Genomic DNA, 72,089 nt, shown 5'->3' on the forward strand with positions numbered 1-72,089 from the left:
CTATGTGAGGTGCTTCAAATCATTTTAAGTGCATGCAAATGATTGGGTGACCTAGGGGTAGAGTTAAGGGAGAAGAATAAAATGAAGGGGGGGATTAGGGGGGGTTAGGGTTTCAAACCTGGGTTGGGATTTTGGGATGTTACAGCGCCAAATGTTGGAACTTGCTCTCTGTTGCAAGGGGATCCAACGGGGGTGTGTAGTGACGTAAACAGGGTTCTCGCGCAAGATGGCAATAGCTCTGTTAATCTAGCCTCTCAAGGGCACTGTGCGGGGGTATTTATAGGTATCTGAGTGCCCAGCGTCCTGTGTTAAGGACGCATGTGCCCTCAGACACCTAGGTTATCCCCGGAATATTCCCATAAAGCGGGGTTACAGACCGTAATTACAGGGATGCCTTTACAAATTAGGCCCGTAACGCGCAGCGGCCACGCAGGGCCTGTTACAATGGGCCGGATCACACGTGGGCCTCTACGCTGGACGAGGTCGTGAGATGGGAAGAACTCGTCACAAGTCTTCGTCCGATGACGTATGGGACGAAGGGTGAGCTTGTCCGTTGTCTTGTCTCCGTTGGTCCAATGACTGCGGCGAAGGCATCGAGCGAAGGGTGGCGTCTTCGCCTTCGCCCCAACAAGGGGATTACTTGAAGCAGACAACACAATAGATGAGTGTCTCAATGAAGCTGCTCTTTACCAAATGCCATCAGCGCTACGGAGGTTGTTTGCAACGATACTGGTTTTCTGCGAGCCGAATGATGTGGCCAAATTGTGGCAGAGACACCTTGACACAATGTCCGAGGATTATCATCATATTACTCAGAGCAAAACCCATTTGCAGCAGATGGTCTTGATTGACATTAGAAACATGTTGTAGTCAATGGGTAAAGACATAAAGACATTCCCTCTACCTGCTATCATCGATAGATATGACGATTCACAAGGTATTGATAGAGAGATTTACGAGGAGGAAATTATCGAGGCGACGACAGAAGATGTTGCTTTGCAAGAAACCCTAAATGAGGAGCAGAAGTCTGCCTATGAAAAGATCTTATCTGTTGTTGACACCAGTAATGGCGGTGTGTTCTTTGTGGATGGGCCTGGTGGTACTGGAAAGACTTATCTGTATAAGGCATTGCTTGCGGTGCTACATAGTCAGGACAAGATTGCAGTTGCAACAGCTACATCTGGGGTTGCGGCTTCCATAATGCCTGGTGGGAGAACTGCCCATTCACGCTTCAAGATACCACTTACTATTGATGATGGTGCTATATGTACCTTCACGAAACAAAGTGGGACATCAAAGTTGCTACAGAAAGCGTCGCTCATTATTTGGGACGAGGCATCAATGGCTAAGAGACAATCAATTGAAGCGTTGGACAACAGCATGCGTGATATCATGGGACGCCCTGATCTGCCCTTTGGTGGGAAGACTATTGTGTTTGGGGGAGATTTCAGACAAGTACTCCCTGTTGTACGTAAAGGGTCAAGGGCTCAGATAGTTGCTGCCTCTCTACAGAGTTCTTACCTATGGGAATCAATGTGCCACCTAAAGCTTGTTTGCAACATGAGAGCAAAGAGCGACCCATGGTTTGCAGAATATTTGTTGCGTGTCGGTGGTGGAACTGAGGAAGTGAACAACGATGGTGATGTTCGTCTTCCAGATGAGGTATGTGTGCCATATACCGGTGATGACCGCGACCTTGACAGATTGATAGATGACATTTACCCCAGTCTAAACGAAAACATGTCTAATACAAGCTACATCACTTCAAGAGCAATATTGACTACTCGGAACGACTGGGTTGATAGGATAAATATGAGGATGATCGATCGTTTCCAACGGGAGCAGATGATGTACCATAGCTTTGACACCACGGTGGACGATCCTAATAACTATTATCCATCGGAATTCCTAAACACGCTGACTCCTAATGGACTACCCCCGCACGTTCTGAAGCTCAAAATTGGGTGCCCAGTCATGTTGCTTAGGAATATAGACCCTGCTAACGGACTTTGCAATGGTACACGGCTGGTGGTACGTGGTTTCCAAAAAAATAGTATCGATGCTGAAATTGTCCTTGGTCAGCATGCTGGAATGCGGGTTTTCTTGCCTCGTATACCCCTGTGCCCTTCTGATGACGAGATGTTCCCTTTCCATTTTAAAAGGAAGCAGTTTCCGGTAAGACTAAGTTTCGCCATGACTGTTAACAAGTCTCAGGGACAGACGATTCCTAATGTTGCTGTGTACTTGCCCGAACCAGTATTCTCTCATGGCCAGCTATATGTTGCTCTCTCAAGGGCCACAACTCGATTGAATGTGAAGGTACTTGTAGTTCCAGTCACTGATGATAAAATGAAGAAGGGGGTGGAAAATAAGTCAACAATAAATGGCGTAACATACATAAAGAATATTGTCTATAAGGAGGTCCTTACGCCGTAGCTGGACTGTGAATTTATTTCTGTTGGTATAATGTCTGTGAACTCGGCCAACACTGTATGTGAACACTATATTTCTAAAGATGTGTGTGCTGGTATCGAATGTCGTGAGCATCTTGCAGAACATGTGCGCGTTCGTGCGAGCGGCCTCATGGCGGCGCCGTCCTCGCCGTCGCGGCGATCCGCGTCCTCGTCCTCCCGGACCCGCGCCTGCGCCCGCTTCTCCGCGTCCTCGTCCTCGGGCAGCAGCGACACCCTGCGTGTACACCTCGTCTGTCGTCCGCCTACACGGAACAAGACAGGTTTCTCTTGTCAGCCAATAGCTCGAGCACATTGCGCTCGCAGACCCCCCCCCCCCCCCGCGCGCGCACGCCGCACAAGCTCACGTGGAGGGTGACGTCGACGACGAGGCAGAGCACGTGTGGCGTGAAAAAAGTGCTTTGCTCTACCAACCTGTTTCATCTTCCCATGGGAAGCAATTTTTGGAGAACCTTCAAGCGAGTTAATTAGTGGAAGAACAACAGCCCAATAATCTACACAAGCACATGTTGCCAAATATCTGCAATTTATCACGATAGGAAGATTCAAAAGTTAGCACAATGCTACATAGAACTAAGAATAAGTAGCCAAACATAAATTTCAGGTCATCATGTATTTACACCATTATTTTCTTCCCACTATTATGCACAAGGAAATCAACAAGCTGAGATGACTTCTTTGATGCTTCACATATCATATACTGCACCAAAACAAGGTTATGATTTTGTAGGGAACAACTAGAATTCAAGAAAATCAGAACACAGTTATCATAAAAACAAGAAGTATATTGATTTAACCTCCAACTGAAGCCCTAATGGTGTTATGGATGGACCAAGCTCTTGTTGTCCAGCAACTTTGCTTGTGGACTTTGCCTCGTCTTAACCTCAACCCTTATAGGATTTCTCAACAGCCAATGATTTCCATATGCCTCTTTCAATAATCTTATTTCGGTGATCCTTAATGATTTTTTCTTGAGGTTTGCAGAAGACTTCCATGTTTTCACTTTCTGCATTTGAATGTCCGCATGTTTTTTCAGGATCACAGAATCCGCTTTCTGAAACTGCACTCGTTTTGGTTTCACCTCGTAGAGCCTGATTATTCTAAAATGAAAAAAACATTATTGAGAAATATATGTCTGTGTATCGGCTGTTGATGTTAAATGTATAAATTACTTACTGGCAGTTCCTGTGAACATATTGTGTCCTTCGTGACATCATTATCATTGTTAATGTTTTTTTGATTAACAGGCCCAATTCTCTTGGCCTGATCTATTTTTTCTGTTTGATTTAATTCAAGGACTTCATTAAGTGCACTCTTTATCTCTGGAACTTCAAAGTCATCCCAATTGAATTGCTCACAATCTGAATCCAAACTGTTTTCTTGACTTCTGTTTGAAATCTGGGGAAACAATCTTCTCCTTTTCAAACTCCTTTCCTTTTCAAGATATCTAATATACCGTTCCCCAAGAAGGTTACATAAACACATGATAGCTCCTCTTATCTTTCCGTTTGTTTTCAATAGTAGTGCCATCCTTCTAAGACATGTATGTGGTGGAGCTGGAAGATCAGAGAGAGACTTCCAAGGTACACGATAATATCTTGCCCCAAGTACTGCACGCACTCTAATGTATGCCATCAGCAGTTTTCTACAAATAATAATAAAATAGTCAGGACCATCGTGCATGATTGTCAACTTAAGTATTGAGGTTTACAAATACCTTTAAGTTTAGGCTGTTCTTCTCCCCTTTCACAACTTTCAGTACAATCAAAATCCATTCTGTACTCATCTTTCTCATTCTTTAATGAGAACTCAACCAGGATCAGGGGGACAAACTGTTTTGGCTCAAAAGGTTTTGTACAAGTCTTGGAACTTGGTTTTGTATTCTGAATGAGGTCAAACTGTTTTGGCTGAATGAGGAGCAGGCGGATGATCGCTCCCTCCGATCCAATCGGTCGTCAGCATGGGTTTCGCTCGCATCCACATCTACCGTTGGAGGAAGAAGGCAGGGAGCCTTGCACCGACGATCGACCACTGCTTCCGCCTCTAGGGTGAAACGCGGCCTCTCGCGTGGAGGGGGGGATGGCAAAGTGCCAAAGTGCTAGAGGCAGGCAGCTCAAAGAAAATCCCACACTGGTATTGACGACTGACCCTCATCGCCATTCTGATGGTCAATCTGGGGGGTTGGCTCCACAAACTGCAACACATGCATATCACCAGGATATCCCTGAAGGAGCGTACAAACCATTTAATTCATATTTCAGTAAATGCATGGCATGTCGTCACTACAGTGGGCAAGAACTTCAAATGCAAAGGGCAAACACATAACTCACCTGGGTCAGTTGACCATTCCCGGTAAACGACTGTTGTTGCAAGGTAGGAGCCGAGGAAGCCTGCATGCAACACTACCATGAGAATCTCGACGCTAAATCCAACATGATAAGAGATTTACGTTACAGGCGAGCACGTACCTGATCGAATTGGTTCAGATTGTCGTGAAGGTTCTGCGAGCTACTTGGCCCGAAATTGTGGCCAAGCCATAATGTCCCTGCGTGATAAAAGCATCAGCTGACGTACCAGCTTTCTAGACTAAACAGGGGAGGTATAGTAATAGTTGCCGTCCTGCTTAAGAATGAATTCACCTGCATCAATTGGTCTGGGATGAACTGGTTTGAAGCGTTGCTCGGTTCTGAATGGAAACTTGCTTGTCCGATATTCAGCTCTCTTCCTGTTGCCCACCATCTGTTGCATCAGGTTGCCCTTTTGTTAATGACAATAAACAAAAATGTTAGTGTTTAGATTTACGTGCAGGTATAGATGGCCAAAAAGCACGAGGCCCGTGAGCCCGGCACGAAGCCCGCTTTTTGGGCCCGGTCCGAGCCCGGCATGGTAGAATAAGCGGGCGGGCTTGGACAGAAAACTAGGCACGGCGGGCTAGCCCGACACGGCCCGTTTACCTCTAAGCCCGTTAAGCCCGTTTTTTTTACACTAAAACATGCTTACCGGCCCGTTTAGCCCGCTTTTTGGCCCGTTTTTTCGTGCTAAACGGGCCGGCCCGGCCCGTTTAGGCCCGCTGCGGGCCGGGCTTGGACAGAAACTTAAGCCCGCTGGCTCAGCAGGCCCGGCCCGGTTTTGGCCGGGCTTCACCGGGCCCGGGCCGGGCCGGGCCGGGCCGACCCGTTTGGCCATCTCTACGTGCAGGACATCAGAGACAAAAATCCTTAACAGAATCTACAAACACGCGCGCGCACCTTTTTTTGCTTTCTTTCGCTTGTTGGTATCTAAACCATTTCTTCGGCGAGCGACTTCACACTTCTTTCCAGTAGAACCAATACCTTCAAGGCCACCGCTAAGTAGATAGTCATTCTCAGCCATGCGAGTTAATTGGTCCGTAAGGGAGTGGCCAGATGACTTGTCAGACAACGTAGATAACAGCGTAGATAACAGAGTCCGCTAGGACTAGGATGAACAGTTTCCATGTGGCGTGAACAAGGCTCTTACTTAACAGAGAGTTAAGGAGGGCGGTACGATGATAATCAGTGAGGTATGTATGTATGCACGTTCGTTCAAGAAGATCCGGCCACCTCGCATGCCAGATCGACCTAGCTGTGCCGTCGATCAGTTACACCAGGAGGTATGTTCTTGTGACATGCAGCGTAACAACTCAAAAGGAGGTATGAAGCACCTGGCCATTTGAAAACTCATATATTAGGTTGTCGGTAGCCTTATTGTCAACCATTGCTCGAATTTCACAACACAACTGATTAACTGTTGATATTACCGGTCCCTAGCCAGTGGTAGACACCAGTAAGGCACTAACCTGTTCTTCAGAAAAATAAACAACAACTAGGATTTTTCAGAAACTGGCATTCCTTGCCTCTGCTTTCCAAGAAAAAGAAAATGTTGAAATTTTTTAATTGGCAACTTGTTAGCTTGAAGTAATTCTATTTCTGCATGGCTTATGTTGTTTTGGTACCAGCAGCCTCCATCGTCAAGGAGGCTCGACATGAGGTCTTAGTGTCTTACCAGCAGAGAGCTGAGGCTCTGGAGGGATTGCTTGAGTTCAGTGCCCAGTTGCTGCCGCAGGAGAGATTTTAAACCTGCAGCAGCTTTGTGCGTTAAACAAGCTTTAGTCTACCTTGTAAATTGGAGATAAATGTATGTGAACAAACCAAGCATGCTGGTTGGATGAGAACGAGAAGACAAGAGACAGAGAGCACCCTACCTGTAGGAGCCTGTGAGAACGGAGACAATGGCGTCGTTCTCCAGCAGCACCTGCATGTAGGCGGAGCGGCCTTGCATGGCGGGGAGGTGTAGCGGCATGGCGCCGCGGTCGTCCCTGATGTTGGCGAACCGGGCGAAACCCCTGCCAGACTTCCACAGCAGCGAGTGAGTAGTGGTCGCCGGGCGGCAGGCGGGGGAGGAGGGAGAAGGTCTCGCTACGAGTCAGCCACCGTCGTAGTCCGCGCCACCGCGAGGATTGCCTACAACCAGTCTCAGATTTTATTTATATTTATTGAAGTTAATAACTGAAGTGCAGTATGTTAGTCTCTAGAGAATAATGTTACATAAATCTGCATTCAAATGATTGACTGTAGACTGTCGCCGCCTCCCCTCTACAATATGTTTATATCATTTTATTTGCAATATTAATTGTTCATTGTTATGTTATCACTAATGCATGTAAAATTGTTTAGCTGGTTATAGTAGAAACATTTGAATCGTGTATCAAATAATACATAGTAACAATGATTATAGGTTTTTGTCTCCTGTGGATGGAATCTAAAGAGGAAAATGTTGCACTTACAATCATCCAAAGAGATAATACATTATCTATAGACGAATCTCTACTAATGTTCTTGTCTCATAACAAGCCAAAAAAATTGGTGACTACTACAATAGTTCCGAAAGGTATGATAACTTCCATACTACCGTATGGATCAATTTGTATTGTTTTAATTGCAAGTGATTTATGTTTGATCTCATGACTGTTTCGTTCGTAGATTATATTTGCACACAGGGTGATCTTGCACTCATCGATTGGATTAAAGAAATCCCTTGTGAACCGAGGGTAGAAGTCGTGCTTATTGATGATGCTTTTGTGGAAAGGAAGTGGATGGAATGCCTATTTCAACCGGACGCATATCTAGGTGATGAGGTAATTCATGATAATTCAACTAGCTAGGAGCACCACACTTCCAAGATACTCACCCTGGTATTTTAAACCATAACTTACATACTTGCAGGTGATAGACTGTTACATAAATTTAATAAAAGCTCAAGAGCATCTAAAATGCCGATCTGGAGGTCGTGTACACATAGAAAATGCTTTTCAGTTCAACTTTCTAAAGCGAGACGGTGATGTTGAAACTAAAACAGATGAGTTATATCCAAGTAAAGACATGGCACAAATATCTAGCGCTGAAAGAAGGGTTTTACTTTATCTAGACCATGACATGGTAAATACGAGATTGCAATCTACACGGTTAGTGTTTACATGTATTATTATGCAATATTTATAATTGACTTGTAGGTGTTTATTCCAATAAATATCCAAGAAATGCACTGGTATCTTGCCGTGATCAATGCAAGAAATATGGAGATACAAGTGCTCGACTCACTTGGTACATCATCCGGTCGCAATGACCTCATTGACACTGTGAGTTTATACAAACTCAACAATTACGAATCCCTTATTAACTTAAAATCTCAATTTCTAATTCTATGTTTTTATAATAATAATAAAGATAAAAGGACTCCAAAGACAAATTGATATGGTATCTCAGCGTAAGGAGTTAAAAGATCACAGGTGGCCAGACCTCCGAGTTGCTTCTTGGCCACTTAGAGACATAGAAATGGAAAATGCAAAGCAAACAGATAGGTACACCATATATTCTTATGTGTTGTTATTAATATTCATTGTTGTTAATCTTGACATTTTATCATCTGGTTGATGTAGCTCCTCGTGTGGCCTCTTTCTACTAAACTATATCGAATACTGGACAGGGGATGAACTATCTGATAATTTTACCCAGGTATATTATTACTACTATGACATTATGCGTGCATCATGGACGCCGTGAATTGTGGTAGAGCTTTCTTTCAGGCTGCAGACTTGTTTGCATCCCTACTGTTCCAAGTCGTGCTCGCTTTTGTTGTTTGTTGTACGACCGGCGATTTTTTATGATTGGTTCAGTCGTTTTGCTTTGTATACACTGTGAACATAACTGCAATCTGCATATTTATCACATGCACAAATTTTCTTGTTGGCAGTTTGCACTTTCTGATGGGTCTCTTTTTTAACAATAAATTACATGTGGCTATAACATGAATATCTGTTTGCTGTCTTCTGTTATTATTATGTCAATCCAATTGATATGTATAATTGCTAAATAAATTGTTTCTTATTTGTAGGACGACATGTCACACTTTAGGAAAAAATTGGCTGCTATATTACTATCTTCAGATATAAACAAGAGAAAGGGGTGTCCGTTATACAAGTATGACAAAGAAGTCGATGCTGGATGCTCCTCTGATGTTCAGATATTAGATAGTCCCACAAATCCTAAGAAGAGGAAACTACTTTGTGTATCTGAAGAAAACGAAGTATTGATGGAAGATGATGATGGCCCCATCACTCAAGCAGACTTAGAAAGGTGGTTTGTTCATGATTGGGATAAAAGAACTCCTATAAAAATCCCGACCGATGAGTGCACTAATGAATTTTTACTGAGTGGCCTTTCCACAAAGGACATGCCAGTGACCAAAGCCAATTTAATAGATGTTCTATGTGATTAAATCATGACAATCCAAGATGATACGACATTAGAGTAAGTGTTCACTGTTTTATCTATTTTATATGTACCAACTACGTAAAGTTTTGATATATACTTTTGTCATGTTGCATTACAGGATGACATGGGTGCGAAGTTTCAACCCTTTTAAGATAGAAATATATGTCAAAGACCTGCAAAACGTATTAAGGGTAAATCTAGATATGACTCTAAAATGTTTTGACATGGTTGTTCGATTGTTGGCCATTAAAGAGTCACATATGTCGAAAGATGAAATGATAAAGGATAAAAAACATTATATGGACATGCGCTTCTGGGTAAGTTTGTTTCCCATCAATAATGTAGTAATATATTGTATCTATACATATAATCCTCATGTGGACATGTATATATATTTATCTAGAGAATGGTTGGTTTTGGTAAACTTCCAAAGTACAATCAGGATCCTACAGCAGAAGAGTTAGCCAAAACACTCGATTGTTGGCCTTCATTAAACTATTATATCACTGGTTGTAAATATGTAAGTATGTGTTCATTTCGAATGTATTTATAAAAGGCACTTCGTTGCAATCCTAATGACTGGTATTTTGTAGGTTCTTATGCCATGGAAATTCAACGGATGCTACACACTTTTCATAATCGATCATGGTAAAAAGCACGTAACTTTTATAGACTTTACACCCACTCAAGATTGGTGTAAACACATGCCATACAAGAGATTTGCAGAAGCAATTATCATGGTCTCCAAGAAATATAAGATTGCCTACAAGAAGAAACGTTCTGGATGGTCAGATGATATTTTTAAGTGGGAACATACAATTCGGTATGGTCTTCCATTGGACTTAAAAGGGTATTTTCTCAATACCATGTTCTCAACAGTTTAAATTTTTTCTATGATAACCATTGTATATAATATAGTTGGCCAAACATTATTCTGTAGGGTTAATACAAGCTACTTCGTTCTACAAGCTATGGTCATGTGGGGGAGTGGTAGACGAATGTAATTTAATAGGGTGAATGGAGTACGTTTGGTTCATGTTCAAACATACATTTCAGTTACATAATATAAATTTGACGTTTTGTTCTCTTATGTCTTTGTGTGTAGGATGCAAAGATTCTTCGAAGGAACTTTGTAATTGATCTATTAAGTTACGAGGAGAATTCATGCCGCTATGCTATCCCTCCAAACGTACAACAACGACTTATCAGTATCACTAAAAAAGATTAGATTAATGTACGGTTGTCGACATATTTGACTATTATTAGAAATTGTAAGACAAGTTGATTCGTGCAATACCGATGGTGCATCAACAATAGGCGTGTAGAACTACATATTTTCCATGTCTTCTTTTTCTCGTGTATTATTTTCCAAGTCTGAAGAACATCTGCCATGATATACACTTTCTTGTGCAGGCCACTTTTTGTGTGCTTGCAATTGCAACTCTATTGCCTTTTCGTCCTGTGGAGAGGTTAGTCCACCTAATGTTTTCAGGTCCCAGTGAATGCACAGACTGTGAGTTTATTTTCTTTCCTAAACATTATAACACATTTGTAACATTTTTCTATAATATTATAACATATTTGTACATGAGTTATCGTGATATTTTATCTTTTTGTTGTAACGCACGGGCATCCACCTAGTTATAAATTAAGAAATTAAGACCAGGGAGTATAACATTAGAGGAGAGACGGGTAAGGGTAAATAAAAAAAATTAGCGACTTTGTTAGATTGCTTACTGGATTAAAAGTGCTCATGTCTGTAGTCAGGTGAGCACAAGCCATTTTCTTTTTCTACTGCGATGCGAAGCAACACCCTCCGGAAGTCCAGTACCGGACATCTTCTTCGATCATCCCGTACCGCCGTCGCCGCCACCACCACTTCCTTCTGTCGCCGCCACCACCCACTGTCTCTCTCCCGCGCCACCGTTTTGGGCGTTGCGAAATGGCGCTCTCCGCCAGCGATGTGCCCACCATGTACACCGTCCTCGTCAATTCGCTCAGCGCCGACGAGGCGGCGCGGCGCCCGGCGGAGGCAGCTCTCGCGCAGTGCGAGACCCGCCCGGGCTTCTGCTCCTGCCTCCTGGTAAGCCATTATGCCTCTCCCCGCACTCTCACATCGCTTCCTGGTTTCTTCTAGGGCTTGGCTTCTTGCCACCGGGTGCCCGATCTACGGGGCGTCTGCTTCAGCACCTACCGACCTATTTATTACCCGGTTTTCTGCTTCGCAGGAGATCATCTCGGCCAGGGGATTGGCTTGTCGGGAGGATGTCCGCCTGCTCGCCACGGTGTATTTTAAGAACAGTATCAACCGCTACTGGCGGCATCGTCGCGATTCGTAGTGAGTCCAGATACCTCTTCTCAATTCTAAGTGACTGATTGATTTCCGCCCTGCCCACCCGCACCCATTGAGAAATGAGAATCATAGTAATATTGTCTGCTGGGAAGCCTTGCAATTCTTTTGGGTGGCGGCATTTTCGATATGGTATCACTTATATGTTTAATCCCATTGCCACTTCTGTTTGAGTCATTGCTAATTCTAGTTTAATAACACATGGAACACTACTAACCGGTCTCCAGAGGACCCCTGAGCTTCAACATTCATATTGATTAGTTCCTGGTCACCTCTTTCTGGAGTAAATAGTTATTCAGATTTGTTGGTAATCCAAATGCTGCACTTTTAACCAAAATTTCTGCTTTGATAATTTGATGTTGCATAGAATATATATACACTTATTCAACTTTATGTTAATAGTTTTTGACATCTCACTTACCAGATTAAATTTTCTCTGGTGCAGTGGAATTAGCAACGAGGAGAAGGACCACCTTCGGAAAAATCTTTTGCTAAACATGCGTGAGGAAAATAGCCAGGTGTGCACTAGATAATATGTATCCAGTTTGAGTCATTGATGGTAGACACATATAATGTTTATTGGTGAAGCTGTATTTTCTTAATGCTGTCATGTAGATTGCACTGCAGCTAGCTGTATTAATCTCCAAGATTGCACGATTGGATTACCCAAAAGAGTGGTATGTATTTGCAGAACAACTTCTATCAGCTATTTTCACATAGTTTGATTTGCGATTCAAGGCTACAATGGTTCCTCACATCTTGTCATTCAGGCCAGAGCTTCTGTCTGTATTGGCACAACAGCTGCAGTCCGCTGACGTTCTTGCTTCACATCGCGTGTTTATGGTCCTGTTTCGAACATTAAAGGAGCTGTCAACTAAACGGCTTGCTGTGGATCAGAAGAACTATGCAGAGGTAATTTCATTTTTATAGAAACCACTTATCCATGTGTGTCCCTACTCAGTCGTGTTTATGTTTTGTTGGTTGATATTTTTGTTTCATTTTTTATTGGTCTGACACTGACTTGCTAATAGCTTGTTGCCGTGCCCCATAATGCATGAGACACAACATAGCAAACACATATTTTTTCTGTTTTTTCTTATTTGATCACATCAAGGCTTATTAAGGGGTTCACAGGTGGATTGCCATAACATGAGCTTTTCACTATTGTCAAGTTATTATTGAATTGATCGAGAAACATACCTTCCGTATTCCATAGCATCTGCAATTGTGTCACCCTCATGAAACGGTGAATTTGTGTTGCAAGTTTTTTTTATGACATTATTAATTGTAATGAGGTATTTACTTAAAAAGTCAAAAAGATGTTCACAAACTAAGAGCAACCCCAGGAGACTCTCTATATTCTTTCTAATCTATATAAATAGAGATTTTTGTAAAAAAATGCCCTCCAACAACTTATTTAAATGGTTATTTAAATGTAGTCATCTTCTATTCCGGGTTTCTGCGAAAGGGCCTCTAGCGTAATGGTTAAGGCTTCCGAGTAGCACCTACAGTCCTGATTTCGATCCCCATTAGGCGCGAATTTCTGGCTTGGATTAAAAAAATCCCCTCGCTGTGCCCCGGCCGCTCTCGGGTTACGTCATGCGCGCCACCCTCCGGCTAGACCGTTACAGAGTGGGCGGTGATGGCCCGCTAGTGATGGGGGGCTAGGGTTCGGGGATTTTCTCGGCCGGGACCATGTTTCGGTCTCTTAATATAATACCAGGAGGACGGTCTTTCCCTCCCCGATCCAGTTTTTTTTTTAATTCCGGGTTTCTCACTAGCCAAATATAGAAAACGTGAATGACTCTTTATAGTACAAACAATATATAGAAAAGCTGTTGGATATTGATTAGATATAGAAAGTAGTTTTTATGTAAATGACTCTCCAAATGATAATTTAGAGAGTGAAATTTAGAAAGACTCTCGGAGATACTCTAAGCAGCACATTCTTACATATCTTGTTTTATTTTGTAGATCACTGGCCATTTGTTTGAGTATACCTGGAACCTTTGGAAGAGTGATGTGCAGACTATATTGCAGAATCTTTCTATGCTCTCACAGCGGAATGACATAGATTCCGTTTTTGAGCAATCCAATGACCTTGCTTTGATTTGCGACCGGTGGTTGCTCTGCCTAATGATTGTCCGGCTACTAATTTTTTCAGGTTATGCTAGTGATTCAAGAACTGCACAGGTAATCATATTATCTTCTTTGTCCATAGTCTTGCTGCTACTGAATGTTCATAATCTGTTCCAGAAGCAATATCCGCAGTTACCTGTTTACCTTTGTAGGAGGTCTGGCAGGTCAGGGAAGTTTGTCCAACAGTTTTGACTGCCATTAAATCCCTTCTTCCATATTGTAAGTTAACATTTTACTTGTACATTGCCTCAAACTCCCTTTTACCTATGTAGTTTCACCTGGGCTATAATTCTAATACCCATAAATTGCTTTGATTATGCTTTGACTTCATAAATTCCTTGGTGTATGTCTTTTGCGGATGATGTAGTGCTAGTTGATGAAAATCGGGCAACATTAAATAAGAAACTAGAGTTGTGGAGGGAGATTCTAGAATCCAAAGTTTTTAGACTCAGTAGAACTAAAACATAATATATGAGATATGATTTTGGCACTACACACGCCGAATGAGATGTTAGTTTGGAAGGTCATGTAGTGTCTAGGAAGGACACCTTTAAGTATTTAGGATTAATGCTAGTGCTACAGAGAGACGAGGATATTGATGAAGATGTTAGCCTTACAATCAAAGTAGGGTGGATGACTCGTCAAGCATCTGGCATTCTATATAGCAAGAGAGTACCGCAGAAGCTAAAAGACAAGTTTTATAGGACATTGATTAGACCTGCTATGTTGCATGGTGCATAATGCTGGTCTACAAAAAGTCGACATGTTGAACAAATAAATGTTGTGGCCATACAAGAAGGGATCGAGTTCGGAATGATGATATACGAGATAGGCTAGGAGTAATACCTTTTGAAGAAAAGCTTGTCCAACATTGGTTGAGATGGTTTGAACATGTTCAACGGAGACCTCTAGAGGCGCCATTGCGTGTGGGATCCTAAGGTGCATTAGTAATGAGAAGAAAGGAAGCGGAAGACCTAAGTTGAGATGGGAAGAGGCAGTAAAAAGAGACTTGAAAGGATGGAATATATCCAAAGATTTAGCCTTGAATAAGAGTGCATGTGAAACAAGTATCCATGTACCTGGACCTTGACTTGTGGATTCTATTGGGTTTTAACTCTAGCCTATCCCAACTTGCTTGGGATAAAAGGTTTTGTTGTTGTATTTAATCTATTACTTCAAAAATGCTGTTGGTTAGAAAACTGAGTGATATTGTAGTTGTGTGTAAATATGCCTCATTAACCTCTTTTCTCAGATCACACAAGTAATTGTCTGTTGTTGTTCTTTACTCTACAGACGACACCTTCAAAGACAAGCATGCTAAACTATGTGACTTTGCAAAAAGGGCATGCACTAAGTTGATGAAAGTCCTCGTTACTCTACAAGGCAGACATCCATATTCTTTTGTTCACGAAACTGTGCTTTCAGCTACAGTAGACTTCTGTTTGAATATGATTACAAATCCTGAACAGACTGGCACAACTTTTGAGGAGTTCCTTATACAAAGCATGGTTTTGGTTAAATCAGTACTGGAGTGCAAAGAATACAGACCAAGTCCCATGGGACGTGTGATCAATGAAAATGAGCCTTTAAGTCTGGAGCAAAGGAAGAAAAACTTCGCAGCAGTGGCTAGTGACATGCTGAAGGTCATTTTGTCTGGTGATCGAGTTGTGCTGCTTTGCAACATTTTAGTAAGGAGGTAGTGTTTTGATTCCTTAGCAATCATATAATGAACCATATTAAGTTTAAGTAAGATAAGAATACATCTTGTGATTCTTATCTGCTGTTAACTGAATAAAATATGCATTAGTACTGAACAAACTGATGAGCACATCATTTGGCCAGCGACCTAGATTGCTGCACCAACTCATGCTTAATGAATCCATCTGTGTCAATTATCAGGACATGCACCATTGAATATTTTGTAATTTTTCTGGTATTCATATCACATCTACAGTTCTAACACATGATTTCCCCCCCATTCGTAGTTTATTTTTGTTTAGGATTTTTCTGGCCTTCAAGTACCTTAGAAGTTTGCAATTATTTTGTAGGTACTTCATTTTCACAGCAAAGGATTTGGAAGAGTGGTCAGAGAATCCTGAGTCCTTCCACCATGAGCAGAATTTGGTTCAGTGGACCGAGAAAAAACGGCCATGTGCTGAAGCCCTCTTCATTGTTATCTTCGAGAAGTACCGAGAGGTGTGAACATTTAAGTTTTCATTGTGGCTGTGAGTATATTCAATGCTCTAATGCTCACATGATCACGTGTCGCTTCAGCTTCTAGCTCCAGTTGTTGTTTCTGTTCTTCGTGAAGCTATGGCTATTTCTCCACCACAAGAAACAGAGGTTACTGCAGGAATGCTTTTAAAGGATGCTTCCTATACAGCTGCCGGGCATGTTTATTATGAACTTTCGAACTATCTCAGTTTTAATGAATGGTAAGTTTGTAACTTCATGAATTCTTAATGAAAATGATACCTGTCTTCGTAGAACCATTTGCAAATGCTCTTACATGTTTTCATGTTAGCATCTTGTGCTGAGCATACTGACTAAGCATTTTTGGGAAGTCGATGATCACTCATACAACAACAACAACAACAAAGCCTTTTAGTCCAAGCAAGTCGATGGCCACTCATGGGTTCTAAATGACTGCATTGCCTTGTGTTTTTCTTTATTTTCTACAGGTTCCATGGATCTCTATCTATTGAAATTTCAAATCATCACCCCAATATGCGTATCATTCGTAGAAAAATCGCATTGCTACTTGGGCATTGGATTTCTGAGGTACGTTTTCTGTAATATGATATGATTTCAGAAAACCATGTATGATATAGTTTAGTTTCTGCATAGCGCCTAGGCTTAGTGGTTTACTATTTCTTTGGGCTCCAACATTTGTTGCTCTGTAGATCAAGGGCGACACTCGGAAATTGGTATACCGCGCTTTGGTTGGGTTGCTGCAGGATAATGATATAGCTGTTAGGGTATGTTCTACCTCTGCAATTCCTTGGCATTATGAGTTTATAGCTGTACCGACTTGTTTTAACTGTTTGTCCATTATGTTCAACTTTCAGCTAGCAGCATGCTCTTCTCTCTGTTATCTTTTCCAAGAATCTTGCTTTTCTGAATTAGATTTGTTTGAGTGTCTTCCTACATGTTGGACAATGAGTTTCAAGTTGATAGAAGATGTACAAGAATTTGATTCAAAGGTTTGCATCTCAAAACCGCAATTCCTATTCTCCTTCTGTTTAACCTGATGCCCCTGTAGGCATTGAAACTTCATATTGTACTATTAGTCAATAACATGCCGAGTAAAAGTTAGTCAGAAAGCAGTGAATGGTTATGTTTGGCAGGATCTAGTTAGTATTGTGTGTTTTTTTTTGCGCAACAACTCTTGTACATCTACATTTTTGAATTTTCAGGTTTGTCCTCTCTCCTAAAACTCTACCTGCGGGGGGTAAGACAGCCTCCGAGCATTATATTAAGAAGACCGTCGAGAAAACCCCCGAATCCCTGGCCCACCCATACAAAGCGGTACTGTAGCCCATGTGAGAACACTACCGCGACCGGAACTGGACCGTAGACCTGTGCTTTGTCGTTGGACAGACGAGGGGATTTTTTAACCACAGCTGAAATTCGCTCCCACGGAAAGTCGAACCTAGGACCTGAGGAGTGCTACTCAGACCACCTAACCAACTCGGCTTTACCTATTTCTTTGTAGGTGCAAGTGTTGAACTTCATTTCAGTTCTTCTTGAACATGCGGGGGACAAGGTTATTCCATTTGCATGTCAGCTATCACAATTTTTTCAGATGGTATGACTCAACTTCCTGCTTGCTGCTTTCTATTCATATGGAATAATAGGTCATAGATTCTTTGTGGGAAAGTTGTGTTTGCATAATGCTTCTTACATATCATCGTTTGCCAAATGTTACACTAGAAAGGTTCAAAGGGAGATAAAACGGCAACTTCCCTGACAATATGCTTTGGTTTTTATGTCACAGTTTCAATATCTATTGCTGACTATCAGAGAAAACACATGAATGTTGCAGCATCATGTTATATAGATTTGCCCTTGATATTATCTGTTATCAAGTACATCAAGGGAGCAAGTATGTGTATGCTCCCTTTTTTCACAAGAAATAGAATCAGAAAATCAAATTTTAGTGAGGGATGGTGCAATGGTATCAAGGGGCTACGTAAAGTTTTGTGAAAGGGACTCAATACGTTGATCATTCTAGTAGCCTGGGAATTTGGAAACATTGGAACTCTTTTGTTTTTGAAGGAGCTAGGCTCTGTGTCCAGGCAGTGCTGCATAAAAGTGGGAGAGGAATGTATCCTTTGGTGCTTTGCTGGAGCCCTGGCTCTCAGCTTACTCCTCTCTAGGTTGTTCTCCCCAGTCCCCAGGCCTTCTGTCCTGATGAGATGTTTTTATAGGCGAGGTTGTATTTTGTTTCAGTGTTATAATAGGTGCTAAAGTAATGTAAGGGGTTGGGTCTTGGAGAGGCCTCTTGATATCTCCTTGCACTATTTTTCTTCTTATAAATGAAATGACATGCAGCTTTCCTGCATTGTTCGAGGAAAAAAAAACTTTGGCGAGGGTAAAAAAGACGTTGTTGAGGCTTTGTGGGACTTCATCAGTTCAATATTCAGCAGTGCTGATGTTCCTTTGTAGCTCAAATTATTTAGTTGCCTAATTTTGCTTTCCCTTTTCAGATATGGAATGAATCTGCGGGTGAAAGCTTGCTACAGATACAATTACTAACAGCACTTAGAACTTTTGTTTCTTCGCTTGGATTCCAGTCACCTCTTTCTTACCACATGCTTATTCCTATACTGCAAAGTGGTATCAATATTGACAGCCCTGATGCTCTTAATCTTCTTGAGGACAGTGTTTTGGTAAGTGGTTCTTAGTCATGTTGGCATAAACACAAGCACATGTGCATGCACAAAATCTCTAATATTCAGAATTCATACTGCAGTTGTGGGAAGCAACCCTTTCAAATGCCCCTTCCATTGTACCTCAACTTCTGGATTTATTCCCTTACCTTGTGGGCATCATGAATAGAAGCTTTGACCATCTGGAGGTTAGAACTTACACCCCTAAAAAAAGAAGAAAGGAAACCTCTCTTTTTGTTCAGATTAAGGATTATATCTTTGCAAGTACTATCTGATTCCAAATTTTACAAGACACTGTGCATATAGACATATAGTTCTATTTAGTGTGATTGGGTCTTTTAGTGTGCATGTGGGCTTTCTGTAAATACTCCCCCTAAATGTTTGTTACTCCTGTCCTAAAATATAAGGTATACAATCATTCAAAATTTGTTCTGAAATATAGGGGGATTCATGTGAAGTAACCCTAAACTTAGTTTTAAATGGCGGCATGCACATACATACCTACCATTAATGTCTATCACCAACCCCATAAGGTTATGTGCGTCATTTTCTTTACCTCATATTGTCCTAGAATTTCTAGGTACATTGTATTTCACGGCGGTGTATGATATTTGTTTTTTTTATGAAACAAAAAGCTGTAAGGGAGACCCCTACAGCACAGATTTATTAAAATCAAGCGAAAACGAGAGTATGATATTTGTTAGTCTACTTTGCGGTTTAGAAAGGTTTGAATTGATATTTTTTCTCATTTGTTTTAATGGTAAACCTGCTGGCAAGTAGATCAGTTACCACCAATTTTACCTTACCATTATGTTCATTTACATAGTGTTCATTAATTTTGGTGCTGTTATATTTACTTATTTGTTGATCTCGGTGTTCTATCATCTGGAGGCCACAAAGTGATCACGCTTCTGCTTATTTTACCAGCTATATGTTGCTGTTAGCTTAGTTTTTTGTTTGTTTGTTTTTTTACCTCATATATTTCCATGAAAGGACCAACCGAGTTTTGGCACAAGACCAGCTGTTGCTGCAAATTGAGCGATATGTAGTTTTAGATTGCTCTTATTTGTATTTGCGCTATATTTGAGTTTATAAGTTTATTTTATTCAGTGTTAGCCTAGACATTTAAACAGGCTAACGGTCACCTTCCCGTTTAGCTATTTATTCGGGCTAAACAGCCATTTAAACGGACTAAACGGCATAAATGGCTGATTAAACGGGCACGATAGGCCACGGTGCAGCATTTACACGGCGTGTACATGGGCTAAACGGCCGTGTATGTGAACAGTGATTATTACATGCACGTCTCCAGATTTGGAGATATTTATTTGCTTTGGCTCAAATTTAATTATTTTGCAGGTCACAATGAAAATAATTGAGGATTACATTATTTTTGGCGGTTCAGAATTTTTGAAAAGCCATGGTGCAAGCCTAGCTAACATCATTGATACTATTGTTGGAAATGTCAATGATAAAGGACTTCTCACTGCACTTCCTATTGTTGATCTTCTTATTCAGGTTACAATACTTTGTCCTAGTGAAGAGCTCTGCTTTCCTGTGTAACTTCTGGTGATGTTGCTTACTTTGACTTTGTTGGCGCAAGTTGATGCGAGGGAACCTAGTTTTTCGCTATGCTAAATTTACGGTAATCACAATTTCATAGGTTAGAACTACAAGGAAACTGTTGTCCTGAATACACAGTGCTGTTAAGGAGCCTTGTGCTGTGAAGATTTTCTATTCATTGCTTTTTAGTTTTTATCTGCATATCAGGTCATAAGAGCATCTCCAATAGTTCTCGAAAAATTAATCGGAAAATCTGTGAGTTTTCGGAGTGGCTAAAAAGGTTGAGCACATTTGTTGGGTTCCTTAAGGCTGTCTCCAGCAGCTTACTCATCTAATCTCCTATCTCATCTCCTATTTTAAACTTCACTCTGTGAACAGTACAATCTCCTATCTCATCTCCTATTTTAAACTTCACTCTGTGAACAGTACAATCTGCAATACAAAACAATGCTTTGTATGACCATATGCACGATCTGCTAGGATAGCCTAATAGTTTTCAAAACCTCACTCCTAAAATATAGAAGACAAGCGTCAGGAACCGCAGACTATTTCTAAATCACCCGAACCACTTTTATACTTAGTTTCTCTCAGTACATATGCAGTATGAACCCTGTTCTACTTTTTATTCTTCCCACATCCTACCTCTAGATCGGCATTTGTAGATATGTGCACGTATATTTCCCAAATGCGGAAAGATTGGGTGTAGTTATTGGAGAGCAGTTTTTTTTTCAATCTTGCTAAAAAATCTGGATTGGGAGTGGGTGTTGTAACCTTTTGGAAATGCTCTAAGGTCCTGTTGTTGAATTGTCTAGACATATATATCTTCTTTTTTTTAAAAAAAACTTGTTGCATGAGATCTAAAATGAAGGACATGCCTAGATTAGTGGTGACTGGTGAGAAGCCTTTCCACTGAGCCAAAGTTCCTAGATTCAATGCAGCCTCTGCGAAAATGCAGGGATAAGGCTTGCCTCAAATATTACTTCCCCAGACCTCTCATGTGGGAGCCGCCGGGTCTGTTCTAGAGATCTAAGATTCTAATTTGAGCTTCTTGGTGCAGATATTTCCTCTGGAAGCTCCACCATTGATATCCAGTGCTCTTCAGGTACTATAAACTTGGTCATGTGTCTGGAATGCTCAAATGACCCTCTATTTTTTATTACATTATTTTTCCATTTCCATTAATCTAACTTGTGCATTCATGACAACTTCTAGAAACTTACCTTCATTTCGTTGAGTCAAGATGATGGCCAAAACCCGTCTAGGACAACTGTCCGAGCATCCTCTGGGGCGATTCTTGCTAGGCTTCTGGTGATGAATACAAACTTTTCGGCACAACTATTATCAGAGCCTGCTCTTTTGGCAAGCATCCAACAAGCAGGGATTTCTGTGAACAATAATCTGCTTTTTTCTTTGGTTGATATGTGGATCGACAAGGTACATTGTTTCTTGCAAATTGAGCATCTCGTTCTAAAGATTGAGATACATGGTTCTAGTAGGCTCTTTTGATCCCGTCATTTGTTATATTTGTAACATAAATTATGTTGTGCATTTGATATATCTAACATGTTATTGTTTCAACACATATATCTTGACCTGGTGATGCTGAAGAGCTCAGTGGTTTTTGTGGTGTACTATTTTAACAAGCACTATGTCATTGGACAGGTAGATGACGCAAATGCTATACAGCAGAAGGAATACGCAATGGCACTTTCTGTAATCCTGACATTACAGGTACCTCAGGTCATTGACAAACTTGATGACATACTGAGGTAAGATGTTTCTTGGGCATTTAACTGAAACTGAAAGTTTGCCTTGTTGGTGGTTGGGTTACGTACCGATGAGTTATATGATTTAATGCAGTGTCTGCACTACTGTCATTATAGGAAGCCGTGAAGTAAAGACTGATGACGATACTAGGTATCCTTTCATCCTTCATTTTAATACGATTAAGGCTCTTTTATTTATTTCTTGTTAAGCCTTTTTTTGTTTGCAGCGGCGATATCACAAGCTCTTCATGGATAGGCAACGATGGTTCAGGTTATTCCAACACTTCAAGCAAAGAGCTGAGAAAGCGCCAGGTATAGCATGCTTTACCTAGCTATTCATTTCCAAATACATGCAGGTCTTCTGTAAGGGCACTGTTTATGATTTTTTGTTGTTGTTGTTGTTGTTGACTAGGTAAAGGATTCAGATCCTATCAAACAAACATCGCTAGAGATGGTGTTAAGAGAGAACTTAAAAGCATGTGCTGTTTTCCATGGGGATGCAGCATTCAACGCTGCCATCGGCAGGATCCATCCATCTTCGTTTGCTCAGCTGCAACAGGCCCTGAATACTGCATAAGAGTGCATAGCTGCTTACTGGATTGTATGGAGCATTACGTGGAGCAGGCATTGCTTTGTGAGGTCATATAGATTGGTGGGTGATAATAGAAACCCACAAAAGACTGCATGCTTAACCTGGTGCTTGCTTCTTTTCAGGTGCTGACAGACAGTTGAATCGCGGTATGACACAGCAGTGCAGTGCAGAGAGAGCATGTCCTGATCTTCCGAAATATAATTGGATTGGATTGGATTACCGCGGTCAATGTGGATGGCCAGAGTTTTTATAGCTGTCCTTCCAACATGACTGACTCGATCTTCTCCCCTCCCCCTTCTCAAATCATGGCCAGGCATCCATCCTAGTTGATTTTTATCCCTTGTTTAGCGAGGTGACGCCGAGATTGTTGTTTGAGAAGGAAATCTGGAATGCAATTTTGTTGTACGTTTTATGTTCCCATTAGGAATAAAAATGTTCTTTACATTCACGTATATCTAGATTCTCAAATATTTGTCGACAAATAAAAAAGATGCATGGTTCGTGGGTCAAGCAAGAGCCTAGTGGCTAGCTAGTGTCGGACGCCGGACCGGATGGCGCACACGCGGAAGGGCAATAATCCAACGGTCAAGATAAAACGCTAAGCCGGGTGCGCTCATCTCCACCACACATCGCACGGCTCCAGTAATAGCCGCCTCCCACCCACACCATTGCTTACCCAAAACCCCCTCCCCCTCCACTCCGTCATCTCACAACCCAAAGAGAAACAGCCAAATCACAGCTCCCACCACGGCGCCGCCACCACCTCCAGCCCCACCGCCACGGCGGCCGGTGCAACCCTTTCCGTCGCACCCATTGCGTGCGCAGCCGCCCTCCTCCCCACCGCTCGGCTCCTGCGCGGGCGAATGGGTTACTCATCCGCCGCCGCCGCCGCCTTCGCCGTCCTTCCCGCCCCCTCCCCATCGTCCTCCGACGACTCCGACGACGCCAATACCCTCCCTACCAACCCCATCGTGGAGCCGGAAGTAGCCTCCCCGCACCAAACTCCGCCTCCAAAGCTGCAGCAGCTGGAGCGCGGCTGCAACTTGGCAATGACGCCGCTGGGGCGCGCCGGGGACGTCGACCAGGTCGTCCACCTCTTCTCCGACCTCATGCTCTCCACCTCAAGCGCCGGCGTCCCGCCCAGCGTGCTCTGCTACAACACGCTCCTCAACGCGCTCGTGGAGGCCGGCCGCGCGGTGGAGGCCCGCAGCGTGTTCGACGGAATGCTCGCGGCGGGCGTGGCGCCCAACGCGTCGTCCTTCAACATCCTCGTCAAGCTGTACGCGTGGCGGACCGCCGACTTCCATCTTGCCTACGACCAGATCCACGCCATGCGGCGCCACGGGTTGCTGCCCGACGTCGGCACCTTCTCCACGCTCGTCACGGGGCTGTGCCGGGCGGGGAAGCTTGACGAGGCCTGGGGCGTGCTCGATTGGATGCTGCAGGAAGGGTGCCGCCCCATGGTGCACACGTACACGCCCATCGTGCAGGGCTATTGTCGTCAGGGCCAGATCGAGGAGGCTACCAACCTGATTGGCTTCATGGAGGATGCCGGTTGTCCTCCCAATGCTGTCACTTACAATGTTCTGATAAGGGCGCTGTGTGACGATGCCAGGTTCGCTGAGGTCGAGCAGGTGTTAGCAGAGATTGAAACTAAGGGCCACGAGCTCAGTACGGTTACCTATAATATATACATGGATGCTCTTGGCAAGAAAGGCATGGCTAAGGAAGCACTCAAGCAGTTTGAGGCCTTGCAATGTAAAGGGCTGCATCCCACAGCTTTTACTTTGAGCATCATTCTAAATTGCCTTTGCTGTACCTCGAGGTTTTCACAAGCCATTTCCATCTTGGAGAGGAGCACAGACTTAAATTTCTGCGCTGCTGTTGTTGCTTACAACACTGTGATGAGCAGACTGTGTGACATGGGCAGATGGCCAGCTGTTCTGGAGCTCTTGGCAGACATGATCAAGAAATGTATCATACCCAACACACGCACGCTCAACATTTTCATTCATAGTCTTTGCATCGCTGATAAGCTTTCTGTAGCTATGAAACTGGTCTGTAATCAAGGGTTTCCTGCAAATGCTGTGACATACAATACACTCATCCATTCGTTTTACTTAAGAGGAGAGGCCTATGAGGCGGACAACATGTTTGCGTACATGACAGAAGTAGCAAATATTGCTCCAGATGAAGTCACCTATACCATAATGGTTGATGGATTATGCAGACAAGGAAAATTTGATAAGGCTACTGATTTTTTTAAGGAGTCTCTGAGGAATAGGCTTAGGCTGTCAAAGGATCTTCTTACTGCCCTTCTAAACGGGCTTGCTCGCAGTGATAGAAACACAAACATCCTTGTTGTATTCCAAGAAATCGAAAGACAGGGCTTTGTCCGTTGTTACTTGATATTTGGTGATACAGTTAGATCAATCTGTCAGGTTGGTTTTCGTCAGCACACAAAGATGTATGGTCTGCCTTTTTTGCTGGAAGGAATGTTGGGACCTGGCAAGGAAGTTTACCCAGCCCATAAGGGCCAAGGAAAGGGAAAATGATCGCAAGAAAGATGGCAACTGGTACACGTCTCTTTCAAATTTGTCGTCAAATACATCTGACTAGTGCTAAGTGCTTCCAGATGGATTAACAGCATTACACATTTCTATCACCAACTCTTAGATTGGAATAGTGATCAGTGGGTGGTCATGATTTTGCCTTCAAAGTGCCTCAATTTTTTTCCCAACATGAAATACTGTGTATATATTCAATTTAATTTGAAATATTGGCTCTATCTAAATGTCAACCTTTTCTTGATTACAATTGCAGATGAACTTCAGTTCGCTCTGAGGTACAGGCAGGAATATACAATTACACTATATTTGTCACAGTATCCAGTAGTGGGAGTTCAGAGGCAAAACGATGAAGAGTAATTCATTTACTATGTTGCTTTAGCTATTACCCAACATAAACACAGCTGCAGTGGCACACTCAAATGATAATAGTCTGGCATTTCACTTACCAGATTAAAATTTCTTCGGTGCAGTGGAATTTGTAATGAGGAGCACCACCTTTGGGATTTTTTTTTGCAAAGCACACACATGGGAATAGCCAGGTATGCACTAGATAATATGCATCCAGTTTGAGTCATATGATGGTAAACACATGATGTGTATTGATGAGACTATTTTCTAAATGCTGTAATTGTAGATTGCACAGCAGGTAGCTGTATTAATCTCTAATATTGCACGCTGGGATTACCCAAAAGAGCGGTATGTGTTTATGATACAGGTATGTATTTATGATACAGGTACTATTAGCTATTTTGCACATCATTCAATTGGTGATTTAAGGCTACAATGTTTCCACGCATCCCGTCTCTCAGACAAGACCTTCTCTCTGTATTTGTTCAACTGCAGTCTGCCAATGTTCTAATTTCCCATCATGTGTTTATGGCCTTGTTTCAAACCCCGAAGTAGGTGGCGATTAAACATTTTGCCATGGCTCTGAAGAATTATGGAGAGGTAATTTCATTCAATTGGAGCCACTTATCCATGTGTGTCCCTACTCAGATGTGCTTGTGTTTTGTCTGTTGATATTTTTGTTTCTTTTTATTTTATTTTGACCTGATTCCATACTGGCTTCTTGTCATGAGGCACCGTCATAGCAAACTCATATTATTTCTGTATTTTTTTTTTATTTGAGCACACTAAAGCATCTCAAGGGATTCACTGGTACAATGTCATAATCGCACCAATGCTAGAGGATTCTCTTTTTTCTAGATGATGGTGCAAAACAATGAAGGCTGTTCCAAAAGAGAAGAAAAGGGCTGAATTCGCTCACCATTCTGGTTGCTTGGGAGTAGTGGAAGCGTAGGAATGCTCGTGTCTTTGATGGTGCTAGTCCTTGTATTCAAAGAGTTTTAGTTGTGTCGGACGGAGTTCCATTCCAACTGACTCTGGAACCAAACACTATCTAAGTTGCAGGTTCAAAGCAGCCTCTCCGCATTTGCGGGGGGAAAGACTTGCCTTCCTCAGACTCCACTAGCCTCCAGCACTAGGACTGTCCTTTATGCTAGTGCCTCAAGAACTGCACAGTTAAGCATATTATAATATTATTATCAATTTTGCTCATAGTCTCATACTCGCGCTGCTACTGAATGTTCATAAGCTGTTCTGGAAGCAAGATTTGCACGTAGCTGTTTTCCTTTTTCAGGGAAGTTTCTCTACCAGTTTTGAGTTCATCTTCCATATTGTAAAGTTGTTTGTTATCTTCTCTTGACATGCGCCTTTTTTCCCTCTAGTTTATACTGGGGGATTAATTATAGTACCCAGAAATTGCTCTGATTATCCTGACTTGTCAAATCTAGGCATCAATGTATTGTGATATCTATTTTTATTGGTTTCTTTGCTATTTGGATTGGCCGTTAATCTTACCCTTTCTATCATTCTATTGTCCAGAAAACTCAGACGAGTCCTTCAAAGACAGGCAAATCGCTAAGTTGATTTAAGCAAGGCAGAAATCCATCCATATTGTTTCGTTCACCAAAGTGTGCTTCCAGCTACAGTTGACTATGGCAGAAGATTATTATAGATCCTGAACGGACTGACTGCTCGAGGAGTTTCAGTACTGGACTGCAGGTCCCACAGAGGGTCAATTTTTAATATACCCTGATGAAAGCTACTGAACCCAGGTCCAATCCACACGCCGGATCGGGCACCAAATCCTTCCAGCTGCCTGGATCAGCGCCTCAGGGGAGAGAGGAAGAAGCTGCAATGGAAGGAAAGGTTTAGCAGAATTGGTATTTAGGGGCTGCACACAGCCAGGTATGTGCGTTGCAGTCGGGCAAGGCTGTTATCGTCTATGTTGTTGTTCTAGTTGCCGGCATAGAATTATACTGCCACGTGATGATGGCTCATTTGGATTATATATGCAAAAGCAAAGTCATTATCTTCCGCCTAATTAAGTTGTTTCTCTCCCAAATCAGACCTTCCATCCAAATATAGCAAACTCGGCTTAATTGAGCAGTCAAATATTCTTTGTCCTCTCCATTCCCTATACATAATTTTGTCTCAGATGCATTGTCTTACGATCTTTTCTTTTGACACCATTTTTCTAGCTACTTTGTATCTCTTGTTATTTGATTGCAAACCATAGATGCATGGTCAATATAGGGCTTTTGCTTTGGATTGAAAGAGTATGCATCGAGTTTCAGTCAGTGCGATTTTCTTTCGAACAAACTAGTAAAGACTTGAACCTTTTCGGATTCACATATAGAACAATTAGACCAACTCCAGCAGTCATGGCTCCGAATCCGTATCCTACGGAGTGCCAGGAGTGGATACGGAGGTGTGGATAGAGGGTGGTTTCCAGCAATGCTCCGTAAAAACGACGATCGTTTATGTTGCCGCGATTCCGCTGAAATGTTGCCCCTGGCCGAAGACAGCGGTCGCCCAAAGTACAACTCCACCGTCGTCAACCTCGTCTCCGGCTCGGCGGCCCGGCGGATTGGATCTCCGCGTCGTCTGCGCCTCGGCCACGGGTATCCTCCGGCGGATTGCAGCTTCGCCTCGTCTCCGGACCTCGACAGCGGCAACTCTCCACCGGATTTTAGCTCCGCGTCGTCTCCGGCTCGGCCGCGCCTACACTCCCGCGCCACAATCTCGTCGGTATGTTGTTGGCCGTGTTCACAAAATCTCCATTTTCTCGGTAGATGCGAGTTCATCGTTGTCCACTGTATGCGCAACATTGAGCGATTTTGTGTTTAGGGTTTAGTACTAAATTCGGAGTTGCCATGTCGACTGTTTGCAAGGGATTTGGCAGATTCATGTCGACTTCTAATTCGGATAGGCACCGATGACATGTCCGACGAATGTACGACGACGAACACATTCTCCATATGCTACATTCGTCCATGGTTGAAGACGAAGATGAGGAGATACATGTACATAGAGGGTCAGTTGTCGGTCGTCGTGTCATAAACCGGGACAGGGAATCCGGTTATGTCAGACTGATGCAAGATTATTTCTCCGACAACCCGGTGTACAATGACGACATATTCAGACGACGGTTTCGGATGACGAAGGCTATGTTCCACAACATATGTCAGGCTCTCGAAGCGGCGAACCCATATTTCAGGCAATCGTGTAATGCTGCCAACGTGCCAGGATTTCACACCATACAGAAGGTAACTGCAGCAATTCGGATGCTAGCGTACGGAGGTCCAGCCGACAGCCTCGACGAGTACTTACGCATGGGCGAAAGTACTATTCTTGAAACAGTTGGCCATTTCACTCGGACAATTGTGCAGTTGTTTGGTAATGAGTTCCTTCGGAAGCCAAACAACCATGACATAGGTGGTCTCCTACAAGTAGCACAGCAAAGAGGTTTCCCTGGGATGCTAGGTAGCATAGATTGCATGCACTGGGAGTGGGAACGTTGCCCCACTGCATGGCAAGGGAGTTATCGTGGCCATTTCAAAAAACCAACACTAACTCTCGAAGCAATAACATCACATGATCTTTGGATATGGCACACATTTTTTGGTTTGCCTGGTTCTTGCAACGACATAAATGTTCTTCACAGATCACCAGTCTTCGATAGCATAGCCACAGGTGATGTTCCTCCTGTTACCTATGAAGTTAACGACACACAATATGATATGCCTTATTACTTGTGTGATGGAATTTACCCTCCTTGGGCAACTTTAATTAGTGGAGTACCATCAGCTGTTAGCAACAAGCAACGACTCTTCACTATGAAACAAGCAGAGTATCGAAAAGACGTCGAGCGTTGCTTCGGCGTTCTTCAAGGTCAGTACGCAATAATTAAAGGTCCTGCACGTTTATGGCATCCGGTAGATTTGAAGTTCATAGTAGACTGTGTTGTCATATTGCATAATATGTCTGTGCAAGTTGAAAGACACCTTCCAAGTCTCGAAGGGGTTGACTACGATGCAGCGACAAGACTTCACATTCCTAATACCAGAGATGTTCCGGAAATTGCACAACTTATTCAAAAACACAACGAGATTAGGTGCAAATTAGCCAATGAAAAATTGAAGAATGATCTAATTGAGCATGTGTGGAACAAGCATGGGAACATGTGAGGCAAGGTATCAATTATGAACTCAGATGGTACCAAATGTTTGTTTGTATTCTAGTCCACTAATAATTTTTGTTGCTTACTTTGCAGATATGTTGTTCGCCAGGTGACTCAACTCAAGGTTCTGCATTAGTAGTTGAATTATGTACTGTGACCAAAACAACCTTTTGTAACAGAGCTATCAAGTGCACTATATTTGAATTATGTACTGTGGCAATCTGCTGTGAGCAAATCAGGCTTTTGTAACAGACTAATCAAGTGCTTTAAAAATATATATATATATATATATATATATATATATATATATATATATATATATATATATATATATATATATATATATATATATATATATATATATATATATATATATGTATATTGTTCAGACAGCTTGTGACATGTGTTTGAAAAGACACAGCTGTCTTGCCAGGTTCATGTCCAACAAACACAGCTGGTCATATTGTAGGTTTCTGGTAAACAAGAGAGACAGCAGACACGCTTAGGTAAAACAGTTTCTGGTAAACAGCAGAGTCAGCTGTCATGCCAGGTTCGACCAAGTCACGGAAACAAAACCATATTCACGAACAACTGAAGCAAACATATAAGTCATATTACTTCGACAACGAAGCAGGCTGTCACACACAACTGAACCAAACATATAAGTCATATTACTTCGACAACGAAGCAGACTGTCACACACAACTGAAGCAAACTCCATAAGTCTTATTACTTCGACAACGTCGCTGAATGTCACACACAACTGAAGCAAACAAAGAAGTCTATGCCAAATTAAAGTCGCTAAAACGCAAATAAATAAGTCTTATTACATCCAGCAGCTCTTTAGCAACACGTCTATCTCTAGATCATTCCTCAGGTGGTGGCAACCTAGACAAAATGGCCTTCTGCATGTACAAGTAGTAATTTCTTGCGTATGGAGCGACCTTGTCCAAATCCATATTCATAATCCGATCATCGCGCTCCTGCTGCTGAAGCTTGAACATGTCCTCAGATAGCTTCATCTTCCTTTCTCTATATTCTTTTAGGTCTTCCCTCTCGGCATTTGTAGATGTAGCAGCTTGTTCTTCAAACTTAGCTCTATCCAGTTGGAATTTTTCGATCATCTCGATGCATGCTGTCGAATTCATGGAAGCGTTACCGCTATGAGCTTTTTTGGTTCGGTCCCTCCCGGGTGGACGGCGAAAGGGATCACTCGGTGAACTGACATTGTCCGTCTCATTGGGAACCACTTTGGCATGAATGACTTCAGCATTGGAAAGCCAAGTTGTCCACTTGACCTCGTTCCGAAGCATGTACCAGCAATGAATGTATCTAAATGGTTTCTTGTGGATGCCTTCGAACATTTGTAGTGCATCTTTGACCTACAGTGTACGAAACAAGTGGGTTACAAATTTGAAGGACACAGTAGGAATAGAGGGCAATAATAAGGAAACGCTTCGAACCTGGTCGTCTTCACTTTTACCACTTTGCTTCAGCCTTAAAACTTTGTCATAAGCAGCACAAAACTTGGAGGTTTCCCGTTGGATGTCACCCCACCTGTGTTCCAATGAATGTTGTGTTCTTGAGTTAGGTGCTTTCGTGTGTTCATTGTAGTACTCACTTATGCGACGCCAATACGACTTCCATGATTGATTAGTTCCAATAGCCGGATCTTTGGAGATGTTTAGGTAGGCCGACACAAGGACCTCATCCTCAGCCTGACTGTAGTTTGCAAGTCTTCTTGTTACTGTCTTCTTAACAATTCTGTTTCGTTGAGTTGGAGGAGTAGTATTGTTTTCAGATGCCTGCAAGTTCACGTCAATGTTGCAAGCGTTCTGGAAGGTTGCATCATCATCAAATTGAGTTAAATCAATTCCTTCGGTGTAAACAAAAGGTTGGTGGCCATGAGAAGGTTCTCCCTCAGTATACTGGTCCATTTTACGACTGCGTTAAAACAAACAGCAAACATATACCAATTTAGTACTGAAGTGTACTAAAGTGATAGTAATAAGAGGCAATGCAGCAGCACTGGAATACTAGTACCGGGAGTTCAGACATCGTTCGACAAATCCAAACATAAACACACACAATTGTACCTACCATTTCGACAACAACATACAACCTTCGACATTACTACATAGTAGATTGTTCATGACCTAACGACTGGTAGTTCTATATATAGTTATTTGTCAAACTCCAGAATCTGCATCAACAACCCCAGGACTGGTTGCTATCATACTCGATTCCGAAATGTTTTTCCAAAATTTCCCTTTGAGATATGTCCTCAGGGCTCGGCAGGGACTCCACCTCAAGTGTTGCATCGATATCATGTTCTAACTAACATTGCTGATGTTCAGCAAGTGCTTCTCTCTTGGTTGTTGCATATTTTTTTATGGACAATGCACACTTCTCAAGCTTGTCGCAAACATCTCCAATCTGAAACAAAGTGGTCTTAAGTGTGTAGACCGACTCAGGTAAAGTAGTTTCGACAACCCCATCAGTTACAAGACTGCGAATGATGTCGACATGTGCCTCAATCACTTGAACTGCAGTCTCGACCATGTCGAGGGGGTCTTTGTCCATTGACTGAAACTGAAAATGACCAATTCAGAATGTGGTCAGTTTTTGTTGGTACGAGTGGACTTTTTTTGTCAACCTCGAATACAACAATGTGCAAAGAGGTTGAACTACCACTATGGACTGTACAAACATGAACAAAGATGCAACGACATCCATGGTAGACAGTACTGGATCAAAAGTATGCACACATAAAACTACCAGCCGATCTGTTTTGGTTTACCAAATTATTTGGACACACCTAGGGTTTCCATGGGGTACATCTACCTACAATAGCGAATCACTGAAGCTGCAACTCTCTGCGCAATATTCGAACCCTATTCAATAAAATCAACAAGACTGCGAAGTACAATCTGTGCAATGAAGTACAGGTTCACGGATCCGGTAGCGGCTTCATACCTTGTGCTTGAAATGTGTTTCGCCGAGGACGAGCACGCGTTGCCGGGAGATGTCGACCGCCACCGACGCTTTTCACCACGCTCCAGCGTCGCAGATGGGGGCGACGTCCTTCGACCTAGGAGACAAACCTCCAAAACTTAGCGCGAGGCCGGCAGCTTGGAGGAAGAAAGTAGATCTGGTGTACCGACGAAGGAAGGAAGAAGCAAACCTGGTTCGGATGACGGTTGGGTTGCGCAGATGAGAGAGAATACGCGAGAAAAGGGAGTGCCAACCCCTGCCCCGTTTTTTCCGTCGCTGTTTACGATACCTGCTGGAGACGTGAACAGTGTGTGGGCGCGTAAATTTGATGGATACACAGCCATATACGGAGGCTGCTGGAGTTGGTCTTAGTACCATGCACGTACGTTACGATTTTGATACCCATAAAAAATAAATTTAATATTAAAGTGAGCATGTGATAGGTAATATGTCAGATATTAAATTAATAAGAACAAATATTATGTCATCTTAGCCAAAAGTGAAAGAAAGACATTAGTTGAAAAAGAGCTTGACCCCTCTTTTTATAACTTACTCGATCTCTCGTCCTTCATCAACTAATGAGGTGGTACCACATGAGAGTGTTGCGCTATGTGTGACTTTCTATCGTGTTGTACTTGAATGGTTTCTTATGGCCTAACTGTGGTGTAACAATCCATTAGTAGGCGAGGAGCGAGACCTATCGTATTAAACTTGCATGGTTTCTCATGACCCGTGACCTGTCTATGGTCTATTAGTAGACGAGGAGCGAGCGAGAGAAATAGACCTATCGTGCTTCACACGTAAACGTACGACACACGAAATTGACACTTTAAAGGAGTAGAGATGAAACATCTAAGAAATGAAGATTCGGCGTTACTCGAACAAAAATGTCATTAACAGAAATGACTGAAAATGTGACAAACAATCTAGTGTTATGACAATTATGGAAAAATATTAGAAGGAGCAAGACAACAACAAATATGTAAAAATCGACTTAGACCGTCTCCAACCATTCTCTCCACTTTTCTGTCCTATTTTTACTTTCTATTATATCCTACTATATGACTACAAAAGATACTTCTCCACATAAAGGACCTCTACAACCATTCATCCTATCCAGGTCTCTCTATATACTATAATTCGATTATTTAATATTTTTCATTAGTTTTTTGAAAGTTTAAAAAAATCATAGACTATTTGTATTACTATAATACACATTATTATCAGGCTATGATACTTAAAAATGATTAATATCGTAAAAAATGAAACAATTAATAATGGGGGAGATTAGAACTCGTCCCATATATGAGGGGGTTTCTTCTCCCTCTATATGTGGGGAGCTTTGGAGGGAGTTATTGGACAACTATTTCACCCAAAAGCACCCATACGTGGAATGTAGGACTGAGTATTCGGTTTTTTTGAAACTTTGGTTCGGTTTTTTGGTTTTAAAAAACTTCGTTTTTTCAAATACTAGGAACCGATCGGTTTTCTAGAAAAATGAAAAACTGATAAATTCGGTTTTAGTTTTTTACTTCACATACTTAAAGTAGCCTAGAGGGGGGGGGTGAATAGGCTACACCTGAAAATTTTCACTAAAAACTTCGAAATAGGTTAAATTAAAGTTGCACAGGTGCAAACCGGTTCAGTCGATTTTAATCACAACTGAACAAGTTTGAACCCGCTCAACTTAAATTTGATAATCTATTGAACAAATGCGAAGTAGTGAAGAATAGCTAAAGATTTGCCCTACACAAGAATTACTTAAATGAATAATATGAATAAACCACCGAATATAAAGCGCTTGACAAGAACACACAAGAACACACGATATAACCCGAGGTTCGGCAACCACCACAAAGGTGTCCTACTCCTCGTTGAGGAACCCACAAAGGGCCGGGTCTTTTCCAACCCTAATCCTCCACAAGCCGACCACAAAGGTCAAGGCAGTCTCTTCTCAAATCTGCTCAAGGAGCGGGTGATACAAACTTCTTGGGGTCGTCCACAAATTTGGAGACTCCCAAGCAACCTCTAACCGTCAAGGAACACGAGGTTCCAAGAGTAACAAATCCGCACACGGTTAAGTTTGCAACGAGCTCAAGAACAAGAGAATGGAAGAATCGAGATGAAATTGACCGCGAGTTCGATCGAGTTCACCTCACACCAAGGGTCCTTCAAATGATTGAAGGAGATGCGATTGCGGGTGTGAAAGGTGAAGTGAATGCTCTTGTTTGAAGGTTGGTCAGCCAAAGATTCGTGGGAGAGACAGAAGTAAATGAGAGAGAGAGAGAGTGAGGGGGTATATAAAGGACCCCCAAAAAGCTGGCAGCCGTTGGGAGAAAATGGGCAAAAACCGGTTGAACCGGTTTTCAAACCGGTTGAACCGGTTTCTACCAGGGGGATCCCGGTCCACTGGGCTACTCAGCCGGACACTGGACCGGTTTCAAAACCGGCTGAGTAGGGACAAAATTCGGGTCAACCGGTTTTTGAAAAATATCTGCTGCGACTTTTCTGACAGCTCTGACTGTCAGACAGGTCAGAGCAGAGGTGGCAGGGTGAACAGTACCGAAACCGGTTGAACCGGTTTCAGGACCGGTTGAACCGGTTTTGGGGGCTGAAACCAAACTTTGAGAATTTTGAAGAGAACAAAAGGGGAGACTTTGTGGGAAGTAAAATTTGTTTTTCTCAAGAGCATTCATGATCTGGGAAAATGATCTCCAAGGAGTTTTCAAAAGATTTTGAACTTGGCTCGTTTCACAACTTACTTAACCGTCGCGGATCCCTCTTAATTGTACGGCGATTTCTATGACTCAAGAATTATAAACTTGGCACCGCCGTTGTTTCATAGCACTTGGAGCACGCCATTTGATGTGGAATTTTAAATCCGCTGTGCTTTATACTTTTATGCTCGTAGGATCTGTGCTTCTCCTGTCTGTAGAAATACTGTGTACATACTAGGAGCAAACTTGTTAGAATCTTAGTTTGTTTTGTCATTAATCACCAAAACCCTCAATTAGGGTTGATTGCACTTACAATCTCCCCCTTTTTGGTGATTGATGCCAAAACAAACTAGAATATAAATAAGAATTAAAAGTTACAAGTACTTGTGAGATAAAATCTTTTGTGTATGTGTAGCTCCCCCTAAATATGTGCATGAGTTTTGCGATATTAACATTGACTTGATATGTCAATTTGCAACATATTTAGAGAGAACAATCACCACCATGCACAAGAAATGATGAGGAATGAAACATAGTTGAATAGAAAGAGTAAAAGCACATTCAAGCTCATTATTGCATAGCATATGATAAGAAAAAGTTCTACAGCTATTACAATAATGAGAGCTCGTCTCATCCCATCATAAAAGTGTTTATGGCATTCAAGCCATGCATGCATCAAATAGTTATTACAGACCAAGTGTTCATTACAAAAATAAAGTACTGAATAATAAACTTTCTCCCCCTTTTTGGCAATAAGAACCAAAAAGAGAGAGAGAGAAGCGCCAATTCAACGATCACCAGTGAGGAGGAGGATGATGAGGAGCGAAGAAGTGTTGCGCTAGATCGGAGGCAAAGTGTTCCTCTCCAGACTGGGCCGGAGGAGGAGCACTGCCAGACGGGTCCTGGGGCGGAGGATAAGAGGACGATTGGCCCGGATCCCCGTGATATGGGGGCGGGACAAACTGCTCCGGATCATCAAAATAAGTTTCTTCTTCTTCTTCGACGTCATCGGCTGTTGAAAAAGGTACCCCATATGCCTGCTGGTACCACTCGTTGACATCTGGAGGAGGAGGGTGGAGAGGTACATCAGGAGAGCGAGGAGCGAAGGGAGTACCCAAAGCGGAAGCTTGACGACGTAGGTTGTCGTCGGTCTCCCGCTGACGTCGAGCAACCTCATGGACATCTGCAGCAATATTTCGGCACATGGAGAAGAAAGCTGCAAACCCGTGGGCCAGGCGGGCACCCATCCCACGGCCACGACCTCGACCATGACCACGACCACATGGTGTGGGAGATCCGCGGCCAGGGGAAGGGCGCGAGGCACCAGCAGCAGCAGCACCAGCACCAGCAGACGGACCCGCAGATGTATGACCATGAGAACTAGAGGGGGCTTTCCTGAGGCGCCCAGCTGGATTGTTGGGATCAATCCAGAAAGGGGTGTATGACTGATGTCGGGTGCCTTTGTCAAATCTGAATTGGGTCACGACCTCAATCATCTTCATAATGAATGGAGCATGAAGACACCCCTTCAAAGGAAAGCAGGCTGCATGAATAATTTCCTGCCATATCATGTCAAAGACATTAATCCTTTCTGAGCTGCTGGGTTTCATAAAAGAGAGCAAGACCTTGCTCTCCCCAAGGATGTTCATCTGATTTCCCCCTTTTGGAATGAGGGTCATCCTGCAGAGGGAGTTGATATAACGATAATACTTATGAATGTTGGTCGACTCCCAATACTTTCCAGACTCAGACAGATGAAGATCCTTGGCTTCATCTCTTGTGGGCTGCCGGAAATCATGAATCTTGATCTTGTCTCCAGATATATCATCATCAGAAAAGCCAAGAATGTGAGCAAATCGACGATAGCTCACCTTGTACCAACTGTTGGGGACTTGTTCTCAAATGCTAAGAATTAAGAACAAGGCAACATAGAAAATGTTAAGTGTAAAAGTCCTTCGTCCTCCATAACATTATATCCCTTTGGAATATAAAGCATCTCGGACGAAGGTTACGAAGGACGTACCTTCGTAAGCATGACAACGAGGAACGAAGCATTCATATAAATCATGAGATATGAAAATATTTAAATGTTATCATAAAATCATCTCCATTTCTATTATTATAAACGAATGTAAATGACTTCAAATTACAAATGTACCTTCGGTCTTGAAGAATACAAGTGTGATGCGAAGGCAAATGACAGGTTCGCGTGAACAGTACGGGGGTACTGTTCATCTATTTATAGACACAGGACGCAGCCTGTGACGAATTACAATTATGCCCTTTACAAAAGTTTACAACATTATCTTAGACCTCTATGGATAAAAAGGTCATTCTATCTTTATGTCGGTTTGTAACGCCGAAGCTCTATAAAAAGGAACCTTCGGCCATTTCCTGGGGACGATTTCAGCCGAAGCTGCTTCTTCGCGCAAGACCTTCGGCGCAACGAAGCATGGCCCCAACAGTAGCCCCTTTCGCGGCGCTAGATCGTTTTTCGTAACGAGCTTGAACCGTGAAAAAATCCTCTCAAGCTTCGGGAAGCCGAAGGTCCAAAAAACACCTTCCCTGAGCTCGTTGCCGAGAAACGATTCATTTCCCGAGATCGTGTCGGTCCCACCTTGCAGAGTCACTGTTTGGTCTTTGCGGTCCACTGCGCAGCGAGTACAAGTTACTGCCCACCTGGTGTAAAAACCCTGCCGCTTCGCCTTCTTACCTGCAGCACTATATAAACAGACGAGTAGGTGTGAAGTTACCACAGCATTTACTGCTATTTGCACTGTTTTGCTGCCAAAATTTTTAACCATCACCGAAGCTTGCTTGTCAGGCTTGAACGAAGCTCCATCTTGAAGCCTGCTTCGGAGAAAAAAGTATTAAAGTTTCACAAGTTCATAATCAAATGGCCAGAGTTCGCTCTACAGCTAGGGTTGAGCGTGAGGGGGACGAAACTGAAGCTTCGGAGACTGTGCCCATCTCCGAAGCGATGCAACGCTCCGGACTGGTGACTGCGGAAGAAATGCCTGCTGCCGAAGCAAACCCGACAGCTGCCGAAGGAGAAGGGAACATTGAAGAAACCGACTCCGAAGATGACTACCGTATTGCCATGCCCAGCAAACCCAGCCACCTAGACTTCGGAAAATCGACTGTTTCAAAGGTTGATCTCGCCAAGATGGTGAAAGCAGGTTTTTTCAGTGAAGATCAGAAGAAGCTACTTCGCTTCGGAGGAGAAGAGACCACCCCGAAGCCAGAGAAGGACGAGGTTGTCATCTTCAAAAGCTTTTTAAAGGCTGGGCTAAGATTCCCTGTTCACGAGATTGTTGCGGAGATATTGAAGAGGTTTGGCATCTACCTTCACCAGTTAACTCCTAACGCTATCGTTAGGCTTAGCGTTTATATTTGGGCCCTCCGAAGCCAAGCAGTGGAGCCTTTTGCTGACAGTTTCTGTCGAGTTCATGAATTGCATTATCAAACAAAGGCCCGAAAAGATGGGCTTCATGAAAACTTCGGTTGCTACAATTTTGCCTACCGGAAAACCGCAAAGTTTCCTGTAATTAGCTACCGAAGCAAATGGCCGGCAGGCTGGAAATCAGAATGGTTCTATGTCAAGGTTGATGAGGACAAGGAGAAGCTTGTGCAAAGTCCACTCGAGCTAACTTTCGGAGAAACCCGACCCCACTGCAACATGACACCAGAGGGTCAAACTCAACGGGCAATGGATGAATTTAGAATCATTGCAGAGCATATTGGTACCAGGGATCTGGTTCAAGAATTCTTAGCATTCAAAGTCTTCCCTACTCTGAAAAAATGGGAAATGCCAAAGTTAAAGGAGGAGAAGAAGGAAGGGGATCTTGTCCGGCTTCCTTACCACTTCAAATTCAAGAAATATTTTAAGAAGCCCTGCCAAGAGTGGCTGGACACAGTTGAGGTGATGTGTAATGAAATTCTTGGAAATTATTCGAAAAAAGAAGATCAACTGATGACAGCAGCCTTCGGCACCCGTCCGAAGCGAAGGCTGAACCGAGTGCTTGATGCACTGGGCTTCGAATATCCTGACTATGCGCAGCTGAACAAGGGTGCTGAGGGCCAGAGAATAAAAAGAGCGGCCGAAGCTTTAAACAAGGATGAAGAACAACCACCAAAAAAGAAGAAAATTGTCAAGAGAAAAATATCAACTCCAAAGCGAAAACTATCCGAAGAAGAGGGGACCCCCACACCACCTTCTACCAGCGACGTGGAGGAAATTCTAAAGGTAATGACTGAACCCATGCCCACGAAGCTAAGTCCATTAGGGCCTCGACTGACGAAGCTTTTTCAAAAGGTGGCGGAGCCGGAAAAAACGAAGATAACCAAAGCAAAAAGGCAAAGAATTATTGCCGTAACAGAAGTTATTGACAAGACGCCACCGAGAGCATCAATTCAGAAAACAGCAGCTACTGAAGACACAACAAACGTCGAAGTCGCACCTTCGGAGGTCGCGGCTACCGAAGCCGCTACAACCGAAGATATGAACTTAGAGACTACCATTGAGAATATCGACAAAATTTTAGAAGACATGGCTGCAGAAGAAGCTGCCACTGCTGCTAAAAAAGTCATGGCCGCAGTGCCTGAGAAGGGGAAAGAAATAGCCGAAGTCGCTTCGGACGACGAAGCCTACATATTTCAAAATTTAATTGGGCAAAAATTTTCGGAGGACGAAATAGAAGAGCTAAAAGACTATGCCAAATCTTGCGGATACAGGCCAGGAGCTCTTCTATTCGGAGGTGTGGACGATGAAAAATTAGGCTGCATTCGAGACCAAACCGGAGCTAAGGTCATCGGTACTCTGTCAAAGAGTATCGGTTTTCCGAAGCTAGAGACAGATATCAGCCGCTACCGACGACAGCATATCGTTGGCAGCTTATTTTATTCCAATTTCAAGGTAAACAATCTTTTCTCTGTTCCTTATTGCTTTGGATAATGAAAATGTTACTAACGAAAACTGTTTTTGTGCAGAGCATGCTACTGAGCAAAGCTCTGAAGATGCAGCAGGATTTGGAGGACAAAAAACACGAAGCTATAATTGGAAATTTAGAGAGCAAAATAAAAGAACAATCAGCCATCATCGAAAAGAAAGACTTCGAACTTCAATCAACCGAAGGCTTGCTGGCAGAGACCGAAGCTAAAATATCAGAATTGAATTCGAAGCTTATCGGTCAATCAAAACAGTTTGAACAAGAAAAACTAGAGCTTAATTCTAAACTTGAAGCCGAAGTCCAAGCCAACTCAAATTTGAAGAAATCATTAACAAGCCTTCAGGATAAATGTTTGAATTTTAGCAACAATTGTATCCAACAACTAAAGAAGATCTTTTACTCAGTTGGAGCCAGCAGCGGGAAATTTACCCCTTCGGATGAAGATTTACCAAAAGCCTTCGATCATATCGAAGCTGAAATTGAAGAACTTGACGAAGTTATAGCTGGGCACGGTGACTTCTGTGCCTGGGTAGCTTCTCGGGGTACTGCTGCAGCATTCCTGAAGGCTGGCTGCGAGCATGGAAAGATCGTCAACAGGCCCAACTTCACCCTGTCTCCATCAATCCTGGACGATATACCTGACCTCGCCCGAAGTATCTCAAATAGATTTATAAAAATGATATGGACAAAAGGCGGGCGGGAGAAGGCTGGAGACGAAGCTCGAAGTCATCTTGAACCAGTAAGAAATCCTTCTTTGTACTTACCTTCTCCTTCATACTTGATTTTTACTCTGGATACCTGGATTCATGTAGGATGACGAAGCTGAAGATGATTAAAGAATATGCCGCCGAAGCGGAAGCCTGAAGAAGATTAGTAGTAGTAGGCTAGAAAATACTGAGGAAAATTTGTAACAACTTGTTGTAAATACAATTAAACCGTTCTCAAGGAACTTTGTACATACCTTGTAATATATCCTTACCCTTTTATTAAGACGCTTTGATGTGGACGAAATCAATATTTTGAGCCGAAGGCGAAAAAAACACCTTCCCTTCTTTTCGTACACAACGAAGCATTAAAGACTGCTTCTTCTTTCTGCGGAAGCTTTGCTTTTTTGTACAAAACATAAAAGACTACTTCTTCTTTCTGCCGAAGCTTTTCTTTTTTGTACAAAACATAAAAGACTACTTCTTCTTTCTGCCGAAGCTTTTCTTTTTTGTACAAAACATAAAAGACTACTTCTTCTTTCTGCCGAAGCTTTTCTTTTTTGTACAAAACATAAAAGACTACTTCTTCTTTCTGCCGAAGCTTTTCTTTTTTGTACACTCCAAAACATAAAAGAATACTTCTCCTTTTTGCCGAAGCAACCACTTAGTAACACAGATGCCATGAATGAATGCTTATGAATGCAAATGCTATGATGTAATGTGTTGTGCGAATGAATGTCCAAAACATATAACCGAAGTCACACTCAACCATTATTTCCTTGGAATCAACCACACATCAGCTCTGCATTCCCTTAGGAACGACTTTGGAGCTTCCTCGTCTTTTACTTAGACGGTATAAACTCTGCATTCCCTTAGGAACGACTTTGGAGTTTCTTCGCCTTTTACTTAGGCGGTATAAACTCTGCATTCCCTTAGGAACGACTTTGGAGTTTCTTCGCCTTTTACTTAGGCGGTATAAGCTCTGCATTCCCTTAGGAACGTCTTTGGAGCTTCTTCGTCTTTTACTTAGACGGTACCAGCGTTGACTTTTCGCTGAGAGCTCTGCATCCCCTTAGGGACGTCTTTGGAGCTTCTTCTCTTTTTTCTTTTTCAGTTTCTGCACTCGATGGTGCGTTCTCAGCTGTTACATTTACATTTTTTGGGGGATTTTGCTCTTATAAGACTAAAAAAGGAAATTACACATGATGGCCCCATTAAAAACCTTTCTCCCCCTTCGGAAAGGAAAAGGGTGCCATGAAAAAGAAAAGAAAAAACATGAAAATTTACATCATGTTATACATAGTATCGCCGAAGCTCATCCGCATTCCAAGACCTTGGAATTTCGTTGCCATCCATGTCCTTCAATCTGTACGATCCAGGCCTTGACGAAGATACTACTAAGAATGGTCCTTCCCATTTCAACTGTAGCTTACCCACTGTATCTGGGTTAGCCACTCTCCGAAGCACCAAGTGCCCCGGCTCAATATTTTTTAGCCGGACTTTTCTATCTCGCCATTTAACTGTTTCAGCCTGATATTTATTGATATTCTCCACGGCCTGAAGCCTGATCCCTTCTAAAGCATCCTTTTCCACAAGGCAAGCATCTTCGGGACCTGATTCTGCCGAAGCTACTACTCTTATTGATCCAGCTTTGGCTTCTTCCGGGGTTATTGCTTCGTCTCCGAATAATAACTTGAATGGGGTAAAGCCTGTAGACCTTGATGCTGTTGTATTGTGGCTCCAGACCACTTTGGTTAACTGGTCTGGCCACTTTCCCCTGGGTTGATTGAAGATTAGCTTCATTATTCCTGTCATTATAATGCCGTTGGCCCTTTCAACAAGCCCATTCGACTCCGGATGCCTGACTGATGCAAAATGGATCTTCGTTCCAATTTGATCACAAAAGTTTCTGAAAGCTTCGGAGTCGAACTGCGTTCCATTGTCTACAGTGATGGCCTTCGGTACTCCGAAGCGACAGACAATGTTCTGCCAGAAAAACTTTTGAACAGTGGCCGAAGTTATTGTAGCTAATGGCTTCGCCTCAATCCATTTGGAAAAATACTCCACAGCTACTACAACATATTTTAGATTCCCTTGGGCCGGTGGTAATGGACCCAACAAGTCAAGGCCCCATCTTTGCAATGGCCAGATGGGTTGTATCAGCTGTGTCAAGGACGAAGGTTGCTTTTGATCTCTTGCACATTTTTGACAACCTTCGCACTTTTGGACTAACTCCGCTGCATCCGAAGCTGCCTTCGGCCAATAAAAACCTTGGCGGAACACTTTTCCAAGTAACGGCCTGGATCCGATGTGGGATCCACACAGGCCTGCATGTATCTCTTTCATCAACTCTATACCTTCGGCTCTAGATAAGCACTTGAGCAGCGGAGCGCAAACTCCATGTTTGTATAATTCCCCTTCTATCATGACATACGGACGAGCTCTTGCCTCTACTCTTTTATTGTAAGCTTCGTCATCTGAAAGGAACTTACCCTGAAGGTAAGAGATTATTTCAGTTCTCCAATCTTCGCTGTAAACAGGAGATATGTTGAGGACTGCTCTTTCAAGGAGCTCCACTGAAGGTGCCTTTATTGTTTCGAAGAACACATCCGAAGGTAATGGCAGCCCCTGTGCCGCAGACTTAGCTAGCAAATCAGCATGCTCATTTTGTCCTCGAGGGATATTCTTGACAGAGAATCCTTCGAAGGATGCTTCGATCCTTCGGACCGTATCTAGGTATTTTTCAAGCTTCGGATCTTTAGCCTTGCAACTTTTGTCAACATGACCCGAAACCACCTGGGAATCAGTTTTAAGAATTGCCCTTCTGATTCCCATTGCCTTTAATTTCCGAAGGCCCAGAAGCAGGGCTTCGTACTCAGCAATATTGTTTGTGCAGCTGAAATCAAGTCTTGCTGCATAACAAGTTTTGACCTTGGATGGTGAAACCAACACAGCAGCTGCACCTGCTCCGAAGATTCCCCAAGATCCATCACAAAATACTGTCCACACCTCGGCATCTTTATTTGCTTCTTCATCCTGAGCCCCTGGCGTCCAGTCGGCAATGAAATCTGCCAATGCTTGAGACTGGATCGAAGATCTATGCACATAATCAATGTAAAATTCGTTGAGCTCTGCAGCCCATTTCCCAATCCGTCCAGTAGCTTCTCTATTTCTCATTATATCCTTCAACGGCTGCGAAGAAGGAACAATGATATTGTATGCCTGAAAATAATGCCGAAGCTTCCTGGATGCCATTAAAACGGCATATAATACCTTCTCCAGCTCTGTATAATTTTTCTTTGAGACACTAAGGACCTCAGATACAAAATACACTGGGACTTGCTTCTTGAGCTGGCCATCAAGCTTCTCCTGGACAAGTGCCGCACTTACTGCTGAGTGCGAAGCTGCCACATATAACAACAGAGGAGCCCCTGGCGTTGGTGGAGTTAATGTTGTGAGATCTATCAAGTATTGCTTCAACTCTTCGAAGGCTTTTTGTTGACTTGGGCCCCATTGAAAGACTTCGGCTGACTTCAGCACCTCGAAAAATGGTAAGTTTCTTTCTGCTGATCTGGATATAAATCTGTTGAGAGATGCCAGCCTTCCTGTCAATCTTTGGGCCCCTTTTCTTGCAGTTGGTGGCTCCATTCGAAGTATAGCTTCGATTTTATTTGGATTAGCTTCGATTCCCTTTGTTGAAACCAAGCATCCAAGAAATTTACCCTTCTTTACTCCGAAGACACATTTCTCTGGATTCAGCTTCAAACCAGCTTGTCTGAAGCTGGCGAAGGTCTCCTGCAGATCAGCAATATGATTTTCCTGCTTCGTGCTTTTGACGATAATGTCATCAACATAGGTCAACACATTTCTGCCTATTTGAGACTGAAGAACCTTCGCAGTCATTCTGCTGAAACTTCCTCCAGCGTTTTTGAGCCCTTCAGGCATCCGAAGATAGCAATACGTGCCAGTTGGAGTTATGAAGCTAGTTTTCGGCTCATCTTCCTTTTTCATCCAGATTTGATGGTATCCTGAGTAACAGTCCAAGAGACTCATGAGCTCTGAAGAAGCTGCTGCGTCGACTAGAGAGTCTATCCTTGGCAACGGGAATTCGTCCTTCGGACAAGCCTTGTTGAGATCTGTGAAATCGATACACATTCTCCACTTGCCATTGGCCTTCTTCACCATAACAGTGTTGGCTAGCCACTCTGGATACTTCACTTCTCTGATAACTCCTGCACTGAGGAGTCTTTTTACTTCATTGCGAGCCCCTTCGGCCTTGTCATCAGACATTTTCCGAAGCCTCTGCTTTCGGGGTCTGAAGGATGGGTCAACATTGAGCGAATGTTCAATAACATCCCGATTTACTCCACAGAGATCATTAGCCGACCATGCAAAAACATCTTTGTTGTTGAATAAAAACCTTATCAAGGTTTTCTCCTGGTCTTCAGATAATTGCGAGCCCAACAGCACCTTCTGCTCTGCTATGTCCTCACACAATAGCATGGGCTTCGGCTGATCTGCTGAAGCTGCCTTCTCCCTTCTGAATTTGTACTGTTCACAAGCTTCGGCTCCATCTATATTATGGATTGCTTTGGAGTCAGTCCAGTTACCTTCGGCCCTTCTTGCGGCTTCCTGACTTCCATGGATAGCAATGGGTCCCTGTTCCGAAGGTATCTTCATGCAAAGATAAGCAGGATGAAGGATTGCTTCGAAGGCATTAAGAGTACCACGACCAACAATTGCATTATAAGGATATTCCATGTCAACAATGTCAAACACAACTTGCTCAGTTCTAGTGTTGTTGATGAATCCGAAGGTCACTGACATGGTGATCTTGCCCAATGCTACAATCTGTCTTCCTCCGAAGCCACAGAGAGGGTGTGTAGCATCATGAATCTTATCTTCTGGCTCTTGCATTTGTCTGAAGGCTTTAGCAAATATGATGTCAGCTGCACTGCCTGTGTCAACCAAGACATTGTGGACCAGAAATCCTTTGATAACACAAGAGATAACCATGGCATCGTTGTGTGGGTAATCTTTGAGCTGAAGGTCCTCTTGGGAGAAGGTAATAGGAATGTGAGACCATCTTGATTTGATGAAGGGTCCTTGCACCCCAACATGCTGTACTCTTCTCTGTGCTTCCTTCTTCTGCTTCTTGTTAGCTGGCTCTGAGGATGAGCCACCTGTGATCGGGAGCACCAGCTTCGGGTCCGAAGCAACTCCAGCTTGGTTGTTGAACGAAGCCATCAGCTCAAAAAGTGGAAGTGAGTTCACCGGAGGTGGGCGCCAATGTTGGGGACTTGTTCTCAAATGCTAAGAATTAAGAACAAGGCAACATAGAAAATGTTAAGTGTAAAAGTCCTTCGTCCTCCATAACATTATATCCCTTTGGAATATAAAGCATCTCGGACGAAGGTTACGAAGGACGTACCTTCGTAAGCATGACAACGAGGAACGAAGCATTCATATAAATCATGAGATATGAAAATATTTAAATGTTATCATAAAATCATCTCCATTTCTATTATTATAAACGAATGTAAATGACTTCAAATTACAAATGTACCTTCGGTCTTGAAGAATACAAGTGTGATGCGAAGGCAAATGACAGGTTCGCGTGAACAGTACGGGGGTACTGTTCATCTATTTATAGACACAGGACGCAGCCTGTGACGAATTACAATTATGCCCTTTACAAAAGTTTACAACATTATCTTAGACCTCTATGGATAAAAAGGTCATTCTATCTTTATGTCGGTTTGTAACGCCGAAGCTCTATAAAAAGGAACCTTCGGCCATTTCCTGGGGACGATTTCAGCCGAAGCTGCTTCTTCGCGCAAGACCTTCGGCGCAACGAAGCATGGCCCCAACACCAACTACCTTCAATGAAGAAGTTCAGATAGGGGTAGTTGTAGTGACTCTCCTCGTCAGCAAGCTTTATCCAGAGAGTGGAGTAGAATTGAGCAATCACTTCATCATTCCAATCATATTGGAATGTCATGATATTCTTCATTTGCTTCCTTTCACAGGCCCTCAGTGCCTGTGACATTTCTGGGTCCCCAATCGCTTCACAACCTTCCTAGTTAATATATCGTTGATGTAGGATGGGTTGATGCTTCTTGGGTAGAATGACGGAATTATAGAAATCCACGTGGTGAAGAGTCCAAAAACGATTTCCATCGATCCTGGCATCGCGAATACGCAATACAGGATTTTGGAAACGAAGATCCTGGAGAAGAGCAGACCCTCCACTGGCAGTGAAGTCAGTGACTGGCTCATTGCCAGCACGCCGAGCCTCTGCACGGTGGAGGACCAAGCCGCGAATCACAGGAGCATGGGCCGGGGGAAGATCAACTTCATCGTCCTTCCCACCGTCATCATCACTTGCAGGCTCCCACGCATGCAGATTCGTCGCAGGTCGAGACCGTCCGGAAGGATTCCGGGATGTTCGACCGCGAGTACTTTGAGACCCGGAGGCCTCAGCACCCGGCATGACATTGCCGCTTCCGCGCCCTCGCTTGGATCGAGAGCGAGGTGGGGTATCTCCGTGGATTTCCTGGTCATCCGAGGAGTCGGATTCAACCACCGACGGGTTCCTTCGACGCACCATTCTAAGAAATAAGAAATAGAACCTATGATGAGCAAGGATCAAACACGTTTGAGAAGAAACGCATAAGATATTGAGCATGCACTTCAACCGTTCATATGAGCGGTTCAACTACAACGAACAATATCAAATCGCTAATCTCTAACAATGTTTGTGACAAAATGAAGATAATCTAAGTGTTGCAATCACTTAAACAAAAATGTACCCAACGAATGATACATATGATAATCAAGAACGCGTAGGATCGAGTACAAGGAAATAACATAGAACAATACCTCGATCCGAAGATTGGGTCAAGATCTCCCAACGAGATGGAGGAAGATGGTGGAAACACGCCGGGGAGAACGGATCTCCAACCACTCTTCCAAAAGAGTGAGGGCTCGAGAGAGTTTGGAGTGGAGTGTGAAGGAGTGAGAGAGGAATGAGAGCGACGGCGGCTGGAAAATGAGTCTGAGAAGGGAAGAGGAGAGAGGGAGAGACATAAAAAGGGAAGGAGTCGGCCTCCAGAAAAACGAAAACCGGTTCAACTGGTTCCAAAACCGGTTCAACCGGTTTCGGGTCAAACGACGCAGTAAAAGCGCGCAAAAAACGGTGTTGACTGCGCGAAAATCCTGGCAGTCTGACAGCACAGACTGCAAAACTGACAGCGCAGACTGCGCAGCTGTCAGCGCAGACTGCGCGCTGACTGACGGCGCGACGGCCAAAACCGGTTCAACCGGTTTTTATACCGGTTCAACCGGTTTCTCCCTGGTGGAAACCGGTTGAGTGGTCTACTCAGCCGGTTTACTCAACCAGATTTCAAATATTGCCCGGAAGGGCTGTAATTGGCACTTAGCAAATATGACATGAGATATTTTAAAGATAAAAATGATATTTCTCATTTCATATTGCTCAAACAATCAATTTTCAACCATCAAATTTGATCAAAATTTTAGTTATTAAGTCACGTTTCGAGAATCCAAGATATTTAGCTCACTCCTAAGAAAACAAAACCTAGTCTCATCAAGGGGTTTTGTGAAGATATCGGCTAGTTGATTTTCGGTGCTCACATGAAATAGTTCGATATCTCCTTTGGCTTCATGGTCTCTCAAGAAATGGTGTCTAATGTCAATATGTTTGGTTCTAGAGTGTTGCACCGGATTGTTTGCAAGTTTTATGGCACTCTCATTGTCACACAAAAGTGGAATTTTGTTAAACTCACAACCAAAATCTCTAAGAGTTTGCTTCATCCATAACAACTGTGCACAGCATGCCCCAGCTGCTATGTATTCAGCTTCTGCAGTGGAAAGTGCAACACAATTTTGTTTCTTGGAACTCCATGACACTAAGGACCGCCCAAGGAATTGGCAAGTCCCAGTAGTGCTTTTTCGATCTACTTTGCAACCGGCATAATCTGAGTCAGAGTAGCCAAGCAAATCGAAAAGGGAGCCTTTAGGATACCATAATCCTAGGTTTTGGGTGTGAACTAAGTATCTTAGAATTCTCTTAACAGCTACAAGATGGCAGTCTTTAGGATTTGCTTGAAAACGTGCACACATGCAAACACTCAACATTATATCAGGCCTAGATGCACATAAGTAAAGCAGTGATCCTATCATTGATCTATATAATTTTTGATCTACAGGTTTACCTTCCTCATTTAGGTCGAGATGTCCATTTGATGACATAGGAGTCTTGGCGTGCTTTGCTTTTTCCATGCCAAACTTCTTGAGCATGTCTTGAGTGTATTTAGTTTGGCATAGAAAGGTACCTTCCTTGAGTTGTTTGACTTGAAATCCCAGAAAGTATTTAAGCTCGCCCATCATAGACATCTCAAACCTGTTCGTCATTACTTTGCTAAACTCTTCACAAAATTTTTCATTAGTACTACCAAATATAATGTCATCAACATATATTTGGCACACAAATAATTCATTATCAACTTTTCGAGTAAATAAAGTAGAGTCAGCTTTTCCTATTGTAAACCCATTTTTAATTAAAAAATCTTTAAGACAGTCATACCAAGCTCTAGGGGCTTGTTTAAGCCCGTAGAGTGCCTTGTGAAGAAGATAAACATGATTTGGCTTCTTTGGGTCTTCGAAGCCCGGTGGTTGCTCCACATATACTCTTTCTTGTAGTGGTCCATTTAGAAAAGCGCTCTTGACATCCATTTGATATAGCTTAAAATCATGGTTAGTAGCATAGGCAATTAATATTCTAATTGATTCTAACCTTGCTACCGGCGCATATGTTTCACCAAAATCAAGTCCTTCCACTTGAGTATAGCCTTGGGCAACCAACCGTGCCTTGTTTCTTGTAACAACGCCATTTTCATCTTGCTTGTTCCTAAAGACCCATTTAGTCCCAATCACATTTTGTTTGGGTCTTTGGACTAAGGACCAGACTTCATTCCTAGTGAAGTTGTTCAACTCCTCTTGCATGACAATTATCCAATCCGGATCACCCAATGCTTCTTCAACCTTAAGTGGCTCAAGAGAGGAAACAAACGAGTAAAATTCACAAAAATTAGCTAAACGAGATCGAGTCGTTACCCCTCTCCTGATGCTACCCAGGATGTTGTCCACCGGATGATCCCTTTGAATTGTATGATGGACTCTTGGATGAGGCACTGATGGTTGTCTTTGTATTTGCTCCTCCTCATCATTCACTTGATCAAGAGGCACTTCACCATCAATGCTTTCGTGTTCATCTTCTACCACTGTTGGCATCCTTTGATGATTTTCTTCATGGCTTGGATGACTTGAGGTTGATGGGTTTGCTTGGGTGGAGACTTTGTCACTCACCACCTTTGCACCCACATCAACTAACTCATTGGTCATCCATAAGGTTCCTTCTTCATCATCCCTTTCTTGAGGTCTCACCTCACCTATTGCAAGTTTCTTTATGGCCTCACAAGGTGGTTCTTCATTTCCTGCAGTGTCATTAGAAACATGCCCTTGCGAGCCATTAGACTCATCAAATGTCACGTCTATCGCTATTTCAACAAGACCGGTGGTATTGTTGAAAACACGATATCCATGCGCATTTGATGCATAACCAAGCAAGAAGCCCTCGTCTACTCTAGGAGCAAACTTTGAGCTCTTGACTTTCTTGTTAAGAATAAAACATTTACAGCCAAATACTCTAAAATAATCAACTTTAGGTTTGTTACCAGTGAGAAGCTCATAAGCAGTCTTTTTGTAGATCTTATGAAGATAGAGACGGTTGATTGCATGACAGGCGGTGTTGACCGCCTCCGCCCAGAAGTTGTCAGGTGTCTTGTATTCATCCAACATGGTTCTTGCAGCTTCAATTAGAGTTCGGTTCTTTCTTTCCACAACACCATTTTGTGGTGGAGTGTACGGCACCGAGAACTCATGTTTGATTCCCTCTTCTCTTAAGAATTCTTCGACACCTGTGTTCTTGAATTCCGTCCCATTATCGCTTCTCACTTTCTTGATTTTGAGCTCAAATTCATTTTGAGCTCTCCTCATGAATTTCTTTAAAATTTCTTGAGTTTCACCTTTGTCACTCAAAAAGAAAACCCAGGTGAATCGAGAAAAATCATCAACAATAACTAAACCATACTTACTACCACCAATGCTAATGTAGGCCACAGGTCCGAAGAGGTCCATGTGAAGAAGCTCCAATGGCCTCTTTGTTGTGACCACATTCTTTGATTGATGTGTGACTCCATGTTGCTTTCCTGCTTGGCATGCGCCACAAACCCTATCTTTCTCAAATACAACATTTGTTAGTCCAATGATGTGATTATCCTTTTGAAGTTTGGCCAAATTCCTCATACCGACATGGGCTAGCCGGCGATGCCAAAGCCAACCCTTGTCGGATTTTGCCACTAAACAAGTCTCAGGCGTCACTTTACTTGTTGTGAAATCAACAAGATAAAGCTTGCCCTTCAAGCGACCGGTAAAGGCAACTGAGGAGTCCTCCCTTCTAAGGATCTTCACATCCACATCCGAAAATAGGCAATTATAACCCATTCCACAAAGTTGTGAAACGGACAACAAATTATAGCTTAAAGAATCTACTAATAAAACATTTGAAAGTGATTGTTGATCTGAAATAGGAATTTTACCAATACCAATCACCTTACTTTTGCCACTATCTCCAAACACAATTTCTTGTGCTTCTTGAGTTAGTTGCAATGTATGAAACATGTCTTTCTCCCCGGTCATGTGATTTGTACATCCACTGTCAAGCACCCAACTTGACCCACCAGAGGAGTAGACCTGCAAAACAAGTTTAGGCTATGCTTTTAGGTACCCAAATTGAATTGGGTCCTACAGTGTTAGTTATAGCCTTGGGTACCCACACACTTCTTTTCATGACTTTTCGTTTAGTGTAGGCACCCACATATTTCACAACCAATTTTCCTAAATCCCAAGTCAACATATAATCACAAAGATATGAGTGGGAAATGGGAGCATTAGATTTTTGTCCACTTGAGGATCCCACTTCCTTCATCTTACTCTTTGTGGAACTCAAGTTAACCTTTACCTGAGGTGACTTGTCATTTGAGGAGTGAATCCTCCCCAAGGCATCATATAGGGTGGTTCCCTCTATGAACTTGGGGGATCTCCACCCCTTATGCACTGTGCTAGGGTTTTCCTTGGATGAGTTGAACCCAAGCCCCCTTCTTCCATTGTTGGGCTTAAGGGACTTGTACTTGGGTTCAACTTTCTTTAACCCATCATTGCTAGAGCATCTTTTCAAAATTTCTTTGACCTTCACCTGTGGGCTATGCTTCCTTGCATGGTTAGTTAGACAACAAGAAGCATGATATTTGGCACAATGCTTGCAAGAATCATCATTAGAGCTAGACTTAGATTCAAATACTAAAGAGGGGGCATTGATGTTCTTGCAATTTTCAAGTTGCACTTGAAGTTCTTGATTTTGAACATTCAAGCTTAACATGCTTGATTCAAGTGCATTCTTTTCATTTGCAAGATTATCAATAGAGGTTTTTATGTTAATTACTTCTTTATCTTTATTGTGAATCAACTCTTGAAGCTCTAGGTTTCTTTCCTTTTCAAGGATAAGCAAGTCTTCTTGAGCATCAAGAGTTGCTTTTCTTTTATCTAGCTTTTCCATTAATTTTGTGATAACATTGTATCCATTTAAGCCAAATTCTTTAATCATTTTATTTTTCATGGCAATTTGATCATCATCATCATCATTTGAAAAATCATGACTAAATAAAGTTACCTTATCTCCCTTTGCCATGAGGCAAGTTGGAGTGTAGGAGTCGTCCTGAAGGTTGGTGAAGAGTTGCCCGCTTGATGTAGATTGGATGGCCACATTTGCCACCACTTCCTCTTCCTCGGAGTTAGAACTCTCTTCATCGGAGTTCCATTCTTCACCAATATGAGCTTGTCCATACTTCTTCTTCTTGAAGTATCCCTTGGTCTTGCCTCCCTTTTTAAACTTATCCTTCTTGTATTCCTTCTTGGCTTCTTGTTCCTTCTTGTTAGGACAATCCGCTATGAAATGACCGGTTTGGCCACATTCATAGCATGCCCTCTTCTTTCCTTTCCTTTGGAACTTGTCATTCTTCCTTACAAATTTCTTGAAAGTTTTGATGAACATAGCTGTGTCTTCATCACTTGAGCTTTCTTCATCACTTGAGGTCTCGACCACTTTCTTTGCTTTGTGGTCTTTGCTCTTCTTGAGATTGTCTTGTTCATTTGTGATCAAGGCATGAGAGTCTCTTGTCTTGATGGGGGCTTCTTCGGACTCGTGTTGTTGAATTTTTGCAAATAATTGATGAGGCGTCATGTCCTCATAATCATCACGATCCCTTATCATCCTTGCAAGACTTTTATCCTTCTCTTTATAAGCTCTCATGAACAATCTTGTGACCTTGGAGTCACTCCAATCTTCACTCCCAAGAACTCTTATTTTGTTGACCAATACCACCAACCGATCAAAGAGTGATTGGAGTGATTCACCCTTTGTCCAATCGTATCTTGCAAGCTCACTTTCCAAAGCTTCAACTCTATGTCTTTTAGCTTTGGGATCTCCTTCATGTGACATTTTAAGAATATTCCAAATGTCACGGGCATCTTCTCTTCCTTGAACTTTCCGGTATTCTTCCGGACAAAGACTTCCTTTAATTATGCTCACTGCTTGAGCATTTCGATGAACCTCTTGCATCATTTCCGGAGTCATCTCTTCTCCTTGGGCGGGCTTATACATACCTACATTAACAATCTCCCAAAGACTAGGATGCACACCGATTAAATGCGACTTCATCTTGTCGGCCCACTCATCATAGTTCAACTCACTAAGAGTTGGTAACTTTCCAAGTGGGGCGGAAGAGAAGTTGGGAACATAATTTCTAGAGTAATCGAATTGAACTTTGCTAAAGTCATTACCTTTGCTTTTGGTAGATGATCCTTCGGTGTTGAGACTTACCTTGCTCAATACCTTAGACACCAAAAGATCCACTAGATCGTCATTATAATCAAATGTTCCCTTACCTTTATCTTCTTCGGCCTTTCTTCTTGATTCTTCTTCTTCGGCCTTTTTCCTAGCATCTTCCTCTTTCATTTTGAGGAACATTCTCTCGGCAATCTTCATGGCGAGGTCGAGGACCTTGGGGTCCACTTCCTCACCGGAAGATGTGACGGGAATTTCCTCGAGGAGAGGATCCACATGGTCCCGTTGTGTAGACATGATCGTTTCCTCACGCGGTTAAGCGTAAAACGAGGCACGAGGCTTTGATACCAAATGAAAGTAGCCTAGAGGGGGGGGTGAATAGGCTACACCTGAAAATTTTCACTAAAAACTTCGAAATAGGTTAAATTAAAGTTGCACAGGTGCAAACCGGTTCAGTCGATTTTAATCACAACTGAACAAGTTTGAACCCGCTCAACTTAAATTTGATAATCTATTGAACAAATGCGAAGTAGTGAAGAATAGCTAAAGATTTGCCCTACACAAGAATTACTTAAATGAATAATATGAACCAACCACCGAATATAAAGCGCTTGACAAGAACACACAAGAACACGCGATATAACCCGAGGTTCGGCAACCACCACAAAGGTGTCCTACTCCTCATTGAGGAACCCACAAAGGGTCGGGTCTTTTCCAACCCTAATCCTCCACAAGCCGACCACAAAGGTCAAGGCAGTCTCTTCTCAAATCTGCTCAAGGAGCGGGTGATACAAACTTCTTGGGGTCGTCCACAAATTTGGAGACTCCCAAGCAACCTCTAACCATCAAGGAACACGAGGTTCCAAGAGTAACAAATCCGCACACGGTTAAGTTTGCAACGAGCTCAAGAACAAGAGAATGGAAGAATCGAGATGAAATTGACCGCGAGTTCGATCGAGTTCACCTCACACCAAGGGTCCTTCAAATGATTGAAGGAGATGCGATTGCGGGTGTGAAAGGTGAAGTGAATGCTCTTGTTTGAAGGTTGGTCAGCCAAAGATTCGTGGGAGAGACAGAAGTAAATGAGAGAGAGAGAGTGAGGGGGTATATAAAGGACCCCCAAAAAGCTGGCAGCCGTTGGGAGAAAATGGGCAAAAACCGGTTGAACCGGTTTTCAAACCGGTTGAACCGGTTTCTACCAGGGGGATCCCGGTCCAATGGGCTACTCAGCCGGACACTGGATCGGTTTCAAAACCGGCTGAGTAGGGACAAAATTCGGCTCAACCGGTTTCTGAAAAATATCTGCTGCGACTTTGCTGACAGCTCTGACTGTCAGACAGGTCAGAGCAGAGGTGGCAGGGTGAACAATACCGAAACCGGTTGAACCGGTTTCAGGACCGGTTGAACCGGTTTTGGGGGCTGAAACCAAACTTTGAGAATTTTGAAGAGAACAAAAGGGGAGACTTTGTGGGAAGTAAAATTTGTTTTTCTCAAGAGCATTCATGATCTGGGAAAATGATCTCCAAGGAGTTTTCAAAAGATTTTGAACTTGGCTCGTTTCACAACTTACTTAACCGTCGCGGATCCCTCTTAATTGTACGGTGATTTCTATGACTCAAGAATTATAAACTTGGCACCGTCGTTGTTTCATAGCACTTGGAGCACGCCATTTGATGTGGAATTTTAAATCCGCTGTGCTTTATACTTTTATGCTCGTAGGATCTGTGCTTCTCCTGTCTGTAGAAATACTGTGTACATACTAGGAGCAAACTTGTTAGAATCTTAGTTTGTTTTGTCATTAATCACCAAAACCCTCAATTAGGGTTGATTGCACTTACACATACACAACAAGAATCCTAGAGGCGCGCGCCGCGGAGTGGCGCCCGCAGGCTTCCCCCCTCCCGCGATGATGTTGGCCTTTCCTAGGCGCGAGCGACGACGACGGACTTCCCTAGGCGGCGAGCAGTGGCAGATCGAAGACCCTGTTTTTATGCTATTTTATATACATATTTATGCCAACGTCGATAGGTTTTTATGATAGTTCTATTCATATTTTATGTAAACATTTGTTGATTTTTGCGTAGTGTACCGCAATGCATAAATAACTTCGACATATAGCATAATTAGTATCAGTATATATCATAAACTGGTTCTAACGAGCCTAACTGCATGGATGTTGGAGAGATCATATATTTATGGACAAAACAAAACAATGAAAATCATATTTTTGTTTCAATGCACGTCAATGCATTTCCTTTCAACACACATTCTTGTCATCCTAAATTTGTGCGCATGCAATAGTAAACAGATTTTGTACACCGTGTACCGCATTGCATAAATATCTTTGATGTGTAGAATAATTAGTCTCAGCGTATATCGTAAACTGGTTTTAACGAGCATATATGCATAACTGTTGTAGAGATCCTATATTTATGGAGGGAACTAAACATTTAAATCAAATTTTTTGTTTCCATGCATGCCAATCTATTTCCTTTAAACACACATTTTTCCATCCTAAATTTGTGCGCATGCAGCAGGTGAAAGGGAAATGTGCCCTTGGGCCATTTTTATAATGTTTTGGTGATTAAGTGTCCAACACATAGTGAGTGAGTTATTGAAAGTCGCCTAGAGCGGGGTGAATAGGGCGAAACTGAAATTTACAAAGTTAATCACAACTATAAGCCGGGTTAGCGTTAGAAGTATAAGCGAGTCCGAGAGAGAGGGTGAAAAACAAATCGCAAGCAAATAAAGAGTGAGACACAAGGATTTGTTTTACCGAGGTTCGGTTCTTGCAAACCTACTCCCCGTTGAGGTGGTCACAAAGACCGGGTCTCTTTCAACCCTTTCCTTCTCTCAAACGGTCACTTAGACCGAGTGAGCTTCCCTTCTCAATCACACGGGACATAAAGTCCCCGCAAGGACCACCACACAATTGGTGTCTCTTGCCTTGGTTACAATTGAGTGAATCTCAAGAAAGAATGAGAAAGAAAAGAAGCAATCCAAGCGCAAGAGCTCAAATAAACACAAATGTCGCTCTCTCTAGTCACTATTTGATTTGGAGTGATTCCGAACTTGGGAGAGGATTTGATCTCTTTGGTTGTGTCTAGAATTGAATGTTATAGCTCTTGTAAGTAGTTGTAAGCTGGAACACTTGGATACAATGAATGGTGGGGTGGTTGGGGTATTTATAGCCCCAACCACCAAACTAGCCGTTTGGTGGAGGCAGCTGTCGAATGGCGCACCGGACACTGTCCGGTGCGCCAGCCACGTCACCCAGCCGTTAGGGTTCGACCGTTGGAGCTCTGACAGGTGGGGTCTTCTGGCTGTCCGGTGGTGCACCGAACAAGTCATGTAGACTGTCCGGTGCGCCAGCTTCGCGTGCTCTGACTTCTACGCGCGCAGGCGCGCATTAAATGCGTTGCAGTCGACCGCTGGCGCCGAAGTAGCCGTTGCTCCGCTGAAACACCGGACAGTCCGGTGAATTATAGCGGAGCGGCCTCCATTTTCTCGAAGGTAGCGAGTTCAGCGTCAAGTTCCCTGGTGCACCGGACACTGTCCGGTGGCACACCGGACAGTCCGGTGCGCCAGACCAGGGTACACTTCGGTTGTCTTTAGCTCTCTTTGTTTGAACCCTTTCTTGGTCTTTTTATTGGTCTATTGTGAACCTTTGGCACCTGTAAAACTTATAATCTAGAGCAAACTAGTTAGTCCAATTATTTGTGTTGGGCAATTCAACCACCAAAATCAATAAGGAAAAGGTGTAAGCCTATTTCCCTTTCAGTTATTATGTGCCAAACAAGCAAAAAGTGCAAATCATGTAACAAGGTACGTTTCTAGACTTAGTATATTGTTTTGAGTACTAACATATATTGTCTAAGTGCTAGAAACAGGAAAAGAAAGAATTGCAAAAGACTTGGCTGTGTGTAGCCAAAGTCCAGCTCGGCCTGGCACACCGGACTGTCCGGTGGTGCACCGAACAGTGTCCGATGCGCCAGGCTGGTTTCCGGTGAACAGGCCGCTCTTGGGAAAAGTTTGGCGGCGTACGGCTATAATTCACCGGACTGTCCGGTGGTGCACCGGACTGTCCGGTGAGCCAACGGTCGTCTGCGCCAACGGTCGGTCGCGCAATCCGCGGGCGACGCGTGGTAGCTCCAACGGTCGGCAGCGGGCACCAGACTGTTCGGTGTGCACCGGACAGTGTCCGGTGCGCCAACTGGCCCAGAGCTGCAACGATCGTTTGTGCCCGAAAAGGAAGGCGATCAGCACCGGACAGGCTACAATAGCTATCCGGTGGTGCACCGGACTGTCCGGTGCACCACCCGACAGAAAGCAAGTTTGGCCTTCCTTGATTGGTCTCCAACGGCTCCTAGCTGCCTTAAGGCTATAAAAGGGCCCCCTAGGCGCATGGAGGAGCTACACAAGCATTCACTAAGCATCCTAAGGCATCCAGACTTTGTTCCCGCGCATTCGTTTTGTTCTGTTAGAGATTTGAGCACCATTCGAGTCAAGGACTCCCTGTGTTGTCATTTGAGCTCAAGTCTTCTCTTGTGTGCGTGGGTGTGCTGCAATTTGTGTCTTGTGTGTGTTGCTCATCCCAACCTTACTCTGTGCTTTCATTGTTGATAGTCGCCTAGAGGGGGGTGAATAGGGCGAAACTGAAATTTACAAATATAAACACAACTACAAGCCGGGTTAGCGTTAGAAATATAAACGAGTCCGCGAGAGAGGGCGCAAAACAAATCCCAAGCGAATAAGCAAGTGAGACACGGAGATTTGTTTTACCGAGGTTCGGTTCTTGCAAACCTACTCCCCGTTGAGGAGGCCACAAAGGCCGGGTCTCTTTCAACCCTTCCCTCTCTCAAACGGTCCCACGGACCGAGTGAGCTTCTCTTCTCTAATCAAAGCCGGGAACAAAACTTCCCCGCAAGGGCCACCACACAATTGGTGCCTCTTGCCTTGATTACAATGGAGTTGTGATCTCAAGAACAAGTGAGAAAGAAAAGAAGCAATCCAAGCGCAAGAGCTCAAATGAACACGGCAAATCACTCTCTCTAGTCACTAGGGTTTTGTGTGGAATTGGAGAGGATTTGATCTCTTTGAATGTGTCTAGAATTGAATGCCTAGAGCTCTTGTAGTAGTTGAGAAGTGGAAAACTTGGATGGCAATGAATGTGGGGTGGTTGGGGTATTTATAGCCCCAACCACCAAAAGTGACCGTTGCTGGCAGCCTCTGTTTGATGGCGCACCGGACAGTCCGGTGCACACCGGACAGTCCGGTGCCCCTGCCACGTCATCACTGCCGTTGGATTCTAGCCGTTGGAGCTTCTGACTTGTGGGCCTGCCGAGGTGTCCGGTGCACACCGGACATGCACTGTTTGATGTCCGGTGCACCGGTATGGGCAGCCCTGACGTCTGCGCGCGCTGCGCGCGCATTTAATGCTGCGCAGAGAGCCGTTGGCGCCGCAGAGAGCCGTTGCTCCGCTGGCACACCGGACAGTCCGGTGCACACCGGACAGTCCGGTGAATTATAGCGGAGCGGCTGTCGTGAAAACCCGAGGATGACGAGTTCCGGAGGCCGCGGTTCGTTGGCGCACCGGACATGTCCGGTGCACACCGGACAGTCCGGTGAATTATAGCGCGCCGGCCTCCGCGAATTCCCGAGGGCGAAGGGTTGAAGTCGAAGTCTTCTGGCGAAGGGTAGAAAACGAAGTCTACGGGCGCACCGGACACTGTCCGGTGCACACCGGACAGTCCGGTGCCTCCAGCCAGAGGTGCCCTCGGTTGCCTTATTGCTCCTTTGTTGAATCCAACACTTGGTCTTTTTATTGGCTAGATGTGAACCTTTTGCACCTGTATAACTTATACACTAGAGCAAACTAGTCAGTCCAATATTTGTGTTGGGCAATTCAACCACCAAAATTATTTAGGAACTAGGTGTAAGCCTAATTCCCTTTCAATCTCCCCCTTTTTGGTGATTGATGCCAACACAAACCAAAGCAAATATAGAAGTGCATAATTGAACTAGTTTACATAATGTAAGTGCAAAGGTTACTTGGAATTGAGCCAATAAAACTACTTACAAGATATGCATGGAATGTTTCTTTCTTATATAACATTTTGGACCACGTTTGCACCACTTGTTTTGTTTTTGCAAAACCTTTTGTAAATCCATTTCAAAGATCTTTTGCAAATAGTCAAAGGTACATGAATAAGAGTTTGCAAAGCATTTTCAAGATTTGAAATTGTCTCCCCCTATTTCAAATGCTTTTCCTTTGACTAAACAAAACTCCCCCTAAAAGAGATCCACCTCTTAGTGTTCAAGAGGGTTTTGATATACCATTTTTGAAATACTACTTTCTCCCCCTTTTGAACACAATAGGATACCGAATGATAAAGACTTTTGGAAAGCACTAAGTTTTTGAAATTGGTGGTGGTGGTGCGGTCCTTTTGCTTTGGGCTCATTTCTCCCCCTTTTTGGCATGAATCGCCAAAAACGGAATCATTAGAGCCCTCGAAGTGCAATCTTCCCCTTTGGTCATAAATAAGTGAGTTAAGATTATACCAAAGACGAAGTCCTTTTGCGTTTGAGCTTTTACTCTCTCCCCCAAGGATGAAGTCCTTTTCCTTGATGCTCATTTCTCCCCCAAAGAAGAGAGAGTTGCTCGGAGTGGTGGCGAAGTATGAGTTACGGAGTGGAAGCCTTTGTCTTCGCCGAAGACTCCAATTCCCTTTCAATATACCTATGACTTGGTTTGAAATAGACTTGAAAACACATTAGTCATAGCATATAAAGGAGATATGATCAAAGGTATTCAAATGAGCTATGTGTGCAAGCTTAGCAAAAGAAATTTCTAGAATCAAGAATATTGAGCTCATGCCTAAGTCTGGTAAAAGATTGTTCATCAAGTGGCTTGGTAAAGATATCGGCTAATTGATCTTTGGTATTAATGTAAGAAATCTCGATATCCCCCTTTTGTTGGTGATCCCTAAGAAAATGATACCGAATGGCTATATGCTTAGTGCGGCTATGCTCGACGGGATTGTCGGCCATTTTGATTGCACTCTCATTATCACATAGCAAAGGGACTTTGGTTAATTTGTAACCGTAGTCCCGCAGGGTTTGCCTCATCCAAAGCAATTGCGCGCAACAATGTCCTGCGGCAATGTACTCGGCTTCGGCGGTGGAAAGAGCGACCGAATTTTGCTTCTTTGAAGCCCAAGACACCAAGGATCTTCCCAAGAACTGGCAAGTCCCTGATGTGCTCTTCCTATTAATTTTGCACCCCGCCCAATCGGCATCCGAATAACCAATCAAATCAAATGTGGATCCCCGAGGGTACCAAAGCCCAAACTTAGGTGTATAAGCCAAATATCTCAAGATTCGTTTTACGGCCGTAAGGTGGGATTCCTTAGGGTCGGATTGGAATCTTGCACACATGCAAACGGAAAGCATAATGTCCGGTCGAGATGCACATAAATAAAGCAATGAACCAATCATCGACCGGTATACCTTTTGATCCACGGACTTACCTCCCGTGTCGAGGTCGAGATGCCCATTAGTTCCCATGGGTGTCTTGATGGGTTTGGCATCCTTCATCCCAAACTTAGCAAGAATGTCTTGAGTGTACTTCGTTTGGCTAATGAAGGTGCCCTCTTGGAGTTGCTTGACTTGGAATCCTAGAAAATACTTCAACTCCCCCATCATCGACATCTCGAATTTCTGTGTCATGATCCTACTAAACTCTTCACATGTAGACTCGTTAGTAGACCCAAATATAATATCATCAACATAAATTTGGCATACAAACAAGTCATTTTCAAGAGTTTTAGTAAAGAGTGTAGGATCGGCCTTGCCGACTTTGAAGCCATTAGCAATAAGGAAATCTCTGAGGCATTCATACCATGCTCTTGGGGCTTGCTTGAGCCCATAAAGCGCCTTAGAGAGCCTATAGACATGATTAGGATACTCACTGTCTTCAAAGCCGGGAGGTTGCTCAACATAGACCTCTTCCTTGATCGGTCCATTGAGGAAGGCACTTTTCACGTCCATTTGATAGAGCTTAAAGCCATGGTAAGTAGCATAGGCCAATAATATGCGAATTGACTCAAGCCTAGCTACGGGTGCATAGGTTTCACCGAAATCCAAACCTTCGACTTGTGAATACCCTTTGGCTACGAGTCGAGCTTTGTTCCTTGTCACCACACCATGCTCATCTTGCTTGTTGCGGAAGACCCATTTGGTTCCTACAACATTTTGGTTAGGACGTGGAACTAAATGCCATACCTCATTTCTGGTGAAGTTGTTGAGCTCCTCTTGCATCGCCACCACCCAATCCGAGTCTTGAAGTGCTTCCTCTACCCTGTGTGGCTCAATAGAGGAAACAAAAGAGTAATGTTCACAAAAATGAGCAACCCGAGATCGAGTAGTTACCCCCTTATGAATGTCTCCGAGGATAGTGTCGACGGGGTGATCTCGTTGGATTGCTTGGTGGACTCTTGGGTGTGGCGGTCTTGGTTCTTCCTCATCCTCCTTTTCTTGATCATTTGTATCTCCCCCTTGATCATTGCTATCATCTTGAGGTGGCTCGTCTTCTTGATTTTGCTCTTCATCATTTTGAGCCTCATCCTCATTTTGAGTTGGTGGAGATGCTTGCATGGAGGAGGATGGTTGATCTTGTGTACTTGGAGGTTCTTCGGATTCCTTAGGACACACATCCCCGATGGACATGTTCTTTAGCGCGATGCATGGAGCCTGTTCTTCACCTTCATCAAGATCAACTTGCTCTACTTGAGAGCCGTTAGATTCATCAAACACAACGTCACATGAGACTTCAACTAGTCCAGTGGACTTGTTAAAGACCCTATATGCCCTTGTGTTTGAGTCATAACCAAGTAAAAAGCCTTCTACAGTTTTAGGAGCAAATTTAGATTTTCTACCTCTTTTAATAAGAATAAAGCATTTGCTACCAAAAACTCTAAAATATGAAATGTTGGGCTTTTTACCGGTTAGGAGTTCATATGATGTCTTCCTGAGGATTCGGTGAAGATATAACCGGTTGATGGCGTAGCAGGCGGTGTTGACCGCTTCGGCCCAAAACCGGTCCGGTGTCTTGTACTCATCAAGCATGGTTCGTGCCATGTCCAATAGAGTTCGATTCTTCCTCTCCACTACACCATTTTGTTGTGGAGTGTAGGGAGAAGAGAACTCATGCTTGATGCCCTCCTCCTCAAGGAAGCCTTCGATTTGTGAGTTCTTGAACTCCGTCCCATTGTCGCTTCTTATTTTCTTGATCCTTAAGCTGAACTCATTTTGAGCCCGTCTCAAGAATCCCTTTAAAGTCTCTTGGGTTTGAGATTTTTCCTGTAAAAAGAATACCCAAGTGAAGCGAGAATAATCATCCACTATTACAAGACAATACTTACTCCCGCCGATGCTTATGTAAGCGATCGGGCCGAATAGATCCATGTGGAGTAGCTCAAGCGGCCTATCGGTCGTCATGATGTTCTTGTGTGGATGATGGACTCCAACTTGCTTCCCTGCCTGGCATGCGCTACAAATCCTGTCTTTCTCAAAATGAACATTTGTTAATCCTAAAATGTGCTCTCCCTTTAGAAGCTTATGAAGATTCTTCATCCCAACATGGGCTAGTCGGCGGTGCCAGAGCCAACCCATGTTAGTCTTAGCAATTAAGCATGTGTCGAGTTCAGCTCTATCAAAATCCACTAAGTATAGCTGACCCTCTAACACACCCTTAAATGCTATTGAATCATCACTTCTTCTAAAGACAGTGACACCTGTATCAGTAAAAAGACAGTTGTAGCCCATTTGACATAATTGAGAAACAGAAAGCAAGTTGTAGTCTAAGGAATCAACAAGAAAAACATTGGAAATAGAATGGTCAGGAGATATAGCAATTTTACCCAATCCTTTGACCAAACCTTGATTTCCATCCCCGAATGTGATAGCTCGTTGGGGATCTTGGTTTTTCTCATATGAGGAGAACATCCTTTTCTCCCCTGTCATGTGGTTTGTGCACCCGCTGTCGAGTATCCAACTTGAGCCTCCGGATGCATAAACCTACAAAACAAATTTAGTTCTTGACTTTAGGTACCCAAACTGTTTTGGGTCCTTTGGCATTAGATACAAGAACTTTGGGTACCCAAACACAAGTCTTGGAACCCTTGTGTTTGCCCCCAACAAATTTGACAACTACCTTGCCGGATTTGCTAGTAAGCACATAAGATGCATCAAACGTTTTAAATGAAATGGCATGATCAATTGATGCAATAGGAGTTTTCTTTGTAGGCAACTTGGCACGGGTTGGTTGCCTAGAGCTAGATGTCTCACCCTTATACATAAAAGCATGATTAGGGCCAGAGTGAGACTTCCTAGAATGAATCTTTCTAATTTTGCTCTCAGGATAGCCGGCAGGGTACAAAATGTAACCCTCGTTATCCTGAGGCATGGGAGCCTTGCCCTTAACAAAGTTAGATAAGTTCTTTGGAGGAGTATTAAGTTTGACATTGTCTCCCCTTTGGAAACCAATGCCATCTTTAATGCCAGGGCGTCTCCCATTATAAAGCATGCTACGAGCAAATTTAAATTTCTCATTCTCTAGGTTGTGCTCGGCAATTTTAGCATCTAATTTTGCTATATGATCATTTTGTTGTTTAATTAAGGCCATATGATCAAGAATAGCATTAACATCAATATCTCTACATCTAGTGCAAATAGAAGCATGCTCAACATTAGATGTAGAGGGTTTGCAAGATTTAAGTTCTACAACCTTAGCATGCAACATTTCATTCTTAGTTCTAAGGTCGGAAATAGTAGCATTGCAAACATCAAAATCTTTAGCCTTAGCAATTAAACTTTCATTCTCTAATCTAAGGCTAGCAAGAGATACATTCAATTCATCAATCTTAGCAAGCAAGTCAATATTATCATCTCTAAGATTGGGAATTGAGACATTACAAGCATGTGAATCAACCTTAGCATTTAAGATAGCATTTTCATTTCTAAGGTTGTCAATCATCTCACGACAAGTGCTTAGCTCACTAGATAGTTTTTCACATTTCTCAATTTCCAGAGCATAAGCCTTTTTAACCTTAACATGTTTTTTGTTTTCTTTAATTAGACAATCCTCTTGGGAATCCAAAAGGTCATCCTTTTCATGAATAGCGCTGACCAATTCATTCAATTTTTCTTTTTGAGCTATGTTAAGGTTGGCAAAAAGAGAACGTAAATTATCCTCCTCATCACTAGCATTATCATCACTAGAAGATTCATATTTAGCGGAGGAGTTAGATTTAACCTTTTTCCGTTTGCCGTCCTTTGCCATGAGGCACCTGTGGCCGACGTTGGGGAAGAGGAGTCCCTTGGTGACGGCGATGTTGGCGGCGTCCTCGTCGTCGGAGGAGTCGCTAGAGCTTTCGTCGGAATCCCATTCCCGACAAACATGGGCATCGCCGCCCTTCTTCTTGTAGTACCTTTTCTTCTCCTTTCTTCTCCCCTTCTTGTCGTCGCCTCGGTCACTGTCACTAGACATAGGACATTTAGCAATGAAATGACCGGGCTTACCACATTTGTAGCAAACCTTCTTGGAGCGGGACTTGTAGTCTTTCCCCCTCCTTTGTTTGAGGATTTGGCGGAAGCTCTTGATGACGAGCGCCATCTCCTCATTGTCAAGCTTGGAGGCGTCTATTGGTTGTCTACTTGGTGTAGACTCCTCCTTCTTCTCCTCCGTTGCCTTGAATGCAACGGGTTGGGCTTCGGATGGGTCGCCAAGCTCGTTGATTTTCCTCGAGCCTTCTATCATGCACTCAAAACTTACAAAATGCCCGATAACTTCCTCGGGGGTCATTTTAGTATATCTAGGATTACCACGAATCAATTGAACTTGAGTGGGATTAAGAAAAATGAGAGATCTTAAAATAACATTTACCACTTCGTGGTCATCCCACTTCTTGCTCCCGAGGTTGCGCACTTGGTTCACCAAAGTCTTGAGCCGGTTGTACATATGTTGTGGCTCCTCCCCTTTGTGAAGCCGGAACCGACCGAGCTCCCCCTCGATCGTTTCCCGCTTGGTGATCTTGGTGAGCTCATCTCCCTCGTGCGCGGTTTTGAGTACATCCCAAATCTCCTTGGCGTTCTTCAACCCTTGTACTTTGTTATATTCTTCTTTGCTTAGTGAGGCGAGGAGAATTGTTGTGGCTTGTGAGTTGAAGTGCTCGATTTGGGCTACCTCATCCTCATCATAGTTCTCATCCCCTATCGACGGTACCTGTACACCAAACTCAACAACATCCCATATACCTTTGTGGAGCGAGATTAGATGAAATTGCATTAAATCGCTCCACCTAGCGTAATCTTCACCATCAAAAGTTGGTGGTTTGCCTAACGGGACGGAAAGTAAAGGTGTATGTTTGGAAATGCGAGGGTAGCGTAGGGGGATCTTACTATACTTCTTGCGCTCTTGGCGCTTAGAAGTGACGGAGGGCGCATCGGAGTCGGAGGTAGAAGTTGATGAAGTGTCGGTCTCGTAGTAGACCACTTTCCTCATCCTCTTGTGCTTGTCGCCTTTCCGATGCGGCTTGTGGGAAGAAGATTTTTCCTTCTTCTCTTTGTGGTGAGAAGAAGATTTCTTCTCCTTCCCTTTGGTGCGGGACTCTTCTGATGAAGTGCTCCCGTAGCTTGTAGTGGGCTTTTCGCCGGTCTCCATCTCCTTCTTGGCGTGATCTCCTGACATCACTTCGAGCGGTTAAGCTCTAATGAAGCACCGGGCTCTGATACCAATTGATAGTCGCCTAGAGGGGGGGTGAATAGGGCGAAACTGAAATTTACAAATATAAACACAACTACAAGCCGGGTTAGCGTTAGAAATATAAACGAGTCCGCGAGAGAGGGCGCAAAACAAATCCCAAGCGAATAAGCAAGTGAGACACGGAGATTTGTTTTACCGAGGTTCGGTTCTTGCAAACCTACTCCCCGTTGAGGAGGCCACAAAGGCCGGGTCTCTTTCAACCCTTCCCTCTCTCAAACGGTCCCACGGACCGAGTGAGCTTCTCTTCTCTAATCAAAGCCGGGAACAAAACTTCCCCGCAAGGGCCACCACACAATTGGTGCCTCTTGCCTTGATTACAATGGAGTTGTGATCTCAAGAACAAGTGAGAAAGAAAAGAAGCAATCCAAGCGCAAGAGCTCAAATGAACACGGCAAATCACTCTCTCTAGTCACTAGGGTTTTGTGTGGAATTGGAGAGGATTTGATCTCTTTGAATGTGTCTAGAATTGAATGCCTAGAGCTCTTGTAGTAGTTGAGAAGTGGAAAACTTGGATGGCAATGAATGTGGGGTGGTTGGGGTATTTATAGCCCCAACCACCAAAAGTGACCGTTGCTGGCAGCCTCTGTTTGATGGCGCACCGGACAGTCCGGTGCACACCGGACAGTCCGGTGCCCCTGCCACGTCATCACTGCCGTTGGATTCTAGCCGTTGGAGCTTCTGACTTGTGGGCCTGCCGAGGTGTCCGGTGCACACCGGACATGCACTGTTTGATGTCCGGTGCACCGGTATGGGCAGCCCTGACGTCTGCGCGCGCTGCGCGCGCATTTAATGCTGCGCAGAGAGCCGTTGGCGCCGCAGAGAGCCGTTGCTCCGCTGGCACACCGGACAGTCCGGTGCACACCGGACAGTCCGGTGAATTATAGCGGAGCGGCTGTCGTGAAAACCCGAGGATGACGAGTTCCGGAGGCCGCGGTTCGTTGGCGCACCGGACATGTCCGGTGCACACCGGACAGTCCGGTGAATTATAGCGCGCCGGCCTCCGCGAATTCCCGAGGGCGAAGGGTTGAAGTCGAAGTCTTCTGGCGAAGGGTAGAAAACGAAGTCTACGGGCGCACCGGACACTGTCCGGTGCACACCGGACAGTCCGGTGCCTCCAGCCAGAGGTGCCCTCGGTTGCCTTATTGCTCCTTTGTTGAATCCAACACTTGGTCTTTTTATTGGCTAGATGTGAACCTTTTGCACCTGTATAACTTATACACTAGAGCAAACTAGTCAGTCCAATATTTGTGTTGGGCAATTCAACCACCAAAATTATTTAGGAACTAGGTGTAAGCCTAATTCCCTTTCAATTGTAATCTTTGTTGTAAGGGCGAGAGACTCCAATCTTGTGGAGATTCCTCGCAAACGGGAATAAGCATCTAAAGGAAAAACCGTGGTATTCAAGTTGATCATCGGATCACTTGAAAGGGGTTGAGTGCAACCCTCGTCCATTGGGACGCCACAACATGGAAGTAGGCAAGTGTTACTTGGCCGAACCACGGGTTAAAAATCGTGTGTCTTCTGTTGATCTCTCTGTGATTGTTTTGTCCTCAAGAACTCGCTTCTCAACTACTTAGTCGCACTAACACTCCTATAACTAAGTTTTGTGGCTATTCAGTGTTGAATTTTACAGGATCACCTATTCACCCCCCTCTAGGTCCTCTCAATTGGTATCGGAGCCGTTCTCTTCATCTAAGGGACTAATCGCTCGAAGAGATGGATCCTAAGGGAAAGGGGGTGGTGGTTAACGACAAGGAGGAGTCCCTCTTCAACGAGCCAAGGGACGACAAGCCCACTGACTCAGGATCGAGTCACAAGAAGAGGGACGGGAAGAAGAAGAGGCGCATCAAGAAGATCATTTACTACGACAGCGACGCCTCCTCTTCTTCACCAAGAGACGACGACGACGACGACTCGTCTAAAAAGAAACCGGTTAATCAAAACTATTCATTTGATTATTCTCGTATTCCATTCAATTCTAATGCTCATTTGCTATCAATTCCACTTGGTAAACCTCCACACTTTGATGGAGAAGACTACTCTTTTGGAGTCCCAAAATGCGTAGTCACTTATTTTCTCTCCATCCTAGTATTTGGGAGATAGTTGAAAATGGAATGCATTTTGATAGTACGGATAACCATGTGTTTATTAATGAGCAAATTCATAAGAATGCACAAGCTACCACTGTTTTGCTAGCATCTTTGTGCAGGGATGAATACAACAAGGTGAGCGGCTTGGACAACGCCAAGCAAATCTGGGACACCCTCAAGACATCTCATGAGGGAAACGACGCCACCATGATCACCAAAATGGAGTTGGTGGAAGGCGAGCTGGGAAGATTTGCGATGATCAGGGGAGAGGAGCCAACGCAAACCTACAACAGGCTCAAGACCCTCATCAACAAGATTAGAAGCTATGGAAGCACAAGATGGACGGACCACGACGTCGTCCGACTTATGCTAAGGTCATTCACGGTAATTGACCCCCATCTTGTAAACCTTATTCGTGAAAATCCCAGGTACACCAAAATAACGCCCGAGGAGATACTCGGAAAATTCGTGAGCGGGCGTATGATGGTAAAGGAAGCGCGATACGTGGATGATGCTCTTAATGGCCCTCTACCCGTCTACGAGCCTCAACCCGTTGCTCTCAAAGCAACAAGCAGCAGGGAGACGCTACCAAGCAAGGTGGCACAAGTTGAGGCTATCGGGCTAAACGAAGATGAGATGACCCTAATCATCAAGCGCTTCAAGACCGCACTGAAAGGACGCAAGGAGTACCCCAACAAGAACAAAGCAAGGGGAAAGCGCTCCTGTTTCAAATGCGGTAAGACTGGTCATTTTATAGCACAATGCCCCGATAATGATAATGACCAGGAACAAGAGAAGCATGGGAAGAGGGAGAAGAAGAAGGTTTACAAGAAGGCGAAGGGCGAGGCGCACCTTGGCAAAGAATGGGATTTAGACTGCTCTTCATCCGACTCCGACGATGAAGGACTGGCAGCCTCGGCCTTCAACAAATCTTCGCTCTTCCCCAACGAACGCCACACTTGCCTCATGGCCAAGGAAAAGAAGGTAAGTGTTCGAGATACCCCTAAGTACTCTACTTCTAGTGATGAGGATTCCTCCGATGATCAAGTAGATTACTCTAGTCTATTTAAAGGATTAGATAGAGCTAAAGTAGAAAAGACTAATGAATTAATTGATGCTCTAAATGAAAAAGGATAGACTTTTAGAAAAGCAAGAGGATATTTTGTATGAAGAGCATGATAAATTTGTTAGTGTTCAAAAATCTCTTGCTCTAGAAACTAAGAGAAATAAAATGTTATCCTCTGAATTATCTGCTTGCCATGAATCTATCTCTAGTTTAAAGGTTTTGAATGATGATTTAAATGCTAAGCTAGAGGAAGCTAATAAATCTAGTTCATGTGTAGAGCATGTTAGTATTTGTAATAGATGTAAGGACTTTGATGTTGATGCATGTAATGAACATCTTACTGCTATTATAAAATTGAATGATGAAGTGGAAAGTCTTAATGCTCAACTTAAGACTTGCAAAAATGATTTTGATAAGTTAAAATTTGCTAGGGATGCCTACACAATTGGTAGACACCCCTCTATTAAGGATGGACTTGGTTTTCGAAAGAAAACCAAGAACTTAACAAGCCAAAAGACTCCCGTTCTCAACAAGGAGAAAGGGAAGGCTCCTATGGCTAGTAGTTCTAAAAAATGTCATGCTTACATTTATGATAGAAAAATTTCTAGGAATGCTCATTATAATAGAAGTTATGATGCTTTTAATTCACATGCTATGTTTGCCTCTAGCTCTACTTTTGTGCATGGTAGAAGTAGGCCTAGAAAAAGTAATGTTGTGTCTCATGTGCCTAGGAGAATGTGCAATGAACCTTCCACTATTTACCATGCTTGCAATACTTCATTTGCGCTTGTATGTAAGAATGAAAATGTAGTTGCTAGAAAGTTGGGATCCAAATGCAAGGGAGACAAGACGTGTATTTGGGTTCCAAAGGCTATTGTAACTTAACTTGTAGGACCCTACAAGAGTTGGGTACCTAAAACCCAAGCGTAAATTGTCTTGCAGGTTTATGCATCCGGGGGCTCAAGCTGGATTATCGACAGCGGATGCACAAACCACATGACGGGGGAGAAGAAGATGTTCACCTCCTACGTCAAGAATAAGGATTCCCAAGATTCGATCATCTTTGGAGATGGGAATCAAGGCAAGGTTAAAGGACTGGGAAAGATAGCCATTTCATCCGAGCATTCTATCTCCAATGTGTTCTTAGTTGAATCGCTCGGGTACAACTTATTGTCTGTAAGTCAATTATGTAACATGGGTTATAATTATCTATTTACAAATATAGATGTTTCTGTCTTTAGGAGTGATGGTTCATTAGCGTTTAAGGGTGTATTAGACGACAAACTCTACTTAGTTGATTTTTTGAAAGAGGAGGCCGATCTAGATGCATGCTTAATAGCTAAGACTAGTATGGGCTGGCTGTGGCATCGCCGTCTAGCACATGTTGGGATGAAGAACCTTCACAAACTTCTAAAGGGAGAATATGTGTTAGGACTAACAAATGTATGTTTCGAGAAAGATAGACCATGTGCAGCTTGTCAGGCAGGGAAACAGGTGGGAAGCACTCATCACAGCAAGAATGTGATGACAACATCAAGATCACTGGAGCTTCTACACATGGACCTCTTCGGACCCGTTGCCTACCTTAGCATCGGGGGTAGTAAGTATGGTCTTGTAATTGTTGATGATTTTTCCCGCTTCACTTGGATATTCTTTTTGCAGGATAAGTCAGAAACCCAAGGGACCCTAAAGCGCTTTCTAAGGAGGGCTCAAAACGAATTTGAGCTCAAGGTGAAAAAGATAAGAAGCGACAATGGGTCCGAGTTCAAGAATCTGCAAGTGGAGGAGTATCTTGAGGAGAGGAAGGTGTCAAGCACGAGTTCTCCGCTCCCTACACACCACAGCAAAACGATGTGGTAGAGAGGATGTGAATCATCTAGGCCCCTTTGGTAATGTTTTGGTAATTAATGACAACTGCTTGTGGACTAACGATTCTTGGAGAAATAAGAATGCAGGGTTGGACCACATAGAACAGGAAATGTTGAAGAATCATACGCATTGGTTGTGGATCAGATGAAGGGAAAGGTATAATATAGGTTTCATTTTTGCCGATCTTGAGGAGTTTAGAGAAGATACCTGACCGGATTAGTAGGCTAGATAGC

The 72,089-nt window shown here is 43.3% G+C and overlaps 2 protein-coding genes and 1 pseudogene across 8 annotated transcripts; 2 read left to right on the forward strand and 1 right to left on the reverse strand.

Moving 5' to 3' along the window:
- Positions 1-4,574: 4,574 nt before the first annotated feature.
- LOC109944421 (uncharacterized) lies at positions 4,575-6,207 on the reverse strand (annotated as a pseudogene).
- A 4,737-nt stretch (positions 6,208-10,944) lies between these two features.
- LOC103647957 (importin-11) lies at positions 10,945-23,016 on the forward strand. 4 transcript variants are annotated; one of them, XM_035965527.1, is made up of 24 exons: positions 10,945-11,345; positions 11,491-11,600; positions 12,058-12,130; positions 12,228-12,289; positions 12,383-12,524; positions 13,587-13,805; positions 13,904-13,970; positions 15,045-15,447; positions 15,800-15,947; positions 16,026-16,186; positions 16,433-16,532; positions 16,655-16,729; positions 16,820-16,954; positions 17,467-17,559; positions 18,461-18,643; positions 18,727-18,831; positions 20,003-20,161; positions 21,264-21,308; positions 21,419-21,640; positions 21,869-21,975; positions 22,067-22,123; positions 22,200-22,284; positions 22,385-22,611; positions 22,687-23,016. In XM_035965527.1, the coding sequence occupies exons 1-23, from the start codon at positions 11,205-11,207 to the stop codon at positions 22,547-22,549; spliced, it is 3,057 nt and encodes a 1,018-aa protein (XP_035821420.1). In that variant the 5' UTR covers positions 10,945-11,204; the 3' UTR covers positions 22,550-22,611; positions 22,687-23,016. The 4 variants fall into 4 exon arrangements, with proteins under 4 accessions (XP_035821420.1, XP_008670688.1, XP_035821422.1 ...); XM_008672466.3 differs by having other exon boundaries at positions 22,385-22,606; XM_035965529.1 differs by having other exon boundaries at positions 22,090-22,123; positions 22,385-22,606.
- An 84-nt stretch (positions 23,017-23,100) lies between these two features.
- LOC100281543 (uncharacterized) lies at positions 23,101-27,668 on the forward strand. Of its 4 annotated transcripts, none has more exons than XM_020547710.1 (6): positions 23,101-25,140; positions 25,388-25,487; positions 25,605-25,673; positions 25,769-25,868; positions 25,978-26,082; positions 27,019-27,668. In XM_020547710.1, exon 1 carries the CDS (start codon positions 23,428-23,430, stop codon positions 25,117-25,119), a length of 1,692 nt encoding a protein of 563 aa, XP_020403299.1. In that variant the 5' UTR covers positions 23,101-23,427; the 3' UTR covers positions 25,120-25,140; positions 25,388-25,487; positions 25,605-25,673; positions 25,769-25,868; positions 25,978-26,082; positions 27,019-27,668. The 4 variants fall into 4 exon arrangements, 3 of the variants coding, with proteins under 3 accessions (XP_020403299.1, XP_035820681.1, NP_001353104.1); XM_035964788.1 differs by having other exon boundaries at positions 25,769-25,849; positions 25,978-26,654; NR_158758.1 differs by having other exon boundaries at positions 23,290-25,140; positions 25,769-25,849; positions 27,019-27,520.
- Positions 27,669-72,089: the final 44,421 nt, after the last annotated feature.

The sequence above is a fragment of the Zea mays genome, chromosome 2, assembly GCF_902167145.1.
Source record: "Zea mays cultivar B73 chromosome 2, Zm-B73-REFERENCE-NAM-5.0, whole genome shotgun sequence".
Taxonomy (NCBI): Eukaryota; Viridiplantae; Streptophyta; class Magnoliopsida; order Poales; family Poaceae; genus Zea; species Zea mays.

What these genes read in the sequence shown, in the direction of transcription:
- LOC100281543 (XM_020547710.1), top strand. Translation starts at nt 23,428, where the DNA reads ATGGGTTACTCATCCGCCGCCGCCGCCGCCTTCGCCGTCCTTCCCGCC.
- LOC103647957 (XM_035965527.1), top strand. Translation starts at nt 11,205, where the DNA reads ATGGCGCTCTCCGCCAGCGATGTGCCCACCATGTACACCGTCCTCGTC. An exon ending in ATAATGATATAGCTGTTAGG is followed by an intron (nt 16,730 to 16,819) that starts GTATGTTCTACC and finishes TTCAACTTTCAG; the next exon opens with CTAGCAGCATGCTCTTCTCT. An exon ending in AAGACTGATGACGATACTAG is followed by an intron (nt 22,124 to 22,199) that starts GTATCCTTTCAT and finishes TTTTGTTTGCAG; the next exon opens with CGGCGATATCACAAGCTCTT.